The sequence below is a fragment of the Solanum lycopersicum genome, chromosome 8 (assembly GCF_036512215.1).
Source record: "Solanum lycopersicum chromosome 8, SLM_r2.1".
Taxonomy (NCBI): domain Eukaryota; kingdom Viridiplantae; phylum Streptophyta; class Magnoliopsida; order Solanales; family Solanaceae; genus Solanum; species Solanum lycopersicum.
Window position 1 is genome coordinate 50,359,409 of NC_090807.1, and position 72,089 is coordinate 50,431,497.

A 72,089-nucleotide genomic window follows, 5' to 3' on the forward strand; every position below is an offset into this window, starting at 1 on the left:
CCCCGCATACTTCTCACAGTACTCCATCAAAGCCAACACTATTAATATTAACAAATATCATAACCACACCAACCATTTACCTTACTTTCACACCGTCAGTAGTATTACATTCTCCTTAGCAAGTACATTGTAGTCTCCAAGACTTTGAACTATGGTTTCTTATCTTTCCATTTAAGCGTCCCGTGATAGATATAAGTCACACCCAAGACCGATAACACTAATTTCAAATCTATATTTCTCCTTTAGGGTAAAATAAAAAAAGAAACACTTAATGTCAACTTCACCTAAACTTTCACATACCATTTTCAACCACCATCTGTACTATCATTTACCTCATGCGATAACTCAAAGAAACCCTTGATCACTCCAATATTAATGTATACTATAATCTCATAACCTCTACTCACCATAAAATGTCTATGTAACACATTATAACAATCTATTTTGTCTCGTCAACAAAATAATGTTAATCCCCTCCAATCCTCATTAATCATGTAAAATTGTAGGTCCACACTATTTAACATCCATTTGTTACTTAATCACATTCTGAACAATCTAGCTCGACATAACCATATATAATCTTCCATACGTCATTTATTGTAACCCAATCAAAACTTAATATTTAGAAAAGTTAATAATACACCCATAGTAAGTAGGTGCCAACTAGTTCACATCTCATAGTCATATCTAAACTCAAAGGCGAAATCACTACAACCATCACCTCCGAATCCAATGTTTGTACGAGAGGTCTTATTGTTCCTTTGCCTTTCTTAAAATCTTTCCACGACGGAAATTTCAAATAACTTTAACTCTTCAATACACCATAATTTTTCTCCTTTTTGCTAACTCACTTACCAGTCTTATATATATATATTTTTTTTTTTGGCCAATAATATGGGAAACCTTAGGTATAACAATCAAAAGTAACCAAATGTACTACTCAAATTTTAAGTCCTTCTAAATGCTTCATACTCAATGTGATCGATCATTTCTTACCTTACCAATTCATACCTTGACAAGATACACTATCACAAATCTAAACTCGCCATGTAAACTTGAAGTTTTGATCCCAACCATGTAACACAATCCCATTATCTTACAACATTAGCTCATACAAAAAAAAAATTACTTAACGTATTTTAGCTTATTGTTGATCGCCTCTTCATTGACCCTACCATAACTTTTTTTTAAAAATCTTATTGTACTCCTTACCAAATCAAAACCAAAAAAAAGAAATATCATCATACTCGAATTGAACGTCTGTACACTCCTTTCTCAAGTTTTATCCAATAGTTTATTTTTTTTAATCAATCTATTGATCTTGTGACACTATATTATATCATAATCTGGAAGAAACAGGTAAAATCACTTGTCTCTGAACCCAATTCTCCAAATTCCTCTTAAGATACATCCTCAACCCTTGCAAACAAAGTAAAATAGCCTAGTTTTATCCTCGCTCTGAAAGTTAAACTATTTACCACTAATTCTTTCCATTATGGCTCTAGCTCCTTTCAATTTTATTCGATCACATCCCAACTCCTTATAAAAATTACCATAAAACCACACTACTTATGAAATAGAAACAATCATAACCTTAGATACTCAAAATTCATCATTACCATAAAAAAATTGTTTTAACCAACACCCGTATCATATAGTTGCATTTCAATTGTAATACGTCATAAAATCTTATAATCATCATGCTTAGTTCGTCATTTCCCTCACTACGAATTTAGCCTCGCCATTAACATGACAATACAAACCTAGCTATGCCAACCATCCAAGGTACTTACTCAATTTATATGCACTTTCTTACTAAAATTCTCAATTACATTCACACAAGTATACTTTTTGAGATTTCCTTTACTTGTAAGTTTATCATCCATATTTCCACTTCCACGGAATTTAAGATGAAATCAACACTCATTTATAATCCACAAAATACATTTTACAACTTGAACATATCAATATCATACCAAGGATCCACCACTAAAAGCTTCCTTATAAATAATGCTTAACACATCCACTCATACTAACAAGCTAGTTGGTATCTCGAATGTGAATTCAACACCAAATCTTATCATATGAGCATGTAATACAATAGATAACTCCTAAAGTAGTTAGTATTTTCACTTAACAATCAATATGTCCGTTTTCATGTACCACTAGTAACACATCGTGAAAATTCGTTACATCCACCACTAGAACATATCATATCTATCAAGAAGATCATTTCCAAATAAGTCACACACTTTATCCATCAAATAGCTGTAAAATATTACCGGATTAGTTTTGTATCTAACCCAAGCTATATGTATCCTTTCGTAAGCAAGGTCAATATCAAAAGTAACACACTCCATAATTCTAACCAAGTACCCATCAGTACCATTGTAATAGTCGTATCATGACCTTCTTTGGTATGCACTCAATCTGTGAAACCACATAAGGGATTCTGACCTGAATTGGTGCAACATCATTTGCTAAGCAACTCATTAATGGTATGACAACTATATCAATTGTATTACACTATTTATTATCTAGTCAATTCTTCAAACATTTAACTTCTAATTGTCGAACCACTCCATATTTTGCTTATACTAGATAAGTACTATATTTATTATTATTATTTTACAATGATAACTAACCTTACTCAACTTTTTCAAATATGATCATGCATTCGTTTCATAAGTATATCATTTTCACCTTAATACCAGATCTAACATCAAACCAATACACGACATGCCAATGATTCACAAAAAGAACTGCGCACGAGTCATCACATAAATGAGAGCGAATGGAGTGAAGTGATAAGAATCAAAATGGGACCAAGTACGCACAATAGAGATCCAAGAAGTGAAGATATTTCCTAAAAGTCAATACAGCCTCTTGAAGATAGGTACAGACGTCTCCGTACCGATCATCGAGACTCTGTTTAGACTCGACTTGTACTCATGTGAGACCTATGAACCTGGGGCTCTGATACCATTTTGTCACGACCCAAAAATGGGCGTGATGACACTCGTCTTATCCCACCAAGGCAAGTAAGCCTAAAACTCAGCTATTACAATAAGAATGCGGAAAATTTACTATCAACTTACTTTATACCCCAAAACCTGGTTGTCGCGTGTACAAGCCTCTAAAGTATTACAATCGGATCAAAAGAAAATATAAGTCTCAAATGAACTTGTTTCTAGAGTAGAACAAAATCATAAACAAGAGTAAGGAGGGATATTGAGATGACCAACAACTACCTCACAAAATCTCCAGGAAGCCTCGGAAAAGAAGAGAATATATCATAAAAGTCCGGGCTAGTAACCTACAAAAATTTGTAGAAGCAAGGGGTGAGTACCAAACCACACGGTACTCAGCAAGTAAACCTCTAAACACAAGCTAAGGGGATGAAATACGAGTACTCCTACCACCCCTAACCGAACCTCCACAACTCCAACCTGCATAAACATCAGCCCAACCTAACAGCTCACAGTTTACATAGAACGTAACTCAACAAAAACATTTAGACAAATTACATATCCTCCACAACAACACTTTAACAAATTACATATCCTCCACAACAACACTTTAACAAATTATATATCCTCAACATCAACACTTAAACAAATTAGATATCCTCAATAGCAACACTTCCAAAAATTTACATATCCTCAATAACACACTTCAACAAATTACATATCCTCAACAACAACACTTCAACAAATTATATATCCTCAATAACAAGCTCAGTATTCAACAATCACAAGTTCCGCAAAAAGTCAATCACTAGATCAGCAAAACACAATATCAAGTTCACTAATGATAAGTATGTGCAATGTAATGGAATGCAATGTCAAGTATAATGATGCATGTCTGACCTAGTGATACACACCCGCTGTCTCTCAGTCCGGGACCCATGGGGGACATATCTGTCCATGCATCTGTCGCGGTGCACGACACGACCCTCGATAATAGTAACCATCGCAGCGCGCGATACGTCCCTCGAAATATAGTATCCATCACGGCGCGCGATACGTCCCTCGAAATATAGTATCCATCACGGCGCGCGATACGTCCCTCGAAATGGTACATCCTCTTAAGTACCCATTCTTTCTCAATGCACATAACACTTGTCACAACCAATGTCTCAGAATAATGCAGATGACAAGTTCACACAAAAAAATGAGGAGATGATTATTTTCATAACATCGCACAGTTCACAACCATACAAACATGAAGTTACATCAATAATGATTCAACAAGACTTCAACCCTTTCTCAACACAACACACATAAACAATTAATCACATTGCTTTTTGTTATCCCATTCTTCAACCCATCACCAATCCCGTTACTTCCAAACATATATCACAAGGACATACACGCATTTCATACACTTAACAAGAGTTTAGAAATCCACTTGCCTCAATTTATCGAACAATCACTTCGGGACTTTAGCCTTCCTCCTTTGTTGCACTTCCAAATAAAATCTAGTCTATTCAAATAATTAAACACTATAAGGTTTCGAAGTTAACAACACACATATTGCACGTGTCTAGACTAAACCAAAAAAAAAAAACTCACGCAAATTTATAATTAAGTTCTTAAGTTTCAAGATTAGGATTAATTTTTTTTTATTTCTTTTCAATATCATAAATCTTAAGACATTCACTTAATACCATATACCTAATACTTAATTATATATATTAATATATCAAAACTTAAATGATAGTATGAAAACTATTAAAAAGATCTCAAATTGATTCCAATTTATATCACCCATATTTTAACACCAAAATAAAGATATTTCATGAAATACTTTTATACGGAAGGCTTCTTGCATGTCTATTTACCTCCCTTCCCAATAATTGTTTCATGATCATCAACAATTGGTCATAATTAGTTAATGACTAAGGTGAAATTTATGCTAAATAACATATGCATACATGTACACAAAATTAAAAATTAGTTTCATATATTAGTGTAAAATTATACACGTCTTAATCTAAAAAATCTACTTCTAATTACATGAAAACTTAATAGAAAGGATGAAAATAATTACCTTGACGCCTTGAGATGAAAATATTGATTTTTTTCCTCCTTTTCCCTTTTCTTTTCCTCCCTTTCTTTTCTTTTCTTCTCTGCGTTTTTTTTTCTTTTTCCAATCGTTCTTTTTCCAATCCTCAAATAAGCCGTCAGAGGCTTTAAAAGGTTAGGGCACTTTGCCCCTTTTCTTTTTATTTTATTTTATTTATTTATTTAATTAATTTCCTTTTTCTTTTTTTTCCCATTATTATTAGCAACAAAATAATATTTTATTAAATCTAAAAATCATGTCACTCATTCTTATAAGTCATATAAATTAATTATAAAATTTACTAAAAAGGTTAATATAAAAATAATGGTTGAAATTTCTAAAACGACTAAGAGGATCATTACAAGGACTTCCCACTTATAATATAGTATGATATTGTGAATTTTTTTATGTACTTGATTGTGTGGTTGTGTGGCTTGGTTGTGTATTTTGTGATTGGTCTGAAATCCTGAGACCGTGTAATTTATATTCTTGAACCCTCTTTATCGAAGTGATGTCTTGAATAAAGAAGGTTGGATGAAATATTATCAATGAATTGAAAATGGTGATAATAAATGATAAATTAATAGTATAATTGGATCAAAGTGTCACATTTTTACACCATATAATTGGATCGGAGTGTCATATTTTGACACGGTATTCTTGGATCGGAGTGTCACGTTTCGACACAATATTCTTGGATCGGATTGTCACGTTCTGACACGGTATACTTGGATCACAGTGTGACGTTCCGACACGATAATATTAAAGAAAAAACATATTGGATTAACAGAATGTACTCAATCTCAAAGAACTCAATTTCTAAAATGATTTGGTTGGAGGCATGAATCCTCATGGATGATTTGATAATGTTGACCTATTGCATACTTACTCTAGTGTTGTTTGACACTAGTTCATGTTAATTGTTGCTCATCACCAGTTAAGTGTTATAGTTGAGTTCATACTATTATTCATTGTATATTAGTTTCTATTGGGTTGACCAATGATACCTACTTAGTACATGTTGCCCGTACTGAGCCCTATTTGTGTTTTTTTCTTTGTTTTCCTTTTTAGAAGTGCAGCGAGTGTACCAATGACTTCGAATTTCCCTCAGCTCTAGCCAGTCTCCAACATATCAGGTTCCAGGGTGAGTTATTCATTCAAGCTCGTATTGAATTCTCTTGGTCATGACATTTTGTCCTATATTTTCGGACACATACCATTTTATTGTTTTATTTTGGTGTATTTGATATTCTTAGACTTAGTATATGGAGATTAGATGTCCTTGATGTGATGACTTTCAGGTTTTGGGAAATGTTACTTTAATAAGTTTTGGAGCTTTCGCATTATATTTTGTTATTCGTAGTTGAATTATTGGCATATATTGGGGTTTGGGTTCCTTGGTTCGTCCACTTAGGAGGTTAAGTGTGGGTGCCACTCACGACTAGTTTTGAATGGCGACAAAGTGACATTTCTTTGGTAGTATTATTTTTTACTTCACTCGATTTTGTAATTAATCTAACCAACAGAATTATAAAAAATATCAATACAAAATTTTTTACTAATAGTCTTTCCTTTTGAGGTTATGAACATAAATGATGGTCATCATTTAGGTATAATTTTTCTCTTAAGTATTCATACTTGAAACTTCGTATGTGCATGACACTAATAAGGATTACCATAAATATTTTAATATTTTATCTTTATACATAATGTATCTTTTACCAATTAACATTTGAGTAAGACTATCATAGAGAGGTAATTGTAAAAAGAAAGGTACTTTATTGTTATAACGAATGATGATTAAATTGAGGTTTGAGTGTATCTCAAATGTTTAGTTTGACGGATTCTTTGTTTTAGATATATTTATACTTTAGTAGCATAATTTAATTTTAATTTATTTCTTGAAGTTTCTACCTTATCTTTGTAGAATTGTAGTATTCTCCTTTTTTTTGTTGTATATATATATCATATAGGTGTTGTCTTGTAACATCTCGCAACTGAAAATGACTAGAAAACAATTTAAAATCTGAAGTTCCTCATTTTGGAAAGAATAAGAAAACCTGAAAATTTGTCTAAGTTAAGAAAGTGAGTTTTGGTCATTTTTTAACGAATATTACTCCTAACTCAGAATGAGTTAGGAGTATTTCCAGATAAGGTTGGAAAACCCTTCCTATAATCTTTCCAACGTTGTCAAGTTTGCGTGATTTCAATATCGTATGAGTGAGTTATGCCTTTCGAAAGTTGGACTGTTGGATTAATGAAAGTCCAATCCAGATTTGGGAAGGACAAAATTGTATTTTCCTTACCTAATTTAATTAATTCATTTTAGAAATTAATTGGGTTAAAATAAGACTTTGTTCAGTTTGGAAAAAAGAGAACTCACGCTAAGGCTTGGAGAAGAGAGAAAAGAAGAGAAAAGAGGAGATAAATCAAGAATCGCCAAGAATGCTCAAGCTTTGCGCGTGGAATTTGTCGAGGGTAATCCCTAAAAAGGTATGTGAGATCAAATAGTGTTGGGTTAGTTTACTCACACGCCGGTCTAGTTTAAATTCAGCGAATCTAAGTTATTTGAATGTGAAAAAAGTTAGTTCTTAAAGAACATTGTTGAAAAACTCGTTGAATTCTTGATGGTTGTGATTTTGAAGTCTCTTTTGGATTTGATTCGTGTTTTCGGGTGATTTTTCAAGTTAAATCTATTGGGTATTAAGGGTACTAATAATCCCAAGTGTTTGGGGGAAAACCATGGAAGTATAGAGGTTTTAGAGATGAAAAAAGAAGGAGAAAAGTCGGGGAACGCCTGGGGAAGGCCTTGGCACGTCACGCCTCTCAGAGCCCCAAAGATCAATCTCTGTCTGTTGACACCCAATTTTGGCTCTCCGCATTTAGTTAAATAAAGTTTTAATAAAAATAATAATAATAATAATAATAATAATAAAATAAATAAATAAATAAATAAAAATAATAAAATATATATGTATGTTATGAAATTTTTATACGAAAATATGTTTATTTTTGTACGAGAATATGTTTATTGGGTAAATTTATTTCATAATTATAATTTTTATAAACAATTAAATATATATATTAATATTGAGAAAATTTTCTAAATTCCCCCCAAACTATACCTGAAATTCCAACTACACACTCCAATTTCACGGGTGTCCTATTACCTTCCTGAATTGTTTAAAAATGATATAATTTACTCTCTAAACGCTTAATATGTGTATTTTTAATAAATAATAAATATGTGTATTTTTAATTATTTTTCATTATTCTTCTTGATTCTAGAATTTTGTTTATTCAATTTGTGCACGAAATTAGAAAATTTGAAAATGAGCTCCTTATTAATATTATTAAAATCATCATGTCTAACCACATGGCCAAATGGTTTAGCAAATTCTTATCTTGATTTTTTGGTGCCCTAGTTGAATATTTTGAATTCAAGTTCAGACAGAATTTTGGGTTGTGAACGAAACCCATATGTGATTTTGAAAATAGAATTGAAAAGATCCATTGTTATGTATCCATTACCTCAATTTAAAGAATTCAATAAATTCATCCATGAAAATAACTTGAGTATCAATCAAATAGTAGATGAAACGGTTAGAGCTAAAATTCTTACTAAATTTTACCTTTCCAATTGATAAACTTTTTATGTTTGCAAGAAGATAAAAATGGTGGAAAAAAGATTATTCAATTGTAAAAAATGAAAGATTATCAAAGATTTATAACTTTACCTTTTAACAATAAAACTTGAAATTTCATAACTGTACATTCTATAAAGGTAAGTTTAAAACTAGCATAAATAAAATACTTAATAATTTTCTCTTCAATGGCAAAAAATGGAAAAAGAAAAGAAGAAAGAAAAAAGAAAAGAAGAAAATGTCTGGAAAGAGAAAGAAAAAATATAAAAGAAAAATAAAACAAAGAAAGATATCATGATTTTTTTATTAAAAATTAATATATATGACGTGGCAGGCGAGTGTGTTCATTCTCTAATAAAAATCTGGGTGTGACCTTTTAGGGGGCTATATATTTCATTTTTAAAATGTATAGAGTGGTATTAGGACCCCCGTAAAGTATGAGTGTGTAGTTGAAAATCCGGTAATAGATTAAGGGGGCATTTGACTATTTTCTCTATTAATATTACTACTTACTTTCTCCTTTTTTAAATTTCACGTCAAATAAAAATATTTCTTAAAAGGTTAACTCGATTTATTTAATAAAATATAATTTCTATTATTGCGATAAATACTTTCGACATTTTTAAACAAAAGTTAGGAAAGCTTAATGAGTTACTAATTTATATTAATTTTATTTTTAGAAATGACTAATTTTATCAAATAAGCTAATCTTGTAACATAATTAATTTTAATTTAATAAGTTATGACTCTTTAATTAAGGAAAGGTTATAATTTAAATGAATTTAATTGGAGCAATTTTGGCAATTCAAGTGCCCTTAAATCGGCCAATCTGTGTATGCCACGTAGGCAAGCACATGGATTGTGCTTCTTAACTTTTGATCTCAACCCTCTATTTTAATCCAACAACTTTAATTAATTCATATTTTAATACATAATTACTATTTTATATATATATATCTATATATAATTATTATTATTAATTTAAAACCCTTCATTTTATTAAGCGTCCGATCAACATAGACTCTAGCTACCCTTACTATGTTTTCTACACATAACGTTATTCTCCGTTACCACCGCCCTATACGCCTCGTAGACTTCTTCTCCTAAAGAAAAGAAAACAACGTGTCTCTTTTGTAATTCTTTAACACCCTACCTCACGCCAAGCGTTTAGCATCTGGCGCTTGGGCAATTTCTGATTTTTGGGGTTTCACGACTCGAGTCTACACCCTAGACGTGGCTGGCACTTGATGATCATTACTGATCTCCAAGCGAACCCTCATCCTGGCTGACTACAAGCGGAAGACTAACTTAAGCATACAAAAGCATTCAAAAATTTAAAATTAAAAAGGTTTTAACTCAAATAAAAATTTTGAATAATCAAATTAATATATTCAACTTGCCATAAATAGACAACTTTAGTGTTTAAAATATTTAATAAAATAAATGAGTAATATATACTTCTTAACTAAACTGACTATCTATGAAGCCTCTAACTGATAAAGATAGAAGTCGGGACAAGAACCACGACATCCTGACTAAATTGAAAGTAAATGAAATCCTCCGGAGCAAGGACGCTCACCATAGCTAAATCAAATCTCGGATATATCAATGAAGCTCCCGTTGATGATCCTGAATACCTGTGTTTGCATCATCAAAAGATGCAGATTAAATGGCTTAGTGCGTGGAATGTACGAGTATGTGAGGGGAATTCTAAAGTATAACATAAGTGTGAAACTTGAATAAAAAGGAAACATACTTACCTTTTTTCAAACTCACTCAACTCAACTTAATAATAAGATACTCAACTCGAGGATTATATACTAAACTTAAAAGATATGATACTCGACTCAATGAAGTATTGATTAACTCAAAATACTCGACTTAAGATACTCAACTCATGATACTCATCTGAACTCATTCAATATAAAGTTGTTTAAAACAAGTGCAATATAAAGAAAAGTTGTTTAAAAACATGATGTCAACTCTGTGTATATATCAAGGATACAACATAACTCTAAGATATATATGAAAATACAATTAACTGATATATATATAAAAATACAATAACTTCTATGGGAGCTTCTCTAACTGATATATATATAAATACAATAACTTCTATGGGAGCTTCTCTAACCGACAACCATCACTTAAGAGCTATAGTGATGATACATCGTTACTCAGCCACGCTGCCCGACCATCCTAACCTTGCCAGAGTATAGGACCTGAACTGTTAGATTGATCCACTAGTATACTATAAAAAGGGTTCATCTAAAAAGTATGATCCTTTTCTACTCATGATGACTACATGGTTCACATGGAGACTTGAGTTAATCTGAACTCGCATCCCCACATCGGTGCTCAATACACACACACACACACTTATATTTTTAAAACATATTGGTTCTGTGATTTGAGATTAGTGATCAAAACTTAGCTTTAAAAATCTCTCTTGGAAATCATAGTTTCCTATTTCTTTTAGTAAAACTAGTCATAGGCTTTGTGAAAGTCTAGCTTCCTTTCTGTCTCAAAAGTTTGAAAACATTTTGTCTAAATTCTTAGGGACTACTTAGTGCCCTTGAGAACTGAACTCATCTTGAAAGTCTTAGGAAATAATTAGTTTCCTTACAACTTTTGAGAAATGAACTCAACTCTTACTCTTTTCTTAACTTGAAGCTTAAATCTTAGGTAATACTTAGTTTCATTATACCTATGAACAAAAGAACTTCAACTTACTTTTTACTTAGCCTAAGACGTGTCTTAAAACAAAGTTAAAAATGTTTAAATATGACTCTTGAAAACCTTTAAAAACTTTACTTTAACTTACTCCTGAACTTTACACTTGACTCTTAACTTCCTTGAATTGAAGTATGGATTCAAGGCTCATGATCTCATGTTTACGGATGATTTTATGATTTTCAACTTGGTGGTTCATGCAGAATTATGAGCATGAACTACTCAACTTGAGAACTCAAAGGCACTTCTTCTCTCAAGATTGTTCGACTTATGGGGTTCATGTGAAATTATGGGCATGAACGCTTCAACTTAAGGACTTCATGGGTAACATGTAATAATCACATGATTAGGAATCAATCTCAAAGATTGACTAGGAACTCAACACTTAAAGCATTAGAACTTGAAGATACCACTTCTCTGAAAGATGCTCAACTTACGAAGTTCATGCACAATTATGGTTATGAAACAATTCGACTCAAAGGTCTACATAACTACAAAGAACTCATGTTGTCGCACCCTATTTTCACAGAAAACGGGTTTTGTGCACGACCTAACAACTCTTTTGGGAGTTCGAGTTTGGAGTCGTCACCTAACGAGTTAAGGCGCGTTAGGGCACCTATATAACCTAACTAAGTCTAACTAAGGTCAACGAGTCATAGATTAGGGTAAGGGTTCAAATTACCTCGAGGGGAAGGTGTTAGGCATCCCTCGAGGTCCACAAGTGTGGGTCCCGATCGTATCTCATGCAATCTATGTGGGGGTTACAATTAGCAATCAAAGTCACTTCATTTATTAATTTATTTAATCTTGCTAAGTGATATAAAACAATTAATACTATTTTATTATTTTTTCATTAATTTGAGCATGCAAGGCTAGGTGATAGCAATAAATAAACAATCAAGTTTTATTTTATTTAAGCATATGAGACTAAGTTATAAACAAAATTTGTAAATATTAAGCAATTAATATGTACGAAAGTAAAGTTTTGAAAATTAAGCAAGTTTTGAATATGAATTTTTTATTTTAAAAAAATGTTTGTTTCTTTATAGGGATGATGCCACGATATTGTTGATCGCGCTCCTCCACCATAGAAACAATTTTGATTTGAGGTCGGTCTTAAAAAAACAATAGTTTATATTTTTGAAAAATGATTTAAAAGATTTAGTTTGCATATATGCACATAAACATTTACATATAAATACACATAATTTCTTTTGAAATTCATGGGTAGGCGGTACTTCCGGGGACGCGTCGGGTTTTAAAATAGGAACCAGCCCTCGTAGTTCCTTTGACTTTCCCACTAACGATAGGTTAGGAGATAGTGCTTATAATTTATTTTCAAAATAAACAATGTCATAATCAATCCAAAGTTTTAAAGGATTATTGAATAATGACTCTTAAGAAAATTATGTTGCAAAACTTTGTAAGTAAGAAAAAAACTAGTAGAACATTAAGGTGGTAAATTTATTAAATGAAAAGGTTTTACTATGAAATATATTTAAAAGCCAAGTAATTTTTAAATGCATGAAATGATTCTAATTTAGTATCATTATTATTTTTTTAAAAAAATTAAAATATTGCATCATGAATGCGGAAATCTTCAAGAAGACAAATAAGATTACTAATTAAATAATATTAACTAATTTTAGGGGGAGGACACAAATATGCACAAACAAATTTTATTTTTTATGGATATGTTAAAAGTTATTTACAAGCCTATAGACATGAATTTCTAGGTGTTCAAAAAAAGTAACACATTTATGCATAATTTTGTGAATCTAAATGATATGAACAAATTAATCCTTAGGCATGGTTTCTACGTGACAAGACAATGCTAAAAGTTATAACATTTTTTTAAAACACCTAATCAGCCTACTAAATTATCATGATTTGATTTTAACATTCAAAAATTAATGGAATCTAGTTATTATTTTTTTTACTTATTAACAAAAGCGTCAAGCAAATTGAAAATTGGTTAGATTATAACACCTACAAACAATAATTCTAGGTGGTTAAAGACAAACCTATAGGCATGATTTCTAACTTTTTTTTTAAAAAAAAATTTACAATGAACAAGTAGGCATGTAAATCCCCCCCCCCTAGACGATCCCTTAAATAAATTTATATATATGATCTTTAGAGTTATAAATGTTACAACATTCGAATAAAATAAAATAAGAAAGAAAAAATATAGATTCAAATAAGCAAATAAATCTTTCTTCATGGTTAATCTTCAACTTGAACTTCAAGTTTGAAACTGGTCAAAGCAATCAAATAACTACACAAGTAATCACATTTATTAGTCAAGGTGAGACATTGCGCAATTGTTTAACAACTTATACATAACAAAGGAATAGAACAATGAGCTCACACAAATGTATGAATACAAAAATATTTTAAATGTTAATTCCGAATACTAACCGGTTAAGTAGATTAGGAATGGTAGCAATGAAAAAAAACAAGTTGATCCAACCTTTACTCGAACAAAAACAAAATAGCAAAGTGGATAAGAAGAGCACTTGAATGTTTACCAAAATCTAAATGTATTTAGAGTAGCAATGAGAGAATGAAGAGTGATGAGAGAACTTGTGATTGAGAGTGAATGAATGTATGAGTTGATGAAATAATGAAGGGAGGGGGTCTTTTGGTGTTGAAGAAAGAGAATATGAGATTTAATCACAACCGTTAGATTAGATAGAGATAGAGGGTTAGGATTCGATCTAGAATTTATTTTAAAAATGGACGGATGAGATTAAAAGATGAAAAATTAAAATCATATTGGTTGGAGGATTGGAATGGCTAAAAATGCAATTGAAATGGCTAGAATTGAAATGAAAGAGTGGCTACAAGTGGAATAAAATTTGAAGTGGAGTGACTAGAATTGGAAGAAATTAGAATAGCATAGACTAAAATTTAAATAATTTTAAGAAAAGTGCAGGAATTACTATTTAATTGAAATACTACATATATTAAAATATTTTTATATAATTAAAAATCATTTAGATTTTGAAACATTTGAAATTCATTTATAATTTTAAAATGTTGTAGTAATATTTATGATAATTTTATAAAGTAAAACATACTAAAATATATAATTTCCAAGCAAAGTCGACTAAAAATTATAAAATTTAAAATATGTATTTAATCGAATAGTATTCCCAAAAATGGTCAAAGGCCGGTCAAAATTGGGTGTCAACAGCTGCCCCTTGGTTGATTGAGAATGAAGAATGAATTATCAGGCAACCAACGTTGACTTAGTAGCCGATTTTGTCCGACCGACGACAGATGTCAGTGGGATCAATTGAAGCGAAGTATAATTGAAAAAAGGGTACGACCGAGACTTTGATTTTAAGTCGCCTACATATCTCTGGTTATACGAGAATCAGGTCGTGTGTAGTTCTAGATTCAAGAGCAAATGAAACTCTTAAAAGTTGAAAGAGCGCTAAGGTATTTGAAAGGCACGATATCGGCTTGAATGGATAAGATTAGAGTAGCGAGAAAAGAGAGATAGAGTGGCTAAAAGAGCATGACAGAGAAGCGAAAAGAGCATGATAGAATAAGGTAATCAGCCTTTGAGCACGGTTTAGAGTATGAGTAGCAAAGAATTGATAGAATCATTGTTGTGATAGAGGATAGCATGATAATTGTAATCAAGGGCGATCGATCATATCTGCAAATTCTAGATAAAATGATAGCCTATAAATAGAAATAGTATGGACAGTAATAAAATATGAGTTCTAAATAGACAAGAGGTGATAAAAAGCGTATCTGTTTGAGACGTAGTGCAAACCTTGATAGTCTTTAACTTCTTGAAGGATTGAAACACATCTCTAAAGAATAACGTCAAACTCCAATAGATTTGATACTATAAAGATATAATAATATAGATGAAAATATCTGGTTGTAAGGAGAGTCTAAACGTCATTTTAAGGCGGACGAACCTAAGTGTCATTTTAAGGTGGACGGCCTAAATATCTTATAAAGCGGATGAATAAATGTCCTATGAGGCGGACAAGCCAAAATGTCCCTTTAAGGTGGACGACCTAAATGTCCTATAAGATGGACAAACCTGAATGTCATTTTAAGGCGGACGAGCCTAAATGTCCTATTGTAAGGCGGACGAGCCTAGATGTCGCATTGTAAGGCGGACGAGCCTAGATGTCGAGTTGTAAGGCGGATGAGCCTAGATGTCGCATTGTAAGGCGGACGAGCCTAGATGTCGCATTGTAAGGTGGACAAGCCTAGATGTCGCATTATAAGGCGGACGAGCCTATACAAAGAGACAGTAGGTGATTGTGGCGAGTTGAATCCGAGGATATCTTCATGGTAGCCTGAACGATGGATGAGTAGCGAAACGATAGTGCGAGTAGTTAAGAATTTGTCAAAGCCTTTGTGTGTAAGCAAGGGAACAGCCGTTCAGAAGGCGACTTTGTCTGTAATCTGCATAACTGTAACTTGTTATAGAGTAATTAGAGCAGAATAAGCGGTAAATGTAAACATGATGCGATTTCCCATATTGACCATGAATGTTTGCCTTAAGACCATGCAAAATGATGTCTTAGGCTATGATGTCTAGGGCCATGATATGCCAAATGTATCCTCAGGTCATGAAAATGTTGTTTGCAGGCCATGAAAATGACGCCTTTAGACTATGACACCTTCGAATCATGATAGACAGAAATTAAACCCTTAGGCAATGATATGATGTCCGCAGGCTATGAAGATGATCCCTTTAGACTATGATACCTTAGGGCATGGTAAGCATAAAATGAGTCCTCAGGATGTGACATGAAGTCCGCAGGCCATGAAAGATGATGCCTTTGGAGGATGACGCCTTTGGAATATAAATAATGAGTAAAGAGAGCGTATCTATTTTTGACATCTGTTGATACTTATGACTTGATTTGATTCGGGCACATGTAAACTTCGAGCACGATGCAATCTTAGGCTTATGCAAACTTCGGGCACAATGCAGTCTCGAGCACAATGTGATAATGTATTTCTTCAGGCACATGCAATATCGAGCACATGAAATGATGCATTTCTTCGAGCACATGCAATATCGAGCACAATGCAATGATTCACTTCTTCGGGCACAATGTAATATCGGGCACATGCAGTATCGAGCATATGTAATGATGCATTTCTTCGGGCACATCCAATATCGAGCACATGCAATGATGCATCTCTTCGGGCACATAAAATATCGAGCGCATGCAATAATGCAATTCTTCTAGCATAAGTCAATATTGGGCATATGAGATGATGTATTTTTTCAGGCACGTGAAATATCGAGCACATGCAATAATGCATTTCTTCGGGCACATGCAATATCAAGCACATGAAATGATGCGTTTTGACATTCTCGGGCATAATATAATGATGTAGTGCTTTGAGCATAGTGTGATATCAGACGTAGGTGCAAATGATGCAATATCGGGCTTATGTAATTTGTCAGCACAATAGTTGCTTGAGGGAATACAGTAGCTTGGGCGTCCGCCTTATTGGAAGGATCGAGTGTCATTTGTCAGACTTAAATGTGGTAATGTAGATTGTTGAAGTTGCCTTTGTATATGTACCTTATTTTCTACATTCAAAGAAAAATAGTTAGTTTAAAGGGGGGAGGTTTATCTGTATCCATGATTTGGTGCAACGTGCTCCTTTGGCTTGCCATCCACACCTCTTCGAGCGTCTGTTTTTTTATATATATAAAAAGGGGGGAACTTTGAAAGATTTTGAAATCATCATTTAATAAAAGCTGATGCCAAATATTTGACCATGGCATAGGTTGAGACTTTACAACGTCTGACTCAAAAGTGGAGCTATCATTTGATCTTCGTTGCAAGCTGACTGCTTGTTGAGGAGAAACTTTCGGTGAAATTTTTGAGTTTACTCAAAAATTCTGCCCCGAGTATGAAGATGTGCCAGGAGAAATCTTGATGGAATTTTTGAGATCCTCTCAAAAATTCTGCCCCGGTTATCAATAGAAAAGGGGAAAATGAAAGTTTTATTTATAATAAGACCGAACCCCATGGAGCACCACGTATCCCCTCTTAAATGGGAATCAGGTCTGACGTAGTTCCAAATTACAAAAGAGCATGAATCAATCTCTAGATGTAATACTTTTTCACAAAATCTGAATTGATAGGTTTTGGCCAAACTTCTCTATCCATTTCTGCAAGTATGAGGGCTCCGCCTGTCAGTACTCGAGAGACTATGTACGGACCTTGCCAGTTTGGTGAAAATTTACCCTTTGCCTCGTCTTGATTTGGAAAAATCCGCTTCAAAACCAGTTGCCCATGTGAGAAATGTCTGGGTTTAACCTTCTTGTTGAAAGCTCTGGACATTCTATTCTGATAGAGCTGACCATGACAGATGGCGTTAATTCTTCTTCCATCTATTAATGCCAAATTCTCTGCCCGACCTTGTATCCAGTCAGCATCACTCAACTTTGCTTCTTGGATGATCCTTAGGGAAGGTATCTCTACTTCGGCGGGTATCACAGCTTCAGTATCGTATATTAAGAAGTAAGGTGTGGCCCCTGTGGAAGTTCTGATTATGGTACGATACCCCAACAATGCGAAAGGTAGCTTTTCCTTCCAGTGTTTGTGATTATCGATCATCTTGCGCAATATCCTTTTGATGTTTTTGTTTGCTGCCTCAACAACCCCGTTCATCTGTGGCCTGTATGCTGTAGAGTTTCGGTGACTGATCTTGAACTTCTCACACATTGATCTCATTAGGTCACTGTTTAGGTTGGTGCCGTTGTCGGTGATGATTGACTCAGGAATTCCAAACCTACAAATAATGTTAGTTTTGACAAAGTCATCCACAACTTTCTTTGTCACTGATTTATGGGAGGTGGCTTCAACCCACTTGGTGAAATAGTCAATTGCAACAAGAATGAATCTGTGCCCGTTGGATGTTGTTGGATCGATTGGACCAATGAAATCCATGCCCCATGCTGCGAACAGTCAAGGTGAACTACTGACATGGAGTTCGTTGGGAGGTACTCGAATCATATCTGCGTGAGTCTGACATTGACGACATTTCTGGACGTAGCGAATGCAGTTTGTCTCCATAGTTAGCCAATGATATCCTGATCTCAGAATCTTCTTTGCTAATGTAAAATCGTTCATGTGAGGGCCACAGGTGCCTGCATGTATCTCTTCGACCAGCCTGCGAGCCTCTCTCGGTTCGACGCATCTTAGCAGCCCCAAATCGGGAGTTCTCCTATAGAGGATTTCCCCACTTAAAAAGAATTGGGTTGCTAACCTTCGAATTGTACGCTATTGTACACTTGTTGCATCTTCTGTGTATTCACCACTCTTCAAATATCCTCTAATGTCATTGTACCAGGGCTTTCCATCAGGCTCTTCCTCAACATGGAAACAATAAGCTGGTTGTAATTGTGATCAGGGTGTCGAATCATATAAGACAGAGTGGCTAAGGCGTCTGCGAATTCATTTTGGACCCTTGGTACATGTCGTAATTCTGTTTTGACAAACCTTTTACATAGCCTATGCACGCACTCCAAATATGGTATTAACTTTTGATTTTTTGTTGCCCAATCACCTCGAACCTGATGGATCAATACGTCTGAATCCCCTATTATTAGAATTTCCTGGACATCAAAGTCAATCGCCCATCGGAGACCTAGTATGCAGGCTTCGTATTCGGCCATATTATTTGAGCAAAGGGATCTGAGTTTTGCTGATACTGGATAATGTTGCCCGGTGGGTGAGATCAAAACAGCCCCGATACCCGATCCATTCAGATTTTTAGCTCCATCAAAGAACATTCTCCATCCATCATATTCTTCAAAAATGTCCTCTGCCACAAAGGTCACTTCTTCATCTGGGAAGTAGGTCTTCAACGGCCTGTAATCATCATCCACGGGATTCTCTGCCATGTGGTCTGCTAATGCCTGTGCTTTCACTGCTTTTTGTGTGACATACACAATGTCAAATTCGCTCAACAATATCTGCCATTTCGCCAGTTTACCTGTGGGCATGGGCTTTTGAAAGATATACTTCAAAGGATCCATCCTTGAAATCAGATAAGTAGTATGCGATGAGAGGTAATGTCATAACTTTTGGGCAACCCATGTTAGAGCACAACAGGTACGCTCTAATAGAGAGTATCGGGCTTCGCACGATGTGAACTTCTTGCTCATGTAATATATCGTCTTCTCCTTCCTCCCTGTTTCATCGTGTTGTCCCAAGATGCAACTGAAAGCATTATCCAATACTGAAATATACAAAAGTAATGGTCTACCTGACTCTGGTGGAGCCAACATAGGAGGATTGGATAGATAGTCTTTGATCTTGTCAAATGCCTGTTGACATTCGCTTGTCCATTTCACCGCAGCATCCTTTTTTTAACAACTTGAAGATAGGTTCACATATGACACTAGACTGAGCTATGAAACGACTAATGTAGTTAAGTCGCCCTAAGAAACTCATTACCTCCTTCTTGCTCTTTGGCGGGGGAAGGTCACGAATGGCTTTGATCTTCAATGGGTCCAATTCTATACCTCGGCGACTGACAATGAAACCTAACAGCTTTCCAGCAGGCACACCAAAGACACATTTTGCCGGATTCAGTTTCAGATTGTACTTGCGTAGCCTAGCAAAGAATTTCCGTAAGTCCTCCAGATGATTTGAACTTTCCTTTGATTTGATGATGACATCATCCACATAAACTTCAATTTCCTTATGGATCATGTCATGAAACAAAGTAGTCATTGCTCTCATGTACGTAGCCCCAACATTCTTTAATCCAAAAGGCAGCACCCTGTAGTTATTGACGCCTCACGTCGTGATGAAGGCAGTTTTCTCAGCGTCGTCTTTGTGCATCTCAATTTGATGATAGCCGGCAAAGTAGTCCACAAATGATTGAGTTTCGTGCTTAGCACAATTGTCAATCAGTATGTGTATGTTTGGTAAGGGAAAGTTATCTTTAGGGCTAGCTTTATTGAGATCTCGGTAATCCATGCAAACTCTGACCTTGCCGTCTTTCTTGGGCACTGGAACGACATTCGCAAGCCAAGTAAGGTATTCTGTCACTTGGAGTATCCCAGCATCTAATTGCTTTGATACTTCTTCTTTGATTTTCAGACTCATCTCGGGCTTGTATTTTCTCAGCTTCTATTTTACCGGAGGACATGCTGGATCAGTGGGCAGTCGATGGGCTACGATTGAAGTACTTAGCCCTGTCATGTCTGCATAGGACCATGCAAAAATATCCCTATTCTCTATGAGAAACTCGGTATACTCTTTCTTGTCTTCTTTTGTCATATGGATGCTTACTCGGGTTTCTTGTATCACCTTTGCATTTCCTAAATTCACCACTTCTATCTCTACCAAGTTTGGATTGGGTTTTTCCTCGAATTCCTCAACCCTTTTGATTAACTCCTCGGGAACCTCATTGTCTTCAACTTCTTCTAAGTCATTAATGTTAAGTTGAGCAGTCTCATTGTATGCCATAGTCTCAGATTCAACATTTTTATAGTGAATTTTGCTGGTGAGAAAAAAATGGCGAACAATTAAATATAAGGCAAAAATGTGGAAAAGAACTTTATTGATAAAGATTTGAAAATTTCATAAGTCCTCATTCGAAACCAATACAGGGGATGGGAATTAAAACGTTTATTAAAAACTCTTTTTATTTGAATTAAAACTTGATAGAAAAACATATTCCAAGGCTACCCAGATGCTCGACGGGGTCTGGATGGAGTCGAGGTCCAGTTGCTGACGCTGATCTTTGCTTCCTTGCTTCCACTAGGGCCCCCTTTCTCCTCCTCGTTGATCACGATGTTGCAAACTTTCCCCTCTTCTTTGGTAAGCGATAACCCCTTCAAGTCGTCTGAGATCTCATCAATACTGCCTCCCATGAAATCTGCTGATCGAAATGATGGATGCAATGGCGGTATGGGTTTCTTCAATGGATAGTAGTACCCATCTCTAGGTGGTTGCCAATCGATCCATTCTTCGGTAGTGTACTTATATCCCAAACCAAAAGTGGTGGAATGTCGAACTGGCTGTATAGGTTCGATTATCCCTTGCAATTCAGCCCCAAACCTTTCCCAAGCTCGAAACCTAGCCAGGCCATCATATCTATGATTTTTTGGCTGAACCAAGGTTGCAACTCAATATTACCAACAAGCTCCACTGTATGGTACATTTCACCATCCATATTCTCTCTTCCTTCAATCGTGTAAACAGGATGCCCCTTTTCTCCATGGACTACAACCTCTTCGTAATCCCATTCAAACTTCAGGCATTGGTGAAGAGTAGATGGAACCGCTCCAGCCATATGAATCCATGGACGACCCAACAATAAGTTGTACGATGAAGGGATGTCCAAAATTTGGAAAGCTATGGGGAAAGTGACAGGACCAATGAGCATGTCCAAGGTTATCTCCCCAATAGTGCCTCTCTGAGAGCCATCAAATGCCCTCACATTCATCTTCCATATCTGAATTTTTGCACTATCCACACCCAGTCTCGTCAGTGTGCTCAGAGGGCAAATGTTTAAACCTGAACCTGCATCAACTAATGCTTTGTTTATCACCTTATCTTGATACTGAACCGAAATGTACAGAGCTTTATTGTGAGTTGTTCCTTCGAGTGGCAGCTCATCTTTGTGAAAAGATATTTTGTAAGCCTCAAAGACCTACCCCACCATTTGGGATACCTCTCCATAAGTGATGTTAGATGGGACATAAGCTTCACCAAAGATCTTCAGAAGGGCATTTCGATGAGTTTTGGAAGATTGCAGCAACTCCAGAATTGATATTTAGGATGAGGTTTTACTCAGCTGCTCAATGACAGAGTATTCTTTAGCTTGAACCTTTTTCCAAATACCTTGATCTTCAAGCTCTACGACTGGTGCTTTGGATTTGCTAGAGCTTCCTTGAACCAAATTTTTAGAAGTGTAAATTCTTCCAGATCTGGTGACCCTTGTTGCAACATCTGTCTCTTCCACATTCATTTCTCTTTTGTTGTAATTCCAAGGTACAGCACGTGTATCACATTGTATTGGGGAGGCTGCCCTATAGACAGTGAACGGTGGCCTGGGTGCAGCAACTTCTACTTCAAATGGGGCGAGTCCTTGCACTATTAGTGGTGCTTGGGCGGTGGTAGACATGGATTCTTCTGTTTCGACGGCCCAGATAGATTCTTCCCAATCCCAGACATCACCAGCTTCCACCATGTTGACTTGATGGTTAGGAAGAGGATTATTCGCAACATTCGGTGTAGGATCCTTGAGTTGGATGGTTTTTGTATCAATCAACATTTGAACCTTATCCTTAAGGGCTCTGCAAACTTCGGTGGTGTGACCCTTCATCCCAGAATGGTAGGCGCAGACCTTGTTAGGGTCGTACCATTTTGCGCGAACATCCACAGGTAATGCAGGAATTGGGGAGACGTACCCAGCCTGTTTCAGTCTTTCATAAATTTGTGTTATGGGTTCAGCCAAAGGGGTATAGATTTTTGTAGGTCTTCTTTCATAGGAAGGTCTGTTTCGGTAATTTGGTGTTTGAGTGGGTGGTGGAGTTTGGAAGTGTGTTGGTTGAACATTATAGACAGGATATGAGGCATGCAAATATTGAGGAGGAGCGTTTTGGTAATATATTGGCATGGGTTGGGGAGATATTAGGGGGTGGAGCTGAGGGATGTTGAGGGTATGGGGTGTGAGGGTATGGGGATGGTGGTGGGTTTATTGTCTTGTGCCTCAAAGGGGTCTTAGTTCCATGAGCCATCATTACAGAACCTGTTTTCTTTTGACTTTCTGTCATTCCACCATTGCAGAGCCTTGTTGGTTGCTTGTAAAGCCTCCAAGTTGATGATAGTCCCATTCTTTATGCCTTCTTCAATTCTTTCGCCTAGTTTGATGATTTCAACGAAACTCTTTTCAGCCACCAGCATCATTCGGTCATAGTATTGTGGTTCTTGGGCACGGATGAAATAGTCTTTCATTTGAGATTCCTCCATAGGGGGTCTGGCCCTAGCCTCTTTAGACCTCCATCTTATGGCATATTCTCTGAAGGATTCACTCGGTTTCTTCTTCAAATTTTGAATGTAAAACCAATCAGGTGCATTTTTAATATTAAAACCAAACCTATTCATGAAATCATTTGCCATATCAACCCATTTTATCCATTTCTGCGAGTCTTGCTCAATGTACCACGATAGGGCCTCCCCAGTAAGACTCCTCATAAACAACTTCATGAGTATCCTCTCATCTCTCCCCACCCTACAAGTTTGTCACAATACATTAGTAGGTGGGCTTTGGGATCCCCAATGCCATTGAACATCTCTAATTTTGGAAGCTTGTATCCTTCGGGCAGTTCTACATCAGGGTGCATGCACAGATCCTCATAGCTCAATCCTCCCAACTTCTTGTTTCCTTCAACATGTTGTACCCTGTTGGTCAAGTTGTCTAATCTCTCAGTCAGGTTTTTTATTAGGATGTCTTTTTTATAGGACTCTGATTGATGGAGGTCATGGGTCAGAGAGGCAGTTTCAACGTATATTGGATTGAGGTTGTTGTTTCCAAGAGTATATGGTATATTTGCGTTTGGGGTTGTTTCTGGGAAGGTTGGTTTGGTTTGTTGGTAATAGTGGTTAAATGGAACTTAGGTATTTTGGGCGTGGGGTGGTGGAAAGGTATTTGGACGAGTGGGTTCAGGTGGGTATATATGGATTGGAAGATTGTTTGGCATGGTTGTTTGGTTAGGAGGATTATCTATGTTTTCTCCAAATTGGGTTCCAAGAGAGATTAACAACTTGGCCAAATCACGCATGTGGGCTACCTCTTCTTCCAATTGTGAAATCTTGCGCTCAGGTCTTAGGACAAGATTATTTTGAAATTGTCCTCCCTCATAAGCTTCTACCCTTTCATTGGTGTTGTTATCGTCAACCATTTTACCTTTGTCTTTGGATCTTGATCTTTGAGAAGAAGGAGAAGGGGGGTCCCTTTTGATCGTGTATGTGCCAGGATAGAGGACAGATCAACCTTGGGAAATGGGAAAAAAATAGAATCAACAGAAAAGAGTTAGGGGTTAGGATAATATCATAATATCAACACATTGTTTTGAGATAAACGCCCTAAATGCACGGAACCTCGTTGAGCCAGAGGTAGGCCTAAGCGACACATAAGTGATGCATAATAATTAATTCAAGTCTTATTTGCCAATTTGGAGTTTAGAATAAAACGACTTTCAATTATTGAAATAATTTCTATTTATTACATCGATCTAGAGATAACTAAAGGGATAGGAATAACACATGGGGAATAAAGAGAAATAAATTAAAAAAAACTTTAATTATGTTGCTCTCCAATGTTAGGCACAATCTGCTTCCTCGTTTCTGGGGTAATGTCATAATCGGTGTTGAGGAGGTTACGAGCCCATCTTATCTCTTTTTCATCACCAAAACCAGGAAGGCCTCCTTTGCTCAAATCTCTATGCTCCGCATCTTCTAAAAGTCATACTTAATATTCAGGTGTGCAGAAGGGTCGGTGCTCTTGAACATCGATAGTTATCACATTCTTCCATCTTCGCAATATAGTGTTCACTTGCGGTAATTCTGACCCAAAGTCATATCCATAGTGGCTCATGTGGGATCGCAGATGTATCATTTGGATCTGTCCGAATTGTCGAAGGACTCGAAGTGGTGCGTATGGTTGCACACCATTCAAACCGATAAGCTCAATGAAGTAAAGTTCATTTCCTCTTATGATGGCACGTCGTGGCTTCAACCAATAATACTTCCATTGATTTCAACGGCTAAGCACTCCTTTAGGTATGTGAACCAGTCCTCCGTTCCCACAGGGGAGATAAAATATTTCATCCTTAGGTGATGGTTGATAATTTTGTTCCCCATAGTCCCTCTAACAATGTCTACTTTATTAGCTCTTTGGTAGAAATGTTCGACGGCCCAAAGTTGCAGCAGAAAGTTGCACCCCTCAAAGTATCTTTTGCCTTTGGTGCATGCAGTCAAAACACTTAGAATTTCTGCAAGTATCATAGAGACCAAGGTCTTCCCGCCTCGAGCCCAACATACGAACCACGTAACATAAGCCGGTGTGGATCTTTCCTCTTTCTCTAGGAAAAACCAATGAGCCTAATAGGGCGACGGCGAATGCATTAAGACGATACCTTTCCCATTTTGCAGAAGAGCAAGCAAATTCTCTATGAAAGTTTTGATGACCTTCCTCATCCCCAAAGCGTGAATATAAGAACTCTAAAGAAATCCAACCTTCTTTCAGACAAAGTAGACTTGGATTATGACACATGCCCATTTGCTTCAGAAAAGATCTTGGACTTGGCTTATGTGGAACAATCATTTCCAGCTCTTTGTATGCGAGACCCATGAATCCTCAAACTTCTTCGATTGTTGGGGTTGGCTCAAAATCCTTGAATTTGAAGACTAACCTCTCAGTGTCCCAGAATTTCAACAATGACTTGGTTAAGTGACGATCTGACTCTACGGAGATCAAAGCAGTGAAGCCGCCTAACAGTTCATTTGCTTCTCACTCTCAATTTTTTTGAACATCTTTCCACCAAGTCTTCAAAATGGGATTAACTTTGACCACCATTTGCGTGTTGGGAAAGCGAAGGTGAGCCATGACTCTGCAAACAAAGTAACAAACGACTTCTAAACTCTATTTTGACAATGTTGGCTTGATTTAATTATTATGATCACGTTGACACATAAATATGCAATTTTTCTAAGGGTGTTGGACACTTTAGACGAGAGGGAGGCTACTAATTATATGGATTGACACCAAGGGTCAAACCTCCTAGGGCTTATGCAGCATGTATCACTTAACCAGGACTTCTAAGAGTTGGTTTGACACGGACATGAAAGGGATTCTATGCGAGAGGCTCGTGGCTTCGTGGTAGTAAAATTATCTGTTACGTCCACGCATATGTCGACTCTCTATAATGGGTATTTGAATAAGATTGGAGTAGTTGTGAGAGGTGCAAAGGCACAACATCACGAGAACAAAATAAAAAAGGAAGAGGGTCCCAATTGGGGGAAGTATGAGAGGGATGCCAATTATCAAAGCAATAAACATTTAGCATTTAAATTGGAAAGCGATAACATATAGGCAGTTTATAAACAATAAATAGATAAATAAGCATGAATAAAGGAAATTAAACATATAAAGATATAAAAACTATGCAAATAAAGAAAGAGGGTATGAGATTAAACATGTAATTAAGCAAGTAAGGGAAAGGGAAGATGTGAAACATGGTAATAAACAATTAAGGAAAAGGGAAAGGGATGGAACATGGAGAGAAAACAGTAAATAAGGCAACAAAATAAGCTAAACATGGTAAGCACCTAACAAATAGTTAAATGATAAAAATAAAGTAAACCCCACATAAATAAGCAATTAACACGTAATGGTAAGAACCTAATATCCCCAGCGGAGTCGCCATTCTGTCGCGCCCCATTTTCGCAGAAAATGGGTTTTGTGCACGACCTAACAACTCTTTTGGGAGTTCGAGTTTGGAGTCGCCACCTAACGAGTTAAGGCGCGTTAGGACACCTATATAACCTAACTAAGTCTATTTAACGTCAACGAGCCAGAGATTAGGGTAAGAGTTCAAATTACCTCGAGGGGAAGGTGTTAGGCATCCCTCGAGGTCCACAAGTGTGGGTCCCGACCGTATCTCATGCAATCTATGTGGGGGTTACAATTAGCAATCAAAGTCACTTCATTTATTAATTTATTTAATCTTGCTAAGTGATATAAAACAATTAATACTATTTTATTATTTTTTTCATTAATTTGAGCATGCAAGGCTAGGTGATAGCAATAAATAAACAATCAAGTTTTATTTTATTTAAGCATATGAGACTAAGTTATAAACAAAATTTGTAAATATTAAGCAATAAATATGTGTGAAAGTAAAGTTTTGAAAATTGAGCAAGTTTTGAATATGAATTTTTTATTTTAAAAAAATGTTTGTTTCTTTATAGGGATGATGTCACGATATTGTTGATCGCGCTCCTCCACCATAGAAACAATTTTGATTTGAGGTCGGTCTTAAAAAAATAGTTTATATTTTTGAAAAATGATTTAAAAGATTTAGTTTGCATATATGCACATAAACATTTACATATAAATACACATAATTTCTTTTGAAATTCATGGGTAGGCGGTACTTCCTGGGACGCGTCGGGTTTTAAAATTGGAACTAGACCTCGTAGTTCCTTTGACTTTCCCACTAACGATAGGTTAGGAAATAGTGCTTATAATTTATTTTCAAAATAAACAATGTCATAATCAATCCAAAGTTTTAAAGGATTATTGAATAATGACTCTTAAGAAAATTATGTTGCAAAACTTTGTAAGTAAGAAAAAAACTAGTAGAACATTAAGGTGGTAAATTTATTAAATGAAAAGGTTTTACTATGAAATATATTTAAAAGCCAAGTAATTTTTTAAATGCATGAAATGATTCTAATTTAGTATCATTATTATTTTTTTTAAAAAATAACATATTGCATCATGAATGCGGAAATCTTCAAGAAGACAAATAGGATTACTAATTAAATAATATTAACTAATTTTAGGGGGAGGACACAAATATGCACAAACAAATTTTATTTTTTATGGATATGTTAAAAGTTATTTACAAGTCTGTAGACATGAATTTCTAGGTGTTCAATAAAAGTAACACATATATGCATAATTTTGTGAATCTAAATTATATGAACAAATTAATCCTTAGGCATGGTTTCTACGTGACAAGACAATGCTAAAAGTTATAACATTTTTTTAAAACACCTAATCAGCCTACTAAATTATCATGATTTGATTTTAACATTCAAAAATTAATGGAATCTAGTTATTATTTTTTTTTACTTATTAACAAAAGTGTCAAGCAAATTGAAAATTGGTTAGATTATAACACCTACAAACAATAATTCTAGGTGGTTAAAGACAAACTTGTAGGCATGATTTCTAACTTTTTTTAAAAAAAATTACAATGAACAAGTAGCATGTAAATCCCCCTCCCCTAGACGATCCCCAAAATAAATTTATATATATGATCTTTAGAGTTACAAATGTTACAACATTCGAATAAAATAAATAAGAAAGAAAAAATATAGATTCAAATAAGCAAATAAATCTTTCTTCATGGTTAATCTTCAACTTGAACTTCAAGTTTGAAACAGGTCAAAGCAATCAAATAACTACACAAGTAATCACATTCATTAGTCAAGGTGAGACATTACGCAATTGTTTAACAACGTATACATAACAAAGGAATAGAACAATGAGCTCACACAAATGTATGAATACAAAAATAATTTAAATGTTAATTCTGAATACTAACCGGTTAAGTAGATTAGGAATGGTAGCAATGAAAAAAAACAAGTTGATTCAACCTTTACTCGAACAAAAGCAAAATAGCAAAGTGGAGAAGAAGAGCACTTGAATGTTTACCGAAATCTTAATGTATTTAGAGTAGCAAGAGAGCAATGAGAGAATGAAGAGTGATGAGAGAACTTGTGATTGAGAGTGAATGATTGTATGAGTTGATGAAATAATGAAGGGAGGGGGTCTTTTGGTGTTGAAGAAAGAGAATATGAGATTTAATCGCAACCGTTATATTAGATAGAGATAGAAGGTTAGGATTCGATCTAGGATTTATTTTGAAAAAGGGCGGATGAGATTAAAAGATGAAAAATTAAAATCAAATTGGTTGGAGGATTGGAATGACTAAAAATGCAATTGAAATGGCTAGAATTGAAATGAAAGAGTGGCTACAAGTGGAATAAAATTTGAAGTGGAGTAACTAGAATTGGAAGAAATTAGAATAGCATAGGTTAGAATTTAAATAATTTTAAGAAAAGTGTAGGAATTACTATTTAATTGAAATACTACATATATTAAAATATTTTTATATAATTAAAAATAATTTAGATTTTGAAACATTTGAAATTCATTAATAATTTTAAAATGGTTTAGTAATATTTATGATAATTTTATAAAGTAAAACATACTAAAATATATAATTTTCAAGCAAAGTCGACTAAAAATTCTGAAATTTAAAATATGTAATTAATCGAAAAGTATTCCTAAAAATGGTCAAAGGTCGGTCAAAATTGGGTGTCAACACATGTATATGACTCTTCTCATTCTCTTGTTTACTTGCTCAAAACTTAGCTCAATCATTGATGGATCTCAAAGAATTCACAATTTAACTTAAAGGTTTTCTTGAACTCTACTATTAACTCTCTTTTGAATATGATTTATGAATTCCAGAATTTTGGTTCGTGACATGGAGGTTCTAGGTGATTCATTTGATTCATGAATACATACTTTTCATTCTTATACTCACTAGCTTGAGTCTTAAAACAAGCTAACAGAAGTTGTAGAAGACTCCTCAAAAGGACTTTCTAAGAATGTTTGAAAGAATTCTCAAAACTTGAATCATGTTTTGATCATGTTAGGACTGATTTTAGGTGTTTAGAAGTACCTTAGATTAGTTTGAGTCGAAAAGGAGTAAAGGTGCACTTGAAACGAAATCAAACGGAGCAACCGAAGGCAAACTGGATGGGGCAAGCGAACCTGGGGCTATGGGTGGCACGGAGCGCCAGCCTGAAGTACAGAGATGGGTTTGGGGTGCTCTAGCAAGCACGCTGCGCCAGGCCCTAACCCAGAAAATTCTGCCGAGCACTTTTGCTCGTTTTCTCACCCTAAATCGTCTAAAATCAAACGGTTTCTTCCCCCAATCACTTGGATTCGATTACTTAAATTAATTTCACTCTAATATACTGGAAACAACACTAAAATTACTCAATTTGATCTCAATAAATCATCTAAACTCCAATACAACAAGATTTAAAATGAAATTTAATAACACCTTTCAAGAACTCCTCATGAACTCTAATCTTCAGACTTTAAAAATGAATTTCGCTGAAAATAACATGATTGGCGTGTGGGTGAACAAAACAAACACTATGGAAGCTTATATACCTTTAGGGATTAAACCCATGGAGAAAATCTGCAACTAAACTCAAGAATGTTGACGAACGTCTTCATCCTTTCCTCTTTTCTCTTCTTTTCTCTTATTGTCTCTTCTTGAACTCTCAACTAAAACCCTAGGTGTTTATTAGGATTATAAAATTGAACCTAAAAGGATTATAACCCTAAAATATGACTAAAAATGAATTAAATCTGATTGGGTAAGGAAAGGACCACATTATCCTCACTATTTTCGGCTAACTTTCCTTAACTGAACAGCCTAACTTCAAAAGGTCATATATCAATCATTCAAACTCAAAATTTGGAAAACTCAGCAGCTTTGGAAAGATATTCAAATATATTTCCTATTGTATCTTGTAGGCCATCTAAATGATCATGTGCTAGGAGTTATTGTCGTTTGGAGTTGACTCAAAACTCATACTTAGCTTAACTCTCCAAATTTCAGCTTTTTTGTTATTTCCACTTTAATTCTCTTTGGAAATCAAGGTGCTAAATCTAATGATTTGACCTTAATACTTATGAAATTTTAAATTCCTTGAAAAAATGTACTCACCACGAAGGATGGTTTGAGTCTTAGTTCGAAAAGTTTCTGGGGTGTTACATGTGCCTCAACATGTGTGGGCAATTTTTCATTTTTGAGGCTCCAACATTGGGTAAGACGGGCCCTGATCTGCCTGATACTTTGTGAAATTAGGTCTTAGTCCTAACTCACACCCCAAAAGTTAGCTCAAAGGGAGAAGTATTGTCGAAGCATTATAAGGAGTTCACCCATTTCATTAACCACGTGGAACGTTTGTCATTCTTTAACAGTCAAAATAACTCAGGGCCACCGGAAAATGTCTCATCAAGTCACTCAAACTTTTGTGACAATTTTATTCTCCGTCATGATTTCTTTGCTGAGATTTGTGTTTCCACGAATTCAAATTTTGAATTCTTGGAGCCCAAATTGACTATAAGAAGGGGAGGCAGATTCAGATCCAAAAACGTCCAAACAAAATCCAAAGAGAAAAACAAGTAAGAAAATCCAAGAACCAAATGAATAATCCGCGAACTAGTTATTCTCTTTAGTTCTCTGTTTCTTTTTTTTTTTTTTGAGTTGAAGAGGGAGTTTAAGTTTGAATCTTGGCGTCCAAGCTCTTGTTTGCTGCTCTCGAAAAGGTACAGTACTTCGCCTTTATTTTTGTTCAAATTTTAGCTTTTATTTCAGTACAGTTTAAGTTTTTTTATTTCATTTTTAAAAAATAGAGTGACATACACCCCCTTGTACTTGTATTGATTTGAATAAGATTTAGGACGCGTACATATGTGAGGTTGTTTTTCTGTTTTGAGTTTGTGAAGTGCAATATAGCTTAATCTTCTTTTTCTAAATAAAAAGCCCCTGTTTAATTTCGATTGTGGAAGTTGTCCCCTCTTTGTAGTCATTTGACGCAAAGGCAGTTGTTTGTTGTTATAAATTTAAGATTAATCCTAATCTTTATGATTGAAGTCTATTATAAATGCATAAGCAGCCCCTGATTTGTGTATTAGCTTGAACAAATTAGATGACAGAAGGAAGGCTATTGTGAAGCATGGTTAGCTGTCGATGGTAGTATTGTTATCCGACTATTCTTTGGTATATTCGTCGGTATGTTGGCAACCTTTAGTTTAGCATGAGAGGGCATAAAACACTATGAATGCTTGTTGTCTAGTTGTTCTGTTTGACACTTTCTCCGTTTTTTGAATGAAATTTGATAAATTTCTCTCTTTGTTTTTTACCTTCGCCTAGGTAAATCCCATGATAGCTTTGTAATATATTGGATTGAACTACTGCATTTCCCCCCTTCTCTCATGTGATAAATCTGCCCCTATTCATGTGAAGTCGAGGACATTAGATAAGAATTTATTCAATGATTTTAGTTTATTATGTGTGATTACGTAGGTATGGTCAATAGAAATTTTCTTTCCCATAATGACTGACGAATTAATTGAATATTTACTTGAGCTTTCATGCGTCTCTCAATTAACTGCAATTCGTGTTAAAGAGTTTTAAAATGCTAAAGTTTTTTTTTTGTCTATTTATGGGATGAATATTTATCAACCTATGAGTTCCATATACTTGTTTTCTGTCTCGAAAATGCAAGCTCAACGTAAACTTCAACATAGATCTATTCAATGCATATAGATTCCACCTTAGTTTTGTATCTGTTTGAATTTATTTCAAAGCTTCCATGTCATTTTTTTAGGAAAACACAATTGTTCACCCGCCTGTAGGAATAATGTGTAGCCCCTCTTATTTTCAAAACAAATATACTTGTACTTTAGATTCTTATGCATATAATATCACTACTACATAACTGTTAGGATCGAAAATAAGCAGGTGTAAATGCGGAAGCTAGCAAAGCAAACCTCAAAAGACCACGAGTAAGAAGACAACGAGAAATATACCAAAAGACACAGATATTTAACGTGGTTCGGTCAATCGACCTACGTCCACAAAGGAGATGAGCAATCCACTATAAATATGAGAGTACAAAATATAGAGAGAAACAACCTTAACCAATTCACTCGGAATACATGGGAGGTTCACACAAGTGATAACGTATCAAACTTGTGACCCATAAATTCTCTCTCTAACCAAAACTCTCAAAACCTTTAAGACTACATTGTGAATGCTGATTAAGTTAGAAGGAACATGCCTCTATTTATAGAGTCCTAAACCTTTTCCTACCAAAAAAGGATTAGTCAATTCAAAACCTTTTCCTAAGAGGAAAACTATTTATGGTAAGAAATCAGGGCAAATAAAACCCAACAATAACATATACTAGGATAGTCTATAATGTCCTCTCTCGTTCCTTAACAACTACGGGTCGTTTGGTACAAAGATGCATAATGCAGAGATTATTAATGCAAGGATTAGTAATGCAGAGATCAGTAATGTAGAAATTAGTTTTTATCTCTACATATATAGTCTATATATAGTCTTGCTTAATTCTGGGTTTATAGAAACCAATTGAGAACGATAGTAAGACGTGATCGTTCATCTCATATCCTTCTAAATATTGGGTTCTAGTATGACCATTTGGCCTAGCACGATGCTTTCTTTTACTTCCTTATAGAAGAATGTACCCATTTAAGATTTGTTCTAATATAAGAGTTGGTAACATCTTTTAGCAACTTAATGGATGTGGATTTTTCAGGGTTGAAAATGCAGGTTTTAGCCTAAAAAAATTCCAGATTTTCAAGAGATTTTGATGTTTGAAAGTGCAATTTTAGCTTTAAAAATTACAGATTTTAAGAGGTATAAATTGCTGCTTTAAACATCCCAATAGTGCAGATTTTAACTTGGAAAAATGCAGTGTTTCGAGCTCAAATAGTGCAATGTTTTAAGCACCAAAAGCACAACGTTTTTGAGCCCAAAAGAGTGCCAAATTTGAACTCAAAATGTGCTTCATTGGGGCACGAAAAAATGCAGATTTTTGAATTAAAGATGCAGGGTTTTTTTACTTAAAAATTGAAGATTTATAGCTCTAAAAGGTGCAGATCTTTTAAATTAAAACATCACGTTTAAGGGCTTCAATTAAAAATCACTACCTTGAAGACAAGAATACATATTTTTAGAACTTATAAAAAAATAAGAATGTAATTTGTTAGTTAAGTCACAATAGTTGGGCCTACTTTATATTCTTTTGATATCACGCCTTTATGAAGAAACTATATCTTGCTATTATTATTATTATCTATTTTATAAATTACATATTATCAAAATATTTTAATCCCTTAACATGTTATTTCAAGATTTTAGATATGACAGTAGGTCCAAAATATAAGGTACATACGTATATATATGCATAAAGGTACAAATTCTATATTTTTCAATACGTAATTTATTATTTCGTTACACTTCATATTATTGTCCTCATACCCACTATCACTTTTACAAATGTTATTTTTTTTATAAACTTATCAATCTCTACACTTTGATATATACATTACTTTTGCTACATATTTACACCCAATTCTATTTATTTTCTTTCACGTCTTAATTCTATATATAAATAAAACGAGAAATTTTCATATCATTAAAGTCAACATTTATTTTGATACATTTATATAAGACCCATCAATATTTTTTTTCCACATATAAATTGTCATACATTTTTAGTATATTTTTTTATTTATTTATTAGAGTGTAATAAACATACTAATATTAATTTTATTTAATGAATATGTATATGTCGTACCTTGTGTTTTACTCTTTTTCTTAAAACTAATAAAATTTATTTACCATTGATTTTAAAACTAATAAATAAAAAAGTTTTTTCGAATTATATTTTCCTAAATTGAGTTTAAGGACTATCTCAGATAGGCTCTGAGGGATTCTTAACACCTTCCCCTCAAGTAACCAAAATCCTTATTCAAAATCTCATGGGTTTCACAAATCAAAACAGAGTTTACATTTACTTATTTAAAAATGGATTTCCTAATATTTTTCTTAAAATTTAGGTGACGACTCTAAACAAACAATTTTTTCAAAAATCAGAGTGTCAGCCATGTTGTAAACTGTTTCGGACGGTTCGAAATAAGGTGCGACATTGTCCGTTGGCCTCTGGGGTGTCCTTCCAGACAGAGCGCCACACCTCTCAGAACGCCAGGGACACTAGTTCTCCTCATTCTTCCCCCATCTTTCCATACTAGTTCCTAAGTGATGTACCTATGTTCCCTAGTTGATTCTAACACTCTAAGGTACATTAAACATCATGAATACATCCATTCACATTAGACCATGATCCTTGAATTCATAAATTAATTTTAAGGAAAGTTAAGATCAAAGTTAACGAAGTTAAAGAGTCAAGTCTAAAAGTTAAGAAGTAAGTAAAAGAAAGTTCTTAGAGTCCTTTCAAAAAGTCTTTTTGAAAATGCTTTTAACTTTGTTTTAAGACTTAAAGATCAAGTTGAGTAAGAGTAAAGATAAGTAAGATAAGTTCATTTCAAGTTTTCAAGAAGTCTTTTACAAACGTTTTAACTTTGTTTTAAGACTTAAGAGTTGAGTTCAGAAAATAGTAAAATTGAAGTTCTTTCTTCAAAGAAGTATACGGGGACTATGTATTCTCAAATAGGTTTAAAGGATATGCTTTCACATTTAAACAAGAACGGAAATTGAGATTTTCAAAGAGCTTTCGAGCTAATTTTGAGGAAAAAGTAATAGCTTACTAAATGAAGCAAGCAGTCTTTGAGCTATGTTTTGAGCACTAATCTCAAATCACATAAGAAGTATGTTTTGAAAACATGAGAGTCAATATATTTTGGGAGTAGTATTGAGCACTGAGATAGGATGCGCTGGCAGTATGAGGTAAATCGTTGTATCATCACTAAAGCTCTTATGTGATGGTTATCGGTTAGAGAAACTCCCACAAAAGTTAAATGTATTTTTATATACATCAGTTTATTGTACTTTTACATACATTTTCAAAGTTATTTTGTATCCTTGGATATACACAGAGTTGACATCATGTTTTTAAAAAACTTTTTCTTAATATTGCACTTGTTTTAAACTGTTTATCTTGAAATGAGTTCAGTTAAGTATTCATTAGCTGAGAAGAGTCAAAGTAAGTGTTTCTTTTAGAATCTCTTTCAAGCCTATGTCATTTAGCATTTCAATTCACATACTCATACATTCAATGTAGTGATGTCAGTTGGCCTGCATCGTATTATGATATAGACGCAGGTAACGAGGATTGGCATCCAGCGCACCGTTGATCCAGTTGATCACTTCAGAGTCAATTGGTGAACCTATTTGCAACCCGGAGGACTATTATTTTTTAATTGCTTTCAGTATTTTTCTTTATTAGGATGTTGAGGGGGCTTTCCCAACATCCATCTCAGTTTTAGAGGCTTCATAGGTAGACAGTCAGATGTTAGTCCTTTAGTCTTTTCATTATCTTTCTATTGGTTAAGACTTGGGTTGCCACTTTTGGCCAATTGAATGTTTAATCTTTAAAACATTCTCAGTTTTATCAGTTCAATTGGGTTATTGATCATTATATAACTATGTATATTGTCCTCCACTAAGTTAAGTAAGCCAGGTCAAGGGTGCGCTCGAGGCCAGCCATGGTATTCGAGTGTTTGTCCCGTCCAGGGTATAGGCTTGGGGTGTGACATGTCTAATGAAATTATCTATTTTTTTTTATAAAAGTTGTATCGTGATATAAAATTTTAAACTTTTTCAGTAATAAAAGTTAATTGATGAATAAAATTTAAAGTATTGTTTGTAGAATCTTTAATTTAATTTAAGATTATTTTATGATCAATCACTATTTTGTTATCTATTTTTATATAGGTAGCAAGAAGTGTATCGTGTGACATAACATTTTCTCAAGTTAAATTGAACAGAAAATAACAGAAGATCATTCATACTTAAAATATTAAAAAGAAAAAATATATGGAACGACACATAGCCAATGAATAAGAAAAACAAAAACATATATTCATACTATATTCGCTATAGTGTTCCATTTAATTTAAAATCTCTTACCATCAACATTTTACTTTCTCCGTTCATTATTACTTACATATCTATTAAAAATAATTATTATCAGTGCTATATTATCATATTGTAAGTAAAAAGGAAAAATCTATTTTTTAAACAGCAGATTTAACATCAAAATTAATGTTTCAGTAGATTAAGCTTCATTTGAGGGTAAAAAATGAAAAAAAGAAATATCTTCACTAAATTATGTGATTTCTTTCATAATTGTTTTATATTATTGTCTTTTCAACAACTTTTCGTCATTGTTGATTCATGGAAATCGTAAGAAAAATAGGAGTGTAAATTTATGAATGAATTGCTACAATGTGTTTCCCATTTCTTTCTTATGTGTTATCTTAAATATAATTGAATTTTGAACTAATCAATTATTGCAAGTAACCCTTAGATTTTTTTAAGAAGAAGAAGAGTAGAAAATTTTTGTAAAAAATCATAGTTTAAAAGTGATATGAAGCCCCTCTATTTATAGTTGATAAATAGTAGTATGAATAGGTGCTAATTATGCCTTATCAGAAAAGTTACAACCTTTCAAAAAAGTCTTTGTTCATTGGAAAAGTCACAACTCATTGAGAAATGGATATAACCCTTTGAAAAAATCACAAGCCTTCGAAAAATTTACAATAATCGAAATGTCAAAAAAAAATCACAACCCTTTCATATTATAGGGTTTCTACTATTATATAATATAAATAATTAAATTAAATAAATTAAATATTTTTCATTGGGGATATCATAGTAATTCAACATTCAGTGTATGAATCAACATTATAAACTCCTAAGTCTTTATTAAATAGAACCTTTAAATTTTTTCTCAAAACTCATCTTTACTTTCTCAAAAGATCAGCTTAAAACTTAAGTATTGGCTTTGAAAAACTTCGAAAGATTTATAACTCAAAATAGGTTTATGCTGAATTATAAATATGAACAAATCAACTCAAGGATCTCAATAAAAATAGAGAAACTCAATACCTAAAAATAGAATTTCAAAGGAATCAGGAATTCAAGTATTTAAAATCAACTTATCTCAAGAATGCTTACATCTGGGGGTGGATCCTACATTTCTCTTTTACTGATTTGAAAGTAGATGTAGGGTGTGCGCACGAACTAGTCTAACACTATGATAATCTTGCATATGTGAAAAGAACAAGGTTATTGAACAAGAACTTGAAGGTAAACAATCAACAAAACCTAAATTGATATTCTTGAATTTAGGTTTTTGAAATCTCTTGAAGAAGATTCTTGAAAAAGATTGAAACAATCTTTAATGGAGTCTTCTACTTTGATTTTTGTCACGACCCAAATCCGAGCCGCGACTGGCACCCACACTTTCCCTCCTATGTGAGCGAACCAACCAATCTAACCTTAACATTTCAATATAATATCAACATAAAGTAATGCGGAAGACTTAAACTCATTAATAAAATCAATAACTATTATTATTCAACATCTATTATTCCCAAAATCTGGAAGTCATCATCACAAGAACATCTACTTTAAACTACTAAACTAAGAGTATCTAAAAGCTAAAAATACATAAGAAGCTAGTCCATGCCGGAAGTTCAAGGCATCAAGACATGAAGGAGAAGATCCAGTCCAAGCTAGAAGCGTTAGCTCACCCTGAAGATCCGGTGTGACGAAGACTGACTTGAGTTACTGTTGAGTCGAAGATGACGGCACGTTTGCTGCACTCCACAAATAACAAGGAGAAAAACATAAAAGTAGGGGTCAGTACAAAACACGGGTACTGAATAGATATCATCGGCCAACTCAAAATAGGGAACAATATATATCAAATATTATCGTAAATCAACTATAAAACTCAACATGTAGCAACAACAAGTACTATAATCATCAATAAGTACCATCAAGTTCATCCATGAGGGCTCAACCCTCAACACCATACTCATTTGGGAATTAAGTTTATTAAGTTGAGTATATTATCATCTTTCAAGATTCATTATCTTTCTTCCTCTTGTGTCGGTACGTGACACTCCGATCCCCTACTACTATGTGTCGGTACGTGACACTCCGATCCCCTAATTCTATGTGTCGGAACGTGACACTCCGATCCCCTAATTCTATGTGTCGGAACGTGACACTCTGATCCCCTACATGTGTCGGAATGTGACACTCCGATCCCCTACATGTGTCGGTACGTGACACTCTGAAATCCTACATGTGTCGGTACGTGACACTCCGATCCCCTACATGTGTCAGAACGTGACACTCCGATCCCCTACATGTGTCGGAACGTGACACTCCGATCCCCTACATGTGTCGGTACGTGACACTCCGATCCCCTAATTCTATGTGTTTTGAAAAGAAACCCTGCGACGGTCCGTCGTGCCCATGACGTTCCATCGTGGGGTCCGTCGCTTCTGCCAGTTTTTTCAGAATTGCAGTCTGTTGCTCAAAAAGACTAAACGGGTCGTTACATTAGATACCAATTTACCCATCGTTCGTCCCGGAACGATCAAAAGAAGGAAAACAAGGGCGAAAAGGAGTACCTGAATCTGTAAACAGATGTGGGTATTTTTCTCGCATATTCGCCTCCTTCTCCCAAGTGGCTTCTTCAACCGGTCGATTCTTCCATTGCACCTTGATGGATGCAATCTCTCTTGACCTCAACTTGCGAACTTCTCTATCTAAAATAGCAACAGGCTCCTCCTCATAAGACAAGTTCTCATCAAGCAAAACTGAATCCCAACGGATAATGTAATTCCCATCCCCATGGTATCTTTTCAACATCGACACATGGAATACCGGGTGTACTCCGGACAGCCCTGGAGGCAAGGCTAACTCATAAGCCACCTCCCCTACTCGCTTAAGTACTTCAAATGGTCCAATGTACCTTGGACTTAGTTTACCCCTTTTACCAAACCGCATCACCCCTTTCATGGGCGAAACTTTCAACAAGACTTGTTCACCCTCCATGAACTCTAAGTCTCTAACCTTTCGATCTGCATATTCTTTTTGTCTACTTTGCGCCGCTGGAAGCTTTTCTTGAATAGCCTTCACTTTTTTCATCGAATCCCTCAAGAGATCAGTACCCCAAGGTCTAACCTCGAACGCATCAAACCAACCAATGGGAGACCTACATCTCCTACCATACAATGCTTCAAATGGAGCCATATCAATGCTTGAGTGATAGCTATTATTGTATGAAAACTCCACTAAGGGTAAGAAGCTATCCCAATGGCCACCAAATTCTATCACACACGCACGAAGCATATCCTCCAACACTTGAATCGTCCTTTCAGACTGACCATCGGTCTGAGGATGGAACGCAGTACTAAGGTCCAACCTAGTACCCAATTCCGCATGCAATGTTTTCCAAAACTTAGATGCGTACCTCTATCTGATATGATGGATAGTGGAACCCCATGCAATCGCACCACTTCCGAGATGTAAAGTTTGGCTAACTTTTCTGCATTGTAAGTCACCTTGACCGGAATGAAAAGAGCAGATTTAGTTAACCTATCAACAATCACCCAAATGGAGTCATACTTACCCATTGTCTTCGGAAGACCAACCACAAAATCCATTGCAATTCTTTCCCACTTCCATTCCGGAATGGGCATTCTCTGAAGTGTTCCTCCGGGCCTTTGGTGTTCACACTTTACTTGTTGACAGTTTGGACACTTGGCAATAAAGTCAAAAATATCACGCTTCATTCTACTCCACCAAAAGTGTTGCTTTAGGTCACGATACATCTTGGTTGCACCCGGATGTATAGAATACCTTGAACTATGAGCCTCTGTCAGAATAGTGTTGATCAAATCATCGACGCGGGGTACACATACCCTTCCCTTGATTCTCAAAATACCTTCCTCATCGATTTGTGCTTCCTTAGCCTCTCCTCGCAATACTTTATCTTGAATTTTGCGCAGTTTCTCATCATCAGACTGTCTTCCCTTAATCTTGTCAAGAAAGGAAGATCTTGCCTCCACAGAAGCCAACAATCCTCCCCTCTCATTTACTTCTAATCTCATCAGGTCGTTAGCCAGAATATGAACTTCTCTAGCCAATGGGCGTCTAGAAGCTTGCAAGTGAGCTAGACTTCCCATGCTTCCCGCCTTTCTACTTAAAGCATCCGCTACAACATTCACCTTCCCCGAATGATACAAAATAGTGATGTCATAGTCCTTCAGTAGTTCCATCCATCTCCTCTGTCTCAAGTTCAAATCTTTCTGAGTAAATACATATTGTAGGCTACGATGATCCGTATAGACCTCACACCTAACCCCATATAAATAGTGTCTCCATTGCTTTAGTGCAAACACTACCGCGGCCAATTCCAAATCATGAGTGGGATAGTTACGTTCATGCACTTTTAATTGTCTTGAAGCATAAGCAATCACACTCTTCTCTTGCATTAGTACTGCACCCAAACCAGAATAGGATGCATCACAATAAACAATGAAGTTCTTACCCTCTACTGGCAAGGTAAGGATAGGTGCGGTAGTCAACAAAGTCTTGAGCTTCTGAAAGCTTTCCTCACATTCATCCGACCATACAAATGGGACATTCTGCTTAGTCAAGTTCGTCAATTAGGAAGCGATAGAAGAGAATCCCTTGACGAATCGGCGGTAGTAGCTAGCTAACCCAACAAAGCTCCTTATTTCTGACACATTAGTAAGTCTTACCCAATTCTTCACTGTCTCAATCTTAGAAGGATCCACCATCACTCCATCCTTAGAAACCACGTGTCCCAAGAAGGACACTGCATCTAGCCAAAACTCACACTTAGAGAGCTTGGCATAAAGCTTTTTCTCCCTCAACATTTCCAATACCATTCTCAAATGCTCTTCATGTTCCTTCTTGCTCTTTGAGTATACTAATATATCATCAATAAATACGATCACGAAGAGGTCCAAGTATGGCTTAAAAATCCCGTACATCAAGCTCATGAACGCAGCAGGGGAATTCGTTAGACCAAAAGACATCACTACAAATTCGTAATGCCCATACCTCGTTCGAAAAGCAGTCTTTGGCACATCCGTTGCCCGTATTTTCAATTGATGATAACCGGATCTCAAATCAATCTTAGAGAAGACACAAGCACCTTGTAACTGATCGAACAAGTCATCAATGCGGGGAAAAGGATACTTGTTCATAATAGTTACTTTATTCAGTTGTCTGTAGTCTATGCACATTCGAAAACTCCCATCATTCTTCTTCACAAACAGAACCGGAGCACCCCAAGGAGATGCACTTGGTCTAATGAAGTATTTGCTAAACAACTCTTGAAGTTGGGCTTTTCACTCCCTCTACCTCTATCACGAAGTCCACCACTTCTTGAAAGGATTTCGCTGTAGCCGCTACCTGTAAGGCTGAAATCCGCAACTCTGATCTCAACCCCTTCACAAAACGGCGAATCCGCTCTTGTGGACTGAAACAAAGTTGGGTGGCATACCTTGATAATGCACGAAACTTAGCCTCATATGCAGTAACCGACATCCTACCTTGCTCTAGGCTCAAGAACTCATCTCTTTTCCTATCCCTCAAAGTTCGGGGATATACTTCTCCATAAACAAGCTCGAAAATGATGCCCAAGTCATAGGTGGTGCCTCTGTTGGTTGACACTCAATATGTGACCGCCACCACATTTTGGCGTTCCCTTGAAATTGATAAATCACAAACTCCACACCAAACCGTTCTACTATACCCATCTTGTGTAGTAGCTCATGACAATCAACCAGAAAATCGTAAGCATCCTCTGATTCCGCACCCTTGAAGACTGGAGGTTTCAATTTCAAGAACTTACTGAAAAGTTTATGCTTATCATTTGTCATTATAGGCCCAGTAGTCAGACGTGGAAACGTGCCTATTTCCAATGGAACATCCATGCGGGGAGCCATAGTAGCCGCATGTTGTACCTCCGGATCCTGAGGTGCTGGTGCAGAAAACACTGGGGGTGTCTGGCCCTGATCAGACAACCCGCTAAGATAAGCTAGAACCTGATTGATCATCTCTGGGGTAGGTTGGGTGGCATTTCCTCATTTTGCACTTGTTCAGTTTCCCCATCCTCCCCTTCTCTTATTACCTCCTCAGTCGGTGGAGGAGTCACTGCCCTAGTATCAGATGGGCTAGGTGCTCGTCCTCTTCCCCTAGAGGACGTCCTCCCACGACCTCTACCACGGCCCCTTGCCGCTGTTCTTCCTCGAGCTACAGCCCCAGTGGCTGGCTCAGACGCTTCTTGTCTTGCCGATGTTGATGTTGGCGTAGTCGTTGCTCTAGTTCTAACCATCTGCGAAAGAGAGTGGAGATGGTCAGATACCAATTTGTATTGCCTAGATACCAATTGGACTCAAGTAGTAGCACGAAAGAAAGAATGAAAGAGTGAAATTTTCCTAAAGTCTTATAGCCTCTCAAGGAAAAGTAAAGGCGTCCCCCTACCGTTCCTTAAGACTCTACTAGACCTGTTCTTGTGTGATGAGACCAACGAACCTAATGCTCTGATACCAAGTTTGTCACGACCCAAATTCGGGCCGCGACTGACACCCACACTTTCCCTCCTATGTGAGCGAACCAACCAATCTAACCTTAACATTTCAATATAATATCAACATAAAGTAATGCGGAAGACTTAAACTCATTAATAAAATCAATAACTATTATTATTCAACATCTATTATTCCCAAAATCTGGAAGTCATCATCACAAGAACATCTACTTTAAACTACTAAACTAAGAGTATCTAAAAGCTAAAAATACATAAGAAGCTAGTCCATGCCGGAAGTTCAATACATCAAGACATGAAAGAGAAGATCCAGTCCAAGCTAGAAGCGTTAGCTCACCCTGAAGATCCGGTGTGACGAAGACTGGCTTGAATTACTGTTGAGTTGAAGATGACGGCACGTTTGCTGCACTCCACAAATAACAAGGAGAAAAACATAAAAGTAAGGGTCAGTACAAAACACGGGTACTGAGTAGATATTATCGGCCAACTCAAAATAGGGAACAATATATATCAAATATTATCGTAAATCAACTATAAAACTCAACATGTAGATACAACAAGTACTATAATCATCAATAAGTACCATCAAGTTCATCCATGAGGGCTCAAGCCTCAACACCATACTCATTTGGGAATTAAGTTTATTAAGTTGAGTATATTATCATCTTTCAAGATTCATTATCTTTCTTCCTCTTGTGTCGGTATGTGACACTCTGATCCCCTACTACTATGTGTCGGTACGTGACACTCTGATCCCCTAATTCTATGTGTCGAAACGTGACACTCCGATCCCCTAATTCTATGTGTCGGAACGTGACACTCCGATCCCCTACATGTGTCGGAACGTGACACTCCGATCCCCTACATGTGTCGGTACGTGACACTCTGATCCTCTACATGTGTCGGTACGTGACACTCTGATCCCCTACATGTGTCAGAACGTGACACTCCGATCCCCTACATGTGTCGAAATGTGACACTCCGATCCCCTACATGTGTCGGTACGTGACACTCCGATCCCCTAATTCTATGTGTTTTGAAACGAGGCCCTGCGACGGTCCGTCGTGCCCATGACGTTCCGTCGTGGGGTCCGTCGCTTCTGCCAATTTTTCCAGAATTGCAGTCTGTTGCTCAAAACGACTAAACGGGTCGTTACAATTTTTCCCTAGGATTTTGCCCTATAATTTGAGAGAGAAGAGTATGGTGGATTAAAAGATGAAAATTTGATTGTATTGAGCTTCATATTAGTCAAGAAATTCGTTTAAGGTTTTCTTAGAGGTAAAAAGACAGAAAGACGTTTTTAATGTTTTTCTGTCAGCTAATTTGTCACTGCACTGTATCAGTTAGTAAAATGGTCATAACTTTTTACTCATAAATTGTATGATGTAAAATTAGTGGCGTTGGAAAGTAGGTTCAAATACCATTAATCTGATTAGTTATGGTCCATGTAACTCATTATATTCTAAGCGATATGGTTGTTTGAAGTTGACTCAAGTAGAATATTACATTAAAACTTAATCGATAAGGAAACTTTCAACTCTACTTTGTATTAGGAGATTCTAGTGACTTTGATTTATATTCAAATCATTTCCACACTAAAAAATTTACCTTTACACATATGGATAATTTATGAATTACAACAAAAAATAATTTGAGTCTTAACTTAGAAATTTTCAAGGTGTTACACATTTAAACTCTATATATCAACTAATTTTAAAGAGTCCATCGACATAAATCAATACTATACAAGAATAAATGAAATTTACGAGACAAGGATCACAAAAGTTTATTGACAAATGTTCAAGATATGAACAAGATAATTAAAAAATTACCATCAACTTGTTGGATATTTGTTAAACATTTATATCAGAGGGCACCAAGTCACCTAACTGCAAACTCTGAGCAGAGTGTATGGGATAACTGAGTGCAGCCTTATCAGGAAATCCTTACAATGTAGGAGGTCAAGATGATCATAATACTAGGGAACCAAATTTTGTGTAAAATATACTTGTACAATCTAATTGATTTTCAATAGATATTACTCATTTATTCCAATTTATCTTACTCTATTTCCATTTTAATCGATATAAAAAAGAATGACACACTCTCCCCGTCCACTATTGTTTGATATGGTTTCTATTTAAAAGTCAAATTATAAAAAATTTGACTAACATTTTAAGAGGTATCTTTTCATCATATTGATATATAAAAAATTGCAATTTATAGTACTGTTCATATAGTTTTTGAATATCTAATTTTTTTTTAAAATATCGAATTAATGAAATTTAATTTAACTTTAACAATTATTCAAAATGACTTTGGAAAAGCACAATATGACAAATAAAAGTGGTCAAAGGGAGTATTTCTTTATTAAATACTTCACATGTTTCATTTTATTTAAATTAATTTGACTTGGCACATAAATTTAGAAAAAAAGAATTTTGAAACTTGTCGTCCAAATAAAATAGATGTTTGTGTGACTATAAATGATTTTCATTAAGAATAAACTAAGTATTTTAAAATTAAATTATTTTTACTCCCTCTGTCCCATTTTAAGAGCCACTTTTCATTTTTCAACGGTCAAACAGTTTAACTTTGACCAGAAATTTGCGTATGTAATCTTCATTTTTATTTAAATGAAACTTATATATTTGTAAACTATATAAAGAGTATTATAAGTCATAATAATTGATAATTCAAAATGTTAAAAAAATCTATAAAAAATTTACGATCAAAGATAGACTTGTTTGATTAACGGATTAAAAATAAAAAAAGTCATATATAAATTAGAATAGAGGTGGTAACAATTTAACTTTAAAATAATAATTTTAGCTCAGTGAACTTTAGTAAATTAATTTATAACTTTTCACGAGCATTTATCATTTTTGGGAAAAGTGTCACGACCCAAAACGAGCCGCGAGTGGCACCCACACTTATCCTCCTATGTGAGCGAACCAACCAATCTAAACCCCAACATTTCAACCATAATAAACAGAATATAATGCGGAAGACTTAAAACTCAATACTTATTATTTTCAAAATCTGGAAGTCATCACACCAAGAACATCTATCCTCAAATTTCTAAGTCTAAGAGTATTCAAGAAACTAAAACAAATAAAAGAGATGGTGTAACGACCTGTTTAGTCGTTTTGAGTAGCAGATTTTATTTCTGGAAAAACAGGCTGAGATGACGGAACCCACGACGGACCGTCATGGGCACGACAGACCGTCGAGGGGTCTCGTTTTAAAACACTTAGAAATTCTGAAAAATGGGTACTGAAATCGACTCTCTGAACTTTGTAACGGAATAGCAAGACGGACCGTCACAGGCGTGACGGACCGTCACAGACTCTTCAGAGAATTGAGTCTCTGAACTCTGTGACGGAGCAGTAGGATGGACCGTCGCAGGCACGACGGCCCGTCACAGGCTGCGTAATCCCAGGCGAGGTCGGATCTCTTTAAATGTTTTAAGGGACGTTTTGGACTATTCCTGCTATAATTATAAATTTAGTGGATTAACATTAATAATTTAATTACTTGGGGGTTAAAAGAGGTAACCTTAAGTTAATTAGTGGGTTATTATTGCCATCTTTTATTCTTAATTATATGCTAATTAGGGTAAAAGAAAGAGGGTTTGAATAAGAAAAGTAGAAAGAACAAAGAGAGAGAGAGGGGATCGAACGAGGAAGAGAGAAAACGAAGAACAAAGCTTGGGGAAATTGCTTGTTTGATTTCTAATCTTCGGTGGAGGTAGGTTATGGTTTTTACACTATTCGTAGTAAACTCTTAATAGTGAATGATATGTATTGGGTAGTGTTGTAAACCCTTCTATATGCTTAATTGTGTGTTTGCATGTTGTGATTATATAATTGTGATGATATAAGCATGATGAAGCTATTGAATTCTAAATCTTGAAAAAGAAACTCTAATCTACTTTGTTAATGATGATGCCTTAGTATAAAAGAAGGCTTGATGAACGAAAGTAGTGAGATTAGGGGATCGGGTGCCACGTTCCGGTACCAGGATAGAATGAGGAGTAGAGTGTCACGTTCCGACACCAGGATAGTATATGGATCGGGTGTCACGTTCCGACACCAGGATAGTATATGGATCGGGTGCCACGTTCCGGTACCAGGATAGTATATGGATCGGGTGTCACGTTCCGACACCAGGATAGAATATGGATCGGGTGCCACGTTCCGGTACCAGGATAGAATATGGATCGGGTATCACGTTTCAACACCAGGATAGAATGAGGATCGGAGTGTCACGTTCCGACACCAGGATAGTATATGGATCGGGTGCCACGTTCCGGTACCAGGATAGTATATGAGGATCGGAGTGTCACGTTCCGATACCAGGATAGTATATGAGGAGCAGAGTGTCACGTACCGACACGAGAGGAATAAAGATACTGAATCTTGAAAGATGTTAATATACTCAATCTAATGAACCTAATTCCCAAATGAGTATGATGAGGAGGCGTGAGTCCTCATTCATGAGCTTGGTGTTGTAACCAAGCGTTATGGTAATTGTAAATGCTGCATGCTAAGGATATTAGTTGATTTTATGATGTTATCTGATATATACTGTTTTCTATTTTGAGTTGGCCGATGATACCTACTCAGTACTTGTGTTTGTACTGACCCCCTACTTTTATGTTTTCTTCTTTGTTATTTGTGGAGTGCAGCAAACGTGCCATCGTCTTCAACTCAACCGCAACTCTAGCCAGTCTTCATCACTCCGGATTTCAGGGTGAGCTAATGCTTCTAGCTTGGACTGGATCTTCCTCTTCATGTCTTGATGCCTTGAAGTTCCGGCATGGACTAACTTTTTATGTATTTTATATTCTTAGATACTCTTAGCTTTAGTAATTTGAAGTAGATGTTCTTGTGATGATGACTTCCAGATTTTGGGGATAAATATAGTTGTTGAGTTTTTAGAAGTTATTGAATTGGTTTTATTAATGAGTTTAAGTCTTCCGCATTACTTTCTGTTGATATTATATTGAAATGTTAAGGTTTAGATTGGTTGGTTCACTCACATAGGAGGGTAAGTGTGGGTGCCAGTCGCGGCCCGATTTGGGTCGTGACAGATGGTCCATGTCCGAACTTCAAGACATCAGGATGTGAAGGAGAGAGTCCAGTCTGAGCTAGAAACAGTAGCTCACCCTGAAATCTGATAAGCTGAAGACTGGCTAGAGTTGCGGTTGAGTTGAAGTCGATGGTACGTTTGCTGCATTCCACAAATAACAAAGAAGAAAATCACAAGTAGGGGTCAGTACAAGGCACAAGTACTGAGTAGGTATCATCGGCCAACTCAAAATAAAAAGCAATATATATCGAATAATAACATAAAATCAACTACAATACTCAACAGGTGACAACAACAAGTACAAGGACCATTGACGACAACACCAAGTACATCTATGAGGACTCAAGCCTCCACACCATACTCATTTGGGAAAAAGATTCTTTAAGTTTGAGTATATTACCATAATTCAAGATTCATCCCTTTATTCCTCTTGTGTCGGAACGTGACACTCCGATCCCCTAATACTACGTGTCAGTTCGTGACACCCGATCCCCTAATACTACGTGTCGGTTCGTGACACCCGATCCCATAATACTACGTGTCGGTTCGTGACACCCGATCCCCTAATACTACGTGTCGGTTCGTGACATACGTGTCGATTCGTGACACCCGATCCATTAACCTCATTCTTTTAGTTCATCAAGCCTTCTTTTATATCAAGGCATCCTCATTAATAGAGTGGATTTAAGGTTTTTAAGATTCCACAGTATCATCATTATAATCCATCACCATTTACATAATCACAACATGCAACAACACAATTAAGCATATAGAAGACTTTACAATACCACCCAACACATATCAATCGCTATTTAGAGTTTACTATGAAATAGCATAAACCATAACCTACCTCCACCGAAGAATCGTGATCAAGCAATCTACTTCTCCAATGCCCTTGTTGTCTCTTCGTTCTTCTTTTCCTCGCTCGTTCTCTCTTCTTTTCTTTCTAATTTTCTTTTCTTTCTGATTCTCTTTGTTTTACCCTAATTACCATATAATCATTATGATAAAAATAACCCATTCTTTATTTCAAGGTTATCTCCTTTAACCCCCCAAGTAAATAAGTTATTAAACTTACCCCCTAATTTCATACAGTTTGTCATAAATAGTCCAAAACGCCCCTTTAAAACTTTAGCAGAAATTCGACCCAGTCAGGGTAACGCAGCTCGTGACGGCCCGTCATGCCTGCGACGGTCCGTCCTGTAGAGTCGTCAAAGAGTTCAGAGACTCAATTTCATTTAAGAGCTCTGTGACGGTCCGTCGTGTCTACGACGGTCCGTGCTGCCATGTCGTCGCGAAGTTCAGAGAGTTGATTCCCCGTACCCAAATTTTAGAGTTTAAGTGTTTTGGCACGGAGACACTCGACGATCCGTCGTGACCATGACGGTCCGTCGTGTGATCCGTCGACACAGTCAGTTTTTATCACAGTGATTCTACTGCTCGAAACGACTAAACAGGTCGTCACAAAAAGGCTCAAATATGCCACTGAACTTTCAGAAAAGGCTCATTTATGTCATCAGTTAAAAAATTGGCTCATTTATGTCATGACCGTTAAAGAAAAGGCTCATTCATGCCATTATTTTTTAACGATAGTTTTGCAAAATCATTTTTGACATGTGGCTAATTATAATTCGATCACGTCATCAATTTTTTTGATAAAAAAATAATTCAATTTTTTATTCAGAATTTTAATTTTTTTATTGAAAAAATTGTTGACATGACCAATTATAATTCGGCAACGGCATCAATTTCTTTAATTAAAAAAATAAAAAAATAATTCAATTTTTATTCAGAATTTTAATTTTTTTTATTCAAAAAGTTGATGACGTGGCCAATTATAATTCAGTCACGTCATAAGTTATTTAATAAAAAAATAAAAAAAATTAATTTAAATTTTTTTAGAATTATGATTTTTTATTAAAACAATTGATGACGTGACCGAATTATAATTGAACACGTGTCAAAATGGTTTTGCAAAATCACCGTTAAAAATAAATGGCATGAATGAGTCTTTTCTTTAACGGTAATGGCATAAATGAGCCAAACTTTTAAATGACGACATAAATGAGCCTTTTCTGAAAGTTCGATGATATATTTGAGTCTTTTCCCTCTTTTTAATCCACAAATTTCAAAATCTCTCTTTCTTTCTTAAACTTCTTGTCAAATCGTACAATATAAAAAATGAGAATATCTATAAAAAGTCACTCTCACCTTATCATTTAATATAAGTTGGTTTAACTCGCTACAAACTATAAGAAAGAAAACAAGACTTTTTTCTCATAATAAGTTTCACTCCCACCTTCTCATTTAATATAAGTTGGTTTGATTCACTATTAAATTTAAGAAAGAATTGAAGACTTTTTACACTTATGTCTAAAATAAATGATAGATATTTTTGGCTTAAGTCATCTACGGCCCCCTAAAGTTGTCCGCATAATTCACTTAGACACCTCAACTATGGCTTCTACCTATTGAACACACTAATATTAATGGATATGTACTTATTGAACACAAAATGATAATAAAGCTTTTAAAATATTGTGTGTGTAATTCACGCACATTGTCCTAAAAAATTACCAATAATACTCCAACACGTGTCACATGGACCCAATTTATTGAATTTTCATTTTTGTTAATTCCAATCTTTAATTTTTTTAAAAAAAATGATTAGAAAAGAAAAGAAAAAGTTATTCCTCCCCCACAGGAACTACCCATCTTTCTTCTTCATCCCTTAATGTCCATGGACACCTCCTGCGACAATGAAAAAGAAGGAAAGAAACAAATCACTCCCTAGCCATTTAGTTATATGTGCTTTCTTCTTCTTCATTAGTTGTTACCCATTATTATAAATTAATGGAGTGAATATTGTAATTTTTGTGAAAAATAAATTAACTTTGATAAATTATTTAAAAATTAATTACCAAGAGAAATCGTGAGGATTTTAAAGAATTATACCAAATTTTCTGATATTATGTTATAACTTAATGTGTTGATGTTTGTTGATCGAAGTCGGAAATAGAAATGAACGGAAGTTGTCTTTAAAACTCTGATGTCCGATTATTTTTTTCATTCTTGCAAGTTCGATTTAACACTTAGAATATTCAGTTTTTCTTTTTATGAAGAGCAAAAAAAAAAAATCAACACTTACAACAATGAAAATGGGTAAAGAAGAAGACAACTGTTGATATAGCTTACACGGAAGGGGGTGGGGGTGGGGGATTTGTTTTCTTTTTGGATATTATAATGCAAAATACTTTTTTTTAGTTATTTTTATTAATGCAACGCCAAGTGTCATTATAAGAAAAAAAAAAGGTAGAAGATTATTATTAATAAAAAATAAAAAAATAAAAAAATTGGACTTGTTCACGCGCTTCCATGTAGTGAGATGCACTTATTTTGCCATATCAGCATTTTATGCTTAATAGACCATGTTTTGAATAATTTAGGTGTTCAATAGGTACAAGTCATAGTTAAGATGTCTAAGTGAATTATGCGAACAAGTTTAAGGGGTCGTAGATAACTTAAGCCTATTTATGTGAGTATAAATACATATTTTGATTTATAGTATTATTTAATATACAAATATGTTATTATTTTTTGGACAGCCTAAAAACAAAAAGGAAAAACGGCATTTTTAATCCCTATATTAAGGTTAATTTCTTATTTTAGTCCTTGTGTTATCTAACTTAGCACTATTGACCTTCAATTATATCAAGTGAGTTATTTTAATCCTTCAACCAACATATACAAAAAAATTAATAGAGAGTTCACTGCTAAAAGGAGTAATCCAAATATTTTTAAAGTTATTGCTTGAGAAAACATACAACTTTTTAAAAAAAATTCACAACAAATCTATGGTTCGTCGATGTAAGAGGGAAAGTTAAAGCTTATCAAGTTGATTTTGTTGAAATTGTAGCTCAAATTGATGAGCTTGTTCTTCAAGATAAAGACATGAAAGACCTAGCTTGTTTTTCAAAAAGAGAAAATTAAAATGAAATATCTGAACTATTCATTTTCGCAGTGAACTCTCTATTAATATTTTTGAATATGTTAGTTGAAAAATCAAAAACACTCACTTAATATAATTGAAGGTTAATAGTGCTAAGTTAGATTACAAAGGACTAAAATAAAAATATAGCCTTAATACAAAGACTAAAAACGCTATTTTCCCAAATAAAAATAAATCATACAAAAAGGGACAAAGGTTCGAGTAATAATTTTAATGTTAAAATTATTTTGTGTTTTTCTGAGTAGTCCACCAAATTAATGCACTAATGTACTGCAGCTGCAAGAGAGAGCAGCAGACTGTCAAACTTAGGTCCACAATGTAATCCATTATTGCTATACACAGAGAGGCAGTGTTTAGGCCACCTCAAAGTGTGTGCCAAAAATCTTACAGACAGTATAGTCCATACTCAGCATCAGTGGTCCAAAAACCCAATATTATAATACTCTACTGATTGTGAGTGCTACCTCTTCCAATTTCATCATGGTAAAAAGTGAAATATTTTTACATACACACGAGACCTATGTAGTGGAAAAAGTAGCCTGGTCCACTATGCATGCATCATCTTACTACAACTACCTACAATAATAATATTATAATGGCACTACATTTTTACACAAAATCTCAAGAAATCTACTCTCATGTGATTTTCAGCCACTATTCTGGGATATGACCTCTCCAAACTTGAGGAAAAGTTGGGCATCTGAAGTGCTCATGGATGAACAGTTCACTAGGTGGGGTGTCTTGAGGTTGACATATTCATCCATGTAACAAGGTACCTTAGCAGATGGGAGTAATGCAAGTGAGGGGGTTGGATTTGGCTGTTTCGTTTCAGCGACGGGTATTAGGCTTTCAAGTACTCTTGCCACTTCATGCATTGTTGGTCTCTCAGCAGGCTGTCTTTTGGAACATAGAAGGGCAAGCTGAAAAACCTTCTTCACATCTGCAAGATCTTTGCATGTGCATGTTATCTCAGGATCCACTGTTTCCATTACAGCATCGTTTGCTGCCTTAGTTAGAATCTGTAACATATATGCAAAACTGTTATGATCAATTGAATTGAATCTTAATATAATTATATGAATAAACATCATAGGACAAGTTCATATTAACTAAATTGCAAGAGCTTACCAAATGATGTAGATTAGATTCATTATCTACAGCTTTCCTTCCAGTGAGCAATTCCAATAGAACAATACCATAGCTGTAAACATCAGACTTCTCTGTCAAGCGAGAAGTGCGAGCATACTCTGGATCAATGTAACCAATGGTTCCCATAATGTACGTGGACGTATAGGTCTTTGATATGCATAAGCTTTTAGCTATGCCAAAATCAGTCAGATGAGCCTCAAAGTCTTTGTCCAACAAGATATTAGATGATTTAACATCACGGTGGATTATTCGAGGGCTACAATCATGATGAAGATATGCAAGCCCTTGAGCTGATCCCAATGCAATTCGAAGGCGAGTAACCCAATCAAGCTTTTTCTTCTTTGTTGTAGGACCTGCAAAAAAAGATACAAGAGGACTGATTACTTGATGCTTTAACACAAAATCAATGCATCAATCACCTTAACCATTTTGGATTTACTAACCATGAAGCAAATCCCAAAGGCTACCATTTTCCATGTAGTCATAGAAAAGAAGATGGCCAGATGGAGAAAGAGAATATCCTTGGAGACAGACAAGATTACGATGCTTAATACTCCCAACTGTCTCAAGTTCAGTCTCAAATTCCTTCAAGTATTGCGGGTTGTGAGAGTACAACTTCTTGATAGCTACAGGCTTGCAATTTTTCAAAACACATTTATATACAGTACTTGATGCTCCACAACCAATTATATACTTCTCACTCAAGTTCTCAGTCATCCTCATAATGTCCTCGTAAACATGAAGTGCCATGTTCATATGAAGGATCACAAGTTTTGGAGATGAGTAATAAACTGTTCATCAAAAACGTTAAACAATCAATACATGGCAACTTCAATAAACTCTGACGACTGTCCTTCTGACATGAACATCTCCAAACACTATCCAACCGTCCGGAAAATATTGTACCTGGTTTATCAATAGATCCTTCCATGAAAGGTGCAGGTTTCTGTGGCCGGCATGCTGCTACTAGTATCATCAGAAGAATCACCAAGCCACCCAGAGCAATACCAAGTATTGCTGCTTTAGAAATTGAAACTGCAATTGTCCAATAAATTCATCTTATATCATTCAACAACTGTTAAAATATTTATGCACTTAATTAATGTACTGATGATGGAAATAAAACAAATGCAGTTTCATTTGACAGCTAACGCATCTTTACGTCAATGTAACTCCAGCAAATGAAGATTATTTCATGTTAATTAGATATGTGTACACATCTAAATGTTACAATCAGGGATTGTGAACATAGGAAACCATGACGACAAACCTTGTGGTACACCCTACTACCAGGCTAACACAGAATTAAGTTTGCTCAACCAAGGGATAATTCCTCATTAATCAATATATCTGTCCATCACACTTAATAAATGTTGCAGATGTCTAAAGTGAAATGGAACTTCAAAAATGCAATAGAGTAAAGGCCAAATGATTGTTACAGTTTGATCAGACCTCGCTCTGCCGGATGAGATGCATGACAAGGAGAAGTGAGCCAATACCCACACAGATCTGGATTTCCTATGAAGCTTTTTCGGAGACATAGCAAAAGGAAGAAATTAGAAGCAAAGAATTAAAAACCAATAAATGCTTGTGACTTGTGTAAAATCTTAATAGCTCCACTTACCTGTCTGGTGAAAATCTAGAGAAATTATTGCCGGTTGGAATATTCCCTCCCAGATTATTGTATGAGACATTTCTGCTAACATGAGGTTGATTAGATTAACAAAACATTTGTTTGTACTGGTGTCTTACTATGGACTTGAAAACTCACAAGATATTTAGACTGAGGCAACTGGCTAAGGACATCACATCGCCTGATAAATTGTTGTTTTCCACCTTCCTGTTCATTAATTTGTAAAATAATTAAGGCCACAAGAAAAAGAAGATAGAGATATGCTGCATTTGAGCCCCGTGCAATAATGCAATATAAAGCAAAACTGAGAACACCAAAGTAATGAACATATGAAGCCAGATCATATAAAACAATAGCAACACAACCAACTTCATCTCTACTTTTTTGAAAATGGCATCCAAAATAATTTTAAAATCTACTTACCGAGTTTAGAAGTTCATACTTATTCACTCTACAGATTATTACCAATAGCTAAGAGGATGAGAGTCTCAAAGTAAATCTGAAGTACTTACAGCAAGTACAGGTTTGGAAGCTGACCAAGTTCCTGAGGTAAGGGACCAGAGAGGTGATTGCTTGACAGATCACTACAATTAGGAGTGCAGTCAAAAAGCTGAAAATCAAGCAAACCATAAATTCAAAGTAACTGAATTTAGCAAGGTTCCATACATCTCCATGATGCTCCTTAAATTGCCAAATTCAGCTGGTAAGTTTCCATTTATTTCATTCTTGCTTAAGTTCCTACAGCATTGACAAAAGGGATGTAAGTACAACAGATATATGATGCTAACATAACAACTTGACGGTTATGCTCACAGTTTAAGAAGATGTTCCAAATCACCAAGGGACATAGGTATAGGACCACTGATCCTGTTGTTTGATAAGTCCCTAAGCCAAAAAATGTTGAAGATTCTTAAGACTGACAAAAAGTGCTTTCCCCGCAACCATAATTGCAATGAGAGAAATGAAAGTAGATGAGAAAGTTTGCACTTACAGTGTATCTACATTCCCAATACGAGATAGCTCAATTGGAATTGGGCCTTTGAGATTGTTGGAGGAGAGATTACTAAAGCAATTAACAAAAGAAGAGACGGTTAATGCTGAGAGTATGCAGAATAAGCAAATGAAATTCACAAATAGATGATGCAGAGGCTCAAAATAAACTATATAATAACTAAATTTTTTCGATACATATAGCTGAAAACTTCAGACAGTAGAAATGATTCTTCATGAATGGATATAAGCCAGTATGATTTGAGAGCAATATAAATAAAATGATTTTTTCAATAATACAACGCCAGTAAAATTTATATACAAGGCACAGTAAGTTTACAATCTTGCTCAACAGCATGGACGGTAACTTCGATAACCTTAAACATAATTCTTCAAAAGAAAAAGATCAGAAAGTAAGAACTTACAGATAGGTCATACTTTCCAGCTTCTGAAAAGCAGGTGGAATAGTACCATTCAATTTGTTTCCATGAACGTTGCTGCAACAAAATCAGGTGTCAATAACTACCAAACAAGCATGGTCGTGCATAATTGAAACACTTCGGACATTAAAAACACTCACAGACTATTCAAATTGGTACATGAGCTAATATTGGAAGGTATGGGCCCATCTAGGTGGTTGTTTGCAACATTTCTGAAACATACAACATGAGTAAATAAATAATGATGTTAACAAGTCCAAAGTAGAAGATGAAGAGAAACGGGATTTACAAGTCAAACAATTCTGTCAGCTTTCCAAGTTCTGGTGGTATGCGTCCAGTAAGTTGGTTATCATTCAATTCCCTGCAAATTACCATCTTTGAGCCTTAAGGTTGAAGAAAGTCTCTTAATAAAAATTCTCATAACAGCTTTCTATCATTCAAATCCGTGGTTGCCCAAAGGCTAAATAATCAAACAAATGCTTCTAAATGGTAAGCATTCATTTAAAAGGGTTTGAACAGGAAGAACAAAACAAAGCTAACAAAAAATGATTGATAGAAGGCATTCATACAAGTAGTGGAGCTTTGTCATATTTCCCAGCTCTGGAGGAATGGAACCAGATAGCTTGTTCCCGTGTAGATACCTGCAATACAATGCGAACTTACAGTAATTGATCCACTACACAATTTAGGAAGCACAAAATGATCCAAATTGCTTTTAATAATGTTGAAGTACTAACAATTTCTCTGTGTAAGTCAAATTCCCAAGAATTGAAGGAATTGTTCCACTCAACATATTGCAGCTCAAGTCCCTGACAGTAAAAGGGTCAGAAAACTTAAATAACAGATGCATTATAATGGTTTCCAAGAATTAGATTCAGTAGCATTAGATTGAGATATCAAGACACAAAACACTCACAAAACTGCAAGAGCTTGCATCAATCCAATTACAGAAGGGATCTGCCCTGAAAGACGATTACCTTGCAAAGACCTGGAATGATGAAAGTACACTTCAAACAACCATATATTGAATAGTTTGTAATGAAGAGAAGCAGCATAAACTTACAAGGTCGCTACTTGCAGGAAACCAATATTGAAAGGAATCTCTCCGGTCAAATCATTATAAGACAAATCTCTGACAGAACAAAACAAGGTGTTATGCCAACCAAACATACAGAATATAGTCAAACTTCATTCAATTGATTTAGATACTTACAGAACCTGGAAGGCAGTACAGTTGCCAATATTTTGAGGAATGGAACCAGTCAAACTATTGTTCCGAACATCACTGTACAACACAATGAACAATGGTTAATGTCATCACCTAGAGGAACTAAAGTAAGATCTTAAGAGCAACAGGATTACAAACTTACAAGTACCACAGGCCGGTGAGCTGACACATATCAGGAGAAAGGGATCCACCCAAGTTGTTACCACGCAGTCCCCTATATGAATAAAAACATACAACAGATGTAATCATATCCATATACGAAATGAAAGTGTCCTAAGGTTAAAACAAACAGGAAGAAGAGGAACACCGGATTAAAACACTCACAGATACTGCAGGACTTCGTTCCAGTATATCAGCCTAGGAATTTCTCCACTTAACCTATTTTGAGCCAGGTCCCTGGAGGAAGTTCTTGGATCAAACTAAAATTATTCATAATCTACCAATATCATGACAAAGCAGAGAGAATATACTTACAAGACCTTCAAGTTAGGGATCTGTGACAATGTAGATGGAATTGGTCCAATCAATTGATTATTCTTCAAAATCCTAAGTTGAATAAGACGAGCATAATCAACTAACAATCTCGGAAAGCAAATAATACAACATTTAGAAGAAGGAGAGTATCAAAACTTACAGATATTCCAGTTGCTTGAGTTTAGATATGGAGAAGGGAATATCACCATAAAGCTCATTGAAGGAAAGGTCCCTAAGGGAAAAAATGGTTACTTATTTTTCCAAACAATAACACAAGATTCAGAAGCATTTCATACTTACAAATTTTTCAGTGCTGAACAGTCACCAATCTCATCTGGTATCTGGCCAGAAAGGCGATTTCCCCTCATATCACTTCAAAAAAAAATTAACAGGCATAGTCTATAATGTGCACTAAGTCAAAAGATCAAACAAAAAGGGTAATTGTGAGATAATGGGAGGAGATATTACATAGATACAAGGCCTTTGAGCTGTCCAATAGCAGGAGACAACTCCCCATCAAGATTTAAACTCGAAAGATTACTACAAGATAATGTCAAAAGATTACAACTTTATAACTAAAGAATCCCAAATGATAGTGTTTTTGAGTTATGTCTTACAGTTGAACAACATTGAAGGTGACATTATCACAGGTAACACCTCTCCAGGCACAGTAATCAGATGAAGGAGAATCAGTCCAGTCATACAACACATTCTCCACGTCCCTAATTGACTTCTTAATTTCCAACAATGCAGAACCTATTTCCCAATTATTATTATAATAATGAGACAAAAAAATAAACCTTTAACAAATAACAACTACAAAACGTGGGATTAATCAAAAACCACCATTTAAAAAATGATTAAAAAAAGCACACTTTGTCTTTTTAACATCTTAAACAAAACATTAAACTAAAACATAAGAAGCAGAAAGTTCTACTACTCTACTCTACTCACCATCATCAGACACCACAGAACCAAAGCTGAAGAAAATCAAGAACCCCAAAATAAGAAGAACCTCAAAGAGAAGATTACATCTTTGGAGTAAAAATGATGCCATGGTAGACTCAAGTCTCAGTCAAAACTCAAAACCTCACTAACTCAGCTCCTTTGAAATGGAAAAACCAATTCTTGAACTAACCAACATTGATGTTAGAGAGATCAAAAGGATAATTTTACTGAGGAATTGTGCTTAAATGTGAAGTGAAAGAGAGTTTTGGGGTTGTGGGGTTTTAGCAGAGGAAGCATAGTGTTCCATCACATCCTTGTGGCAGATAGGCCTCACACTAATACATACAACGGATATTAAGTTTACTCTCAATGTAAAAAAAAATGATAGAAAAGAGAGAGAGAGAGAATTATTTGAGAAGATAAAAGTTAAAAGAGCTTGTGCCAAGAGAAGGGGGTCTGCAACTGCAAAATTCAGACCTGCAACATTACAGGTATATGGGATAGTAGCAGTAGTAGTGTACTTACTCTTTCTCTCTCATTATCTCTCTCTATACACTTGCTTTTCAATTACTAGTGCCACTTTTATTGCTAGTCCATACACATGTATTATCATTTAAGTGTGATAACAGAGTGCCTTCTCTGGCTTCATTTCATCACAAGTCACTGTCTCTGCAAACAAGGGCAAAGCTTAAAGGGGTAATCCTTTCTCAAGTTTGACAGTGACTACGCCTTAATTCTAATGAAATCATAAACTATTTTCTTATTTTTAAGCTGAAGTTTCATTCTAAATATAAATCAGCTTCAAATTTAATCAGATTTTAATATAAATACAAAACGTCGATGGCTTACCCAAAAAATGTTTGACAATGACTACTCTTCACTACCCAACATGTGCAGTTATGTACTCACGAGAAATGGGGTTTCAACCTTTTCAGTGGGGTAATGCGTTGTTTGTCTCGATCAGTGTTATATGATTTATGAAGCCATAGGATATTATCACAAGTAATGATGGGAGGGTTTTACCTACACATTTGTTTCTTTTCTTCATATTTAGCTAGCAACTGTCCTATCATCATTTAAGGTAAAAATGCTACTTCTCTCAGTTTTAATTTAAGTGTTTTGGCTATAATTTATCATTTATAAAATTTAATAGCTAGTTTGTTGATATGATATTATAATATGAAATCATAATATAAAATTAAAATTTTATTTAGATATATGATAAAAAAAATTGTTTTGTATATGAATCTCATAAATTGTAAAACTATTAACATAATCTCAATTTTTTATTCAGTCTTATCAAATAAAAAAAATCATAAGATCGCATTTAAATTATCACAAAGTTACTTGTTTTCCACTACGGTAACTGTTTCATCTAACTTTAGTTCAATAAAAAAATTGAACATAAATTATAATGTACTAATTTTTAATATAATCTTCTCACATCGTCTGGACATTTCCTCATGTTGAACTTGTATTTCTCGATCATGTGATTGAGAAGAAGAACCAATATTGTTACTTTTAAGTTGTAATAAATATAAAACGGTAAAAAATAATAAATTAGGTGTTGAAATAAATGAAGAGAACAAATTTATTAACTCAACAATCGATTGGTGTGAGTTAAAGTAATTATATGTTGGTAAGAAAAATAAATTTTATGTCGTGAGAATAATAAATTTTGAAAGTAATGATCTGATTATAAATTTTATTTACAAATGAAATAAATGGTTAGTAGATATAAATATGGGTTGTTTTAACAAAATACAAATATGTGGATCAATTTTTGTATTAAAAATATATCAAATCATGATATGAAATTTCCATATCATGGTTTTTGAAGAATATGGAATTACATCTCATGATATAGAATCAATGTATAATCGCATGTTCAAACGCTGATTCCTTCTCACGATTTCATATCGTGATATGATATCACATGACCAAACGCCTACTTACTTTTCATTCGTTTAACATGAAATTGAAGTTTTGCTTAGCCATATAGAAATTATGATTTTGAAATTCTATTGTTAGCTCATAAATCAAAATCTCACCAAATATTGTCCTAACTTTATTCATACAATCTTACTAAATAAGCAAAAATTCATAATGAAAGTATAATAACTATTATAAAGTTATTCTAACGGTCCGTTTGGTCATTCGATATGGTATTATGATATGGAATCATACTAAAATTGATGTTTTGTTTGGACATGCGATATGAAATTTTGGTAATGTATATTTTCTCATAAACATAAAAATCTCATAAGTTCTAAAACTATTAAAATAACCTCAATTGTTTATTCAAATTTATCAAATAAAAAAAAACTGTAAAATCATATGATAAATTATTATAAAGTTATTTGTTCTCCACTTAAGTAATTATTTCATCAATATATTTGAGTAAAAATGAAACACCTTTCACGGGCTCTTCAAGATTTAACTACAACAATCTTGACGTGTGAGTGTTAAAGTGACTATAGGTTGGTGAGAATAATAATAAACTTTATGTCTGTGAGAATAATAAATTTAAAAAGTAATGATGTGATTATAAATTTTATTTACATGTGAAATAAATTGTTAGTAGATATAAATGCGGGGTTATGTTAACAAAATATAAACTCGTGGATCAATTTTTGTATTAAAGTAACTCAAATCATGAAGTGGTATTCCCATATGATTTCATATCATGGTTTATGGAGAATATGCAATCATATCTCATGATATAGAATCATAAGATCGAATCAATGTAAAATTGCACGTCCAAACGCTGATTCCATCTCATGATACTATATCGTAATATGCAGGGGCGGATTTATGAATTTATGTGGTAATGTCACGGCACCCACTGATCTCTAAACTTTGTATATATAGTATACATGTTTAAGAAAATGAGTATATATTTTCTTTTCCACTCTTTGAATAAAATGGTTAATAGTTCAATTGGCAAAATAGTTAATCTACCACACAGACAACACCAATTCGAACCTCATTTGCAGCATTAATTTTTGGAAGCTTTTTCTTTTCTTTTCTTTTTTTAAAATGTGTGAGTTATTTTCCCCTTCCATTCATTCTTATTTATTTACAAGTATTTTTTGTTAATTCAAATTGATTCCTATTCACTATAATTAATTTTTAAGTTCTTCTACTTTCTTTTTTTACTAATTATTAATCTTTTGATATGAGTGTCACGTGTTTATACTTTATCAATTAAATTATGAACATGACATAAATATTATTAAGACTATATTTCAATAGTAAATTTAAAAAACATAAATTTAAAAATGATAAATATTATTATTAGAATTCTTTTAATTTGAAGGTTCTTCGATCTTCACCAATATTCTTGTTAAGTAAGATGACTAAATGAACTAAAATTTGTATTCTCTTTTGTTGTATTTTGCAACAACTCAATAGAATATGAATATATTGAGTTAACACTATTTGATAGTTTATACAAGCTCAAATTTTAGTGTCAATTTTTTTTCCTCAAAGTTTCAGCGAATAAGGCTACTAATTCCTAACAATAAATAAAAATTAAATGGTTACTAAGCCCTAATCTCATGATATCTAAAAGAAAAATTACTAACATGCATGTTTGATCGATTTGTTTATAAAGATCGAAAAAAGATAAATGATTCGATTGTAAATCAAAATTAAAGCAACTGACCAACTTATCTTATTTGGACAATGTGACACTCAGGACCTTCAAATACTAGATCCACCTCTGGTAATATGCTATCATATGGTCAAATGCCTACTCAGACTAGGATAACATTTATTGATAAAACTTTAGTTCAATAAAAAGATAAATTGAACCGTGATTATAAACAATGAACTTTTCTTTAAAAAAGTCGAACATAATCAATATCATTAGTAATTATATATCATGTTCATATTCCATAAATATTTCATCATTCCTTTGATATTCTTGTAAAAACAAATGTCATACATAATGATGGATTTTTTTTTTACAAAATATAAAGTTATCGGTCAAAATTTTATATATCAAACTTGTTAGAGAATTCAAAATTATCAAATGTCCAAAATAATTTTAGATTAAAAAATAATATTATATATCAAAACTCCCGGTACATATACTAATTTAAAAAAAAAACATACTTAAATTGGTACAAAAGGAATAGTGATTATCACACTAAAGGCGATTCTATAATTATTTGATTCTTTACTAAGAAACATTATGGCAAAGAAGAAACTAACATGGAGCGTAGTCAAAGCACCCAAAGTCATATTGTGCAATTGTAATGCCACTATGAATTTTGACCAAAAAGTTCAAATAGAGGGACTATACCATTGTTTATATATATTCACTCTTTCTCTCATTATTTGTTTATTTTTTCTTGGCCAAATACATATGCAGGTCCCTAAAGTTGTTCGCGCTTTTCCCCCAGATACCTTAACTAACCAAGATTCCTATTAAATCCTTTAACCCCCTATAATTTGATCCTTTTAAATATTCTTGGCTGATGTGGAGCCAAACGTGATCTCACGTCCTTTAAGCGCGTGCAAACTCTTTAAAAGCGCACATGTGGATCTTGAACCACCCACCAACGATCTTCTTCCCCCTTTTAACCCTAATTTCTCCCATTCTTCCATTATTTCTCCTCTTTTGTTTCTCTTCATCATTATTTATTTTCTTTACCTCATTATATTATATCTCTTTTTCATTGATTTCTTCTTAATTATCAAGTTCCAATGTCGAATTTATCTTCTTAATCAATTTCTTCTTCTTCAACTGCGAAGGTACTATGTCAACTCGAAAATCGCGAATGAACTCTAAAATCGTCTGCAATCTTCGATGATTCCTTCAACAAAACACTCAAAATCACTTTAAAATCTAAGAATTTCAGCTGTAAAAGTCATTGAAAGGGAGAGATTTTTAGGGTTTTCTCGTTTAGACACGGGTTAGAAGTGATTTGGGGGGAAATTGATTTTTAGGTTTGATGAATTAATATGTGGCATTGACGTATAATTGGGTCGGAGTGTATTGGTCAAAATTTCCACGTGGGGAAGGTTCATCTCACGCGCCTAATTACCAAAAATAATTTATTGAAATTTGGCTCCACATCAGCCAAGAATATTTAAAAGGATCAAATTATAGGGGGTTAAAGGAGTTAATAGGAATCTTGATTAGTTGAGGTACCTTGGGGGAAAAGCGCGAACAACTTTAGGGATCTGCGTAAGTATTTGTCGCGACGCAAATCGGGCCGCGACTTGCACCCACACTTGCCCTCTTATGTGAGCGAACCAACCAATCTAACCCCAATATTTTAACATAATAACAGAAAATAATGCGGAAGACTTAAACTCATTAATGAAGATCAATTAAATAACTTCTAAAAACTCAACAACTATTATTATCCCCAAAATCTGGAAGTCATCATCACAAGAACATCTATCCTCTAATTACTAAAGCTAAGAGTATCTAGAAAGCTTAGAATAAATAAAAAGCTAGTCCATGCCGGAACTTCAAGGCATCAAGACATGAAGAAGAAGATCCAGTCCAAGCTAGAAGCGTTAGCTCACCCTGAAATCCGGTGTAATGAAGACTGACTAGAGTTGCTGTTGAGTTGAAGACGACGGCACGTTTGCTGCACTCCACAAATAATCAAAAAGGAAAACATACAAGTAGGGGTCAGTACAAAACACAGGCACTGAGTAGATATCATCGGCCAACTCGAAATAGAAGACAGTATATATCAGATAATATCATAAAATCAACTACAATACTCAACATGCAGCATTTACAATTACCATAACCCTTGGTCACAACACCAAACTCATCAATGAGGACTCACGCCTCCCCATCATACTCATTTGGGAATTAGGTTCATTAAATTGAGTATATTAACATATTTCAAGATTCATTCCCTTTACTAATCCTGGTGTCGGAACGTGACACCCGATCCATATATACTATCCTGGTACCGGAACGTGGCACCCGATCCATATTCTATCCTGGTGTCAGAACGTGACACTCCGATCCTCATATACTATCCTGGTACGGAATGTGGCACCCGATCCATATTCTATCCTGGTGTCGGAACATGACACTCTGATCCTCATATACTATCCTGCTACCGGAACGTGGCACCCGATTCATATTCTATCCTGGTGTCGGAACGTGACACTCCGATCCTCATATACTATCCTGGTACCGGAATGTGGCACCCGATCCCCTAATCTCACTACTTTCGTTCATCAAGCCTTCTTTTATACCAAGGCATCATCATTAACAAAGTAGATTAGGGTTTCTTTTTCAAGATTTAGGATTCAATAGCTTCATCATGCTTATTTTATCACAATTATATAATCACATTCATGCAAGTATACAATTAAGCATATAGAAGGGTTTACAACACTACCCAATACATATCATTCGCTATCAAGAGTTTACTACGAGTAGCATAAAAATCATAACCTACCTCTACCGAAGATTCGTGATCAAGCAAGCAATTTCCCAAGCCTTTTTGTTTTCCCTTTCTCGTTTGATCCTCTCTCTCTCTCTTTGTTCTTTCTATTTTCTTTATTCAAACCCTCTTTCTTTTACCCTAATTAGCATATAATTAAGAATAAAATATGACAATAATAACCCACTAATTTACTCAAGGTTGCCTCTTTTAACCCCCAAGTAATTAGACTTATTAACATTAACCCACTAACTTTATAATTAAAGCAGGAATAGTCAAAAACGTCCCTTAAAACATTAAAGAAATCCGACTCAGCCTGGGATTATGCAGCCTGTGACGGCCCGTCGTGCCTGTGACGGTCCGTCCTGCTGCTCCGTCACAGAGTTCAGAGACTCAATTCCCTTAAAGAGTCTGTGACGGTCCGTCACGCCTGTGACGGTCCGTCCTGCCATTCCGTTACGAAGTTCAGAGAGTCGATTTCAGTACCTATTTTTCAGAATTTCTAAGTATTTTGAAACGAGACCCCCTCGACGGTCCGTCGTGGGATCCGTTGTCTCAGCCAGTTTTCCAGAAATAACATTTGTTGCTCAAAACGACTAAACAGGTCGTTACAATAGATACCAATTTACCCATCGTTCGTCCTCGAACGATCATAAGAAGAAAAACAAGGGCGAAAAGAAGTACCTGAATCTGTAAACAGGTGTGGGTATCTTTCTTGCATATCAGCCTCTTTCTCCCAAGTGGATTCTTCAACGGGTCGATTCTTCCATTGAACTTTGATGGATGCAATCTCCCTTGACCTCAGCTTGCGAACTTCTCTATCTAAAATGGCAACAGGCTCCTCCTCATAAGACAAATTTTCATCAAGCAGAACTGAATCCCAACGAATGATGTAGTTTCCATCCCCATGGTATCTTTTCAACATAGACACGTGAAATACCGGATGCACTCCGGACAGCCCTGGAGGCAAGGCTAACTCATAAGCCACCTCCCCTACTCGCTTAAGTACTTCAAAGGGACCAATATACCTTGGGCTTAATTTACCCCTTTTACCAAAACGCATTACCCCTTTCATGGGTGAAACCTTCAGCAAGACTTGTTCACCCTCCATGAACGCCAAGTCTCTAACCTTTCGATCTGCATATTCTTTTTGCCTACTTTGTGCCGCTAACAGCTTTTCTTGAATAGATTTCACTTTATCTAACGATTCTCTCAGAAGGTCAGTACCCAAGGTCTAACCTCAAATGCATCAAACCACCCAATGGGAGACCTACATCTTCTCCCATATAGTGCCTCAAATGGGGCCATATCAATGCTTAAGTGATAGCTATTGTTGTAGGAGAACTCTGCTAAGGGTAAGAAGCTATCCCAATGACCACCAAATTCTATCACACATGCACAAAGCATATCCTTCAACACTTGAATCGTTCACTCAGACTGACCATCGGTCTGAGGATGGAATGCAGTACTAAGGTCCAACCTAGTACCCAATTCCGCATGCAATGTTTTCCAAAACTTAGAAGTAAACTTCGTACCTCTATCTGATATGATGGAGAGTGGAACCCCATGCAACCGAACAATTTCTGAGACATAGATTTTGGCTAACTTCTCTGCATTGTAAGTCACCTTGACCGGAATGAAATGAGCAGACTTAGTTAACCTATCAACAATCACCCAAATAGAGTCATACTTACCCATTGTCTTTGGAAGACCAACCACGAAATCCATTGCAATCCTTTCCCACTTCCATTCAGGAATGGGCATTCTCTGAAGTGTTCCTCCGGGCCTCTGGTGTTCATACTTTACTTGCTGACAGTTTGGACATTTGGCAATAAAATCAACAATATCACGCTTCATTCTACTCAACCAAAAGTGTTGCTTTAGGTCACGATACATCTTGGTTGCACCAGGATGTATAGAATACCTTGAACTATGAGCCTCAGTCAGAATAGTGTTGATCAAATCATCGACGCGGGGTATACATACCCTTCCCTTGATTCTCAAAACACCTTCCTCATCGATTTGTGCTTCCTTAGCCTCTCCTCGAAATACTTTATCTTGGATTCTGCTTAGTTTCTCATCATCAAACTGTTTTCCCTTGATCTTGTCAAAAAAAGAAGATCTTGCCTCCACACTGGCCAAAAATCCTCCCTTCTAATTTACTTCTAATCTCATAAAGTCGTTAGCCAGAGTCTGAACCTCTCTAGCCAAAGGGCGTCTAGAAACTTGTAAGTGAGCTAGACTTCCCATGCTTCCTGCCTTTCTACTTAAGGCATCTGCCACAACATTAGCCTTTCCCGGATGATACAAGATGGTAACATCATAATCCTTCAGTAGTTCCATCCACCTCCTCTGTCTCAAATTCAAATCCCTCTGAGTAAAGACATACTGTAGGCTACGATGATCCGTGTAGACTTCACACTTAGCTCCATATAAATAGTGTCTCCATTGCTTTAATGCAAACACTACCGCAGTCAACTCCAAATCATGGGTCGGATAATTGCGTTCAGGCACCTTTAATTGCCTTGAAGCATAAGCAATTACATTCTTCTCTTGCATTAGTACTGTACCCAAACCAAAATAGGATGCATCACAATAGACAATGAAATTCCTACCTTTCACGGGCAAGGTGAGAATTGGTGCGGTAGTCAAAAAAGTCTTGAGCTTCTGAAAGCTTTCTTCACATTCATCCGGCCATACAAAAGGAACATTCTGCTTAGTCAAGTTCGTCAATTGGGAAGCAATGGAAGAGAATCCCTTGACAAATCAACGGTAATAGCTAGCTAAACCAACAAAGCTCCTTATTTCTGACACATTAGTAGGTCTTACCCAATTCTTCACTGTCTCAATCTTAGAAGGATCCACCATCACCCCATCCTTAGAAACCACATGCCCCAAGAAGGACACTGCATCTAGCCAAAACTCACACTTGGAGAATTTGACATAAAGTTTTTTCTCCCTCAACCTTTCCAATACAATTCTCAAGTGCTCTTCATGTTCCTTCTTGATCTTTGAGTATACCAATATATCATCAATAAATACGATCACAAAGAGATCCAAATATGACTTTAAAATCCCGTTCATCAAGCTCATGAAAGCAGCAGGGGCATTCGTAAGAACAAAAGACATCACTACAAATTCATAATGCCCATACCTGATTCGAAAAGCAGTCTTTGGCACATCCGTTGCTCGTATTTTCAATTGATGATAATCGGATCTCAAGTCAATCTTAGAGAAGACACAAGCACCTTGTAACTGATCAAACAAGTCATCTATGCGAGGAATAGGATATTTGTTCTTAATAGTTACCTTGTTCAGTTGTCTGTAGTCTATGCACATCCTAAAACTCCCATCCTTCTTCTTCACAAATAACACCGGAGCACCCCAAGGAGATGCAATTGGTCTAATGAAGCCTTTGCTCAACAACTCTTGAAGTTGGGCCTTTAACTCTCTTAACTCCGCGGGAGCCATTCTATAAGGGGGTATAGAAATGGGGTGAGTACCCGGTTCAAGATCAATGCAGAAGTCAATATCTCTATCTGGTTGCATACCAGGAAGGTCTGCAGGAAACACATCTAAAAACTCACGAACTATTGAAACCGACTCGATTGGAGGTACTTGGGTAGTATCATCCCTGAGATGTGCCAAGAACGCTAAACAACCCTTACTAACCATTTTCTTAGCACGAAGAAAGGAGATGATACGAACCGGATTGGAAGTGTAGTCGCCCTCCCACACTAACGGATCTGTCCCAGGCTTGGCTAACGTCACTTTTTTAGCATTACAATCCAAGATCGTAAAATTCGGAGAAAGCCAAGTCATACCTAGAATTACATCAAAGTCAACCATTTCTAAGATAACCAAGTCTACATAAGTATTGTTTCCCACAAAATTCACCAAACAAGACCTATATATCCTTTCAACTATTACAAACTCACCCACCGGAGTAGACACACGAATAGGTATGTCAAGCAATTCACAATGTAAATTAAGACCATTAGCAAATGAGGAAGATACATATGAAAATGTGGAGCAAGTATCAAATGATACAGAAGCCATGCAATCACAAATCAAAAGATTACCTGTGATAACAGCATCCGATGTCTCCGCTTCAGACCGCCCAGGGAAGGCGTAACAATGGGCCCTGTCACCTGTTTGTCCGTTGCCCATATCATGTTGTGCTGTAGTGGCTACAGTTTGCCCATCACCCCGGCTGTTTTGGTGACCACTATTACCTCGACCACCACGTCCTCCAGAATGACGACCTCTTCCATGACCACCTCTACCTCTGACTATGGGAGGTCTGTAATTCTGTTTTGGACAATACCTCTTGATGTGTCCAGTCTCCCCACATCCATAACATTCTCTGGATTCAAGCATAGGTCTCTCAGAGAAGTGTTGACCGGTCTGAGGTGGACCCCCAACTATAGTCTGTAGTGAAGACTGAATTGGTCGGACTGAGTAACCTCCTGAACCCTGTCCTCTAGAGTAAGAACCATTAAACTCACCTCCCTTTCGAAACCTTTTTGATGTCAATGGCATGGTGAAGTCATCTGGCTTCACTCCCTCTACCTCTATCACGAAGTCTACCACTTCTTGAAAAGATTTCACTGTAGCCGCTACCTGTAAGGCTGAAATTCGCAACTCTGATCTCAACCCCTTCACAAAATGGCGAATCCGCTCTTGTGAACTGAAACAAAGTTGGGTGGCATACCTGGATAATGCACGAAACTTAGCCTCATATGCAGTAATCGACATCCTACCTTGCTCTAGGCTCAAGAAGTCATCTCTTTTCCTATCCCTCAAAGTCCGGGGGATATACTTCTCAATAAACAAGCTAGAGAATGGTGCCCAAGTCATAGGTGGTGCCTCTGTTGGTTGACACTCAACATGTGACCGCCACCACATTTTGGCGTTCCCTTGAAACTGATAAGTCACAAACTCAACACCAAACCATTCTACTATACCCATCTTGTGTAGTAGCTTATGACAGTCAACCAGAAAATCATAAGCATCCTCTGATTCAGCACCCTTGAAGACTGGAGGTTTCAATTTCAAGAACTTACTGAAAAGTTCATGCTGATCATTTGTCATTACAGGCCCTGTAGTCAGACGAGGAAATATGCCTATTTCCAATGAGGCATCCATGCGGGGAGCCACAGTAGCCGCATGTTGTACCTCTGGACCCTGAGGTGTTGGTGTAGAAAACACTGGAGGCGCTTGGCCTTGATCAGATAACCCGCTAAGATAATCAAGAACCTGATTTATCATCTCTGGGGTAGGTTGGGGTGGTAGTTCCTCATTCTGCACTTGTTCATTCTCCCCATCCTCCCCTTCTCTTACTACTTCCTCAGTCGGTGGAGGAGTCACCGCCCTAGTACCAGATGGGCTAGGTGCTTGTCCTCTTCCTCTAGAGGACGTCCTCCCACGACCTCTTCAACGGCCTCTTGCCGCTACTCTTCCTCTAGCTACAGCCCCAGTGGCTGGTTCAGACGCACCCTGTCCCGCCGGTGCTGGTGTTGGCGCGGTTGTTGCTCTAGTTCTAACCATCTGCGAGATAGAGTGAAGATGGTCAGATACCAATTTGTATCACCTAGATACCAATTGGATCCAAGTAATAGCACGAAAGAAAGAAAGAAAGAATGGAATTTTCCTAAAGTCTTATAGCCTCTCAAAGAAAAGTAAAGGTGTCCCCCTACCGTTCCTTAAGACTCTACTAGACTCGTTCTTGTGTGATGAGACCAACGAACCTAATGCTCTGATACCAAGTTTGTCACGACCCAAATCGGGCCGCGACTGGCACCCACACTTACCCTCTTATGTGAGCGAACCAACCAATCTAACCCCAATATTTTAACATAATAACAGAAAATAATGCGGAAGACTTAAACTCATAAATGAAGATCAATTAAATAACTTCTAAAAACTCAACAACTATTATTATCCCCAAAATCTGGAAGTCATCATCACAAGAACATCTATCCTCTAATTACTAAAGCTAAGAGTATCTAGAAAGCTTAGAATAAATAAAAAGCTAGTCCATGCCGGAACTTCAAGGCATCAAGACATGAAGAAGAAGATCCAGTCCAAGCTAGAAGCGTTAGCTCACCCTGAAATCCGGTGTAATGAAGACCGACTAGAGTTGCGGTTGAGTTGAAGACGACGGCACGTTTGCTGCACCACAAATAATCAAAAAGGAAAACATACAAGTAGGGGTCAGTACAAAACACAGGTACTGAGTAGATA

The 72,089-nt window shown here is 35.6% G+C and overlaps 2 protein-coding genes and 1 long non-coding RNA gene across 4 annotated transcripts; 1 reads left to right on the top strand and 2 right to left on the bottom strand.

Moving 5' to 3' along the window:
* Positions 1–20,593: 20,593 nt before the first annotated feature.
* LOC138338003 (uncharacterized) lies at positions 20,594–23,090 on the bottom strand. Its single transcript, XM_069288452.1, has 4 exons — positions 22,262–23,090; positions 21,628–22,087; positions 21,155–21,544; positions 20,594–20,966 (listed from the first exon to the last, which is right to left on the bottom strand). The coding sequence occupies exons 1-4, from the start codon at positions 23,088–23,090 to the stop codon at positions 20,594–20,596; spliced, it is 2,052 nt and encodes a 683-aa protein (XP_069144553.1).
* An 8,255-nt stretch (positions 23,091–31,345) lies between these two features.
* LOC104648811 (uncharacterized) lies at positions 31,346–36,443 on the top strand. 2 transcript variants are annotated; one of them, XR_742772.4, is made up of 2 exons: positions 31,346–31,622; positions 36,163–36,443. It is a non-coding gene; the product is annotated as an uncharacterized lncRNA (long non-coding RNA). The 2 variants fall into 2 exon arrangements; XR_011211127.1 differs by having other exon boundaries at positions 31,370–31,622; positions 36,128–36,443.
* A 16,526-nt stretch (positions 36,444–52,969) lies between these two features.
* LOC101266437 (ERECTA-family receptor kinase) lies at positions 52,970–60,212 on the bottom strand. Its single transcript, XM_004244995.5, has 27 exons — positions 59,422–60,212; positions 59,085–59,223; positions 58,936–59,007; positions 58,768–58,839; positions 58,628–58,699; positions 58,468–58,539; positions 58,318–58,389; positions 58,136–58,207; positions 57,979–58,050; positions 57,829–57,897; positions 57,682–57,753; positions 57,503–57,574; positions 57,335–57,406; positions 57,055–57,126; positions 56,906–56,977; positions 56,751–56,822; positions 56,327–56,398; positions 56,149–56,220; positions 56,002–56,073; positions 55,848–55,919; positions 55,474–55,542; positions 55,327–55,398; positions 55,155–55,228; positions 54,609–54,737; positions 54,146–54,493; positions 53,682–54,055; positions 52,970–53,572 (listed from the first exon to the last, which is right to left on the bottom strand). The coding sequence occupies exons 1-27, from the start codon at positions 59,522–59,524 to the stop codon at positions 53,201–53,203; spliced, it is 2,973 nt and encodes a 990-aa protein (XP_004245043.1). The 5' UTR covers positions 59,525–60,212; the 3' UTR covers positions 52,970–53,200.
* Between the last annotated feature and the right edge of the window lie 11,877 nt (positions 60,213–72,089).

Coding starts and splice junctions, on each gene's coding strand:
- LOC138338003 (XM_069288452.1), bottom strand. CDS start 23,090: ATGCCAATATATTACCAAAACGCTCCTCCTCAATATTTGCATGCCTCA. Junction 22,088..22,261: donor CTCTGTCATTGAGCAGCTGA/GTAAAACCTCAT, acceptor CTTTTCACAAAG/ATGAGCTGCCACTCGAAGGA. Junction 20,967..21,154: donor AGACCCCGTCGAGCATCTGG/GTAGCCTTGGAA, acceptor TTTTCTCACCAG/CAAAATTCACTATAAAAATG.
- LOC101266437 (XM_004244995.5), bottom strand. CDS start 59,524: ATGGCATCATTTTTACTCCAAAGATGTAATCTTCTCTTTGAGGTTCTT. Junction 58,051..58,135: donor CTCACCGGCCTGTGGTACTT/GTAAGTTTGTAA, acceptor TGTGTTGTACAG/TGATGTTCGGAACAATAGTT. Junction 54,494..54,608: donor AGGATCTATTGATAAACCAG/GTACAATATTTT, acceptor TTTGATGAACAG/TTTATTACTCATCTCCAAAA.